The sequence below is a fragment of the Eumetopias jubatus genome, unplaced genomic scaffold (assembly GCF_037043125.1).
Source record: "Eumetopias jubatus isolate StellerSeaLion01/CBP00866 unplaced genomic scaffold, mEumJub1_p1.0 scaffold_4, whole genome shotgun sequence".
Lineage (NCBI taxonomy): Eukaryota > Metazoa > Chordata > Mammalia > Carnivora > Otariidae > Eumetopias > Eumetopias jubatus.
The window spans coordinates 55,820,580-55,892,668 of NW_028274810.1; positions in this window are offsets into that span (position 1 = coordinate 55,820,580).

The following is a 72,089-nucleotide window of genomic DNA, read 5'->3' on the forward strand; positions in this document are numbered from 1 at the left end:
CCTCCCCATCACCCAGTAAGTAGGATCCCATCTCTTTAGTAGAGACCTGGAGGCCCTTGAGCATGCAGCTGCTATCCACTCCTCCAGCCTCACTCCTGACCCTAATCAACTGCTAGTGGCCCAAATTCACACAGTTTTCTTAAACTGTGCTTTACCCAGGCTGATCTTCTGCTTCCAGGGCATCACCCCACCCTCCCAACTGGCTTCCAGAAGTTCACTTAAGGAAATTTCTAGATGGCTAATACTAACTCCTAATTTATCTTCTTAGGAAGATAAAGTGTCAAGGAGCAAAAAGTCATATGCACATTAAGTGTTTTAAACTTTGCTATGGTTTCTGTTTTTCGCTGTTTCAATAGCAATCCTATGACTGGTGGAGTACCTACAATGTGCCAGGCACTGCACTGTAAACATTACCTTCTTAATTCTTGCAGCATCCTTTAGAGGTAAGTAACATGCCCATTTTACAGATGAGAAAACAGAGGCTGAGAGAAGTTAAGTAATTTGCCCAAGATAGGACAACTAGATGATTAGGGAGCTGGGATTGGAGCCCAGGTTTCCGAATCTGAAACCAGTGCGCTTTCCATGGCACCACACTGCCTTCCCAAAGGAGCAGATCAAGCAAGGCTCTCTACGCTGCAAGATGGGTCAGACATGGAACACAGTGACTCCTAGGGAAGTAGAAGGTAACTTGAAAGTTAATGTATTCTGTTCCCTTGATTCCAGAGAGTATTATGCCTCAGCTATCTTCCCCAGCACACACACACGCACGCACGCACAGTCTCATTATCAATCAATTGGCAATTTCTGGAAAGCCCTATCAGTTTGTTCCTGGAATGTGCAAGAAGAAGCTTAAGACTGGCCCTGCTGTCAGATAGCTCACAATGTCACTGAGGAGAGGGGACAGTGAGACCCATGAAACCACCAGAGAAAGATGCAAGAAGCTGTAAGCCAAGTGCCAAATTGTGTAGTGCAGATGACAATGCAAACTCATCTCAGGAGGGGAGGAATCAGGTCAGACATCATGGAGGAGGCTCGTCCTGAACCCGGTCTGAAAGCAGAACAGGTAGGAAGTCCACCCAAAATATAAGCAGAGCATTAGATGCAAAAGAAGGAGCCCCCAGGGTGTCTGTGTGGCTCAGTCATTTAGGGGTCTGCCTTCGGCTCAGGTGGTGATCTCAGGGTCCTGGGATTGGGTTCCCTGCTCAGTGGGAAGCCTGCTTCTCCCTTTCCCTCTGCCCCTGCCCCTGCCCGTGCTCTCTCTATCTCAGATAAATAAATAAAATCTTTAAAAAAAGGGAGCCCCCAACTCAAAGAGGAAACAGCATTGTGAAAAAGGTAACAGTTGTCAGGAAAAAATGGGATTCATTATCTAAATTGTGAAATGTAAATCTCAGCTCCATTTATTCTGCTATTTCTACATATTTTTCATTGGGATAGAAAACAAAGATTACAAGTGCTATCTCATGGAGCAACCTCCCACTGTCATGTCCAAGTTATCAAACCTGGTTAGGCATTAGTGACCCAGCAGTGAACAAGGGAAACACATTCAGAGAAAATCACCTGTGAGACCCATGGGGTGTCCCCTCATTCACTGTGAGTGACACACCAGTCTCCTTGCCACTCCTCAAATACCTGAGGCACAGCCCCACCCCAGCACGGTGCTGCCTCTCTCATACCTATAATGGCTCCCTCCTCTCCTGCAGAGTTTTGCTAGATTATAGAAGCCTCTTCTAATGCCCCCCCTTGCCTTTTTCCACACTCAGTTTATCTCTAGAGAACTAATCATTACTAATGGAATTAGGGATAGAAACCCCAAGAGAACAGGAATTTTTGTGTTTTGTCACTTACGCTAAAGAGTGCGTTAAAGCTCACTTGTGTTGAAGAATTTGTGTAACGCTAATTTGGATTCAAGAGTGCCTGCACCTAGCAGATGCCCGATAAACATTAATTGAATTATGATTCTTTAAAAAATCCAAGATTCTCCCAAATTATAGAGTCTGGAAAATGTTCCCAAAGTCTTGAAGGAATGATTCCTAAAACCATGGGGATTTGGACTGTGAGATGACATCTATGACATGATGATCTGATGACCATCTGATTCAGGCTCAGTCAGCCATTGGGGGGCGCTGGGGCCTGGGGCCTGGGGCCTCCTCCAGAGTATACAGCTCAGGAAGTCAAATCTTTAAATTGACTACGGGCCTGCTATATGCAAAGGCCCTGGACTTAAAGCCTGTCCTGATCTCCCACCCATCCCCAATTCCATCGCACCCCAGGTTCCTGTCTCCACACCCCAGCATCCAAGCTCACTGTAGTACCTACCAATAGCTAGACATTCATGCCAGATCTGGGAAGTCGACATGGGGTGGGAGGATGCAGGAGTGGCCTTGCCGTAATTCTGAGTCCAGCTTTGTGGTATAGGAGGTGAGTGGCACAGCCCTCAGGTCCCAATCTGAGCTCACCCCATGACCTAGGGAAATGTACTTGATTTTTTCATGATACTGCCTTGAATGAGAAGACAATCAATAATAGTCCCTGATTCAAAGCAGATTCTTAACCTGACATATATGTACCTGTTTGGGTGGGCTGGGAAGACCATGATATTAGGTTGAACCATAGAATTTGCCATTTTTGTATGTCAAAATTGGTCTAATAGCGGCAATTCCATGTGGTTCATTAAGAAAATCAGATACTATGGTTTAAGTAACACTATTGTTCAGGTGAGTGTATATTTCAAATATGGGACCAGTGGTTCACTAGTCCATCTTTCATTCTACAATTGGGCTAAGGTCCCCAGAGGCAGTAACTACTAACATTTAACAAGCGCCTATGGTGTGGGAAGCACTTTCACTAATATCATCTTATTTGATCCTAAAGTAGAGAGTTCCCTCCTGCATTGATCTTAGAATCAACAAACATGTATTTGGCACTTTCTAGTTGAGGAATCAGTCAGAAAACTATGGCCCATGGGCCAAGTGCATGTACAGCCTGTTTTTTGTACAGGCCAGAAGCTAAGAATGGGTTTTACATATTTAAAGGTTTGTAAACACACACATACACACACAATGTGGTGATGGTTAGGGAGGAGAGAAACAGGGAGAAATTTACGAAGCCTGAAATATTTGCTATCTGGTCCTTCACAGACAAAGTTTGTCAACCCATGTTCCAGATGGCAGGCATTATGCCAGGTACTTTTAATATGCCAACCTAGTATGAGAGTGAGAAGGGCCTTTAAGCTTCAGGCATGATGGCGTTGGTGTTGGGTGTGGACAGCAAAGGGGAAATAACTTGGAAAGCAAAGGTTCTGGTCCCCTTTCTGTTTCTCACATCTGCTATGCATACTGGGCTAAGTTCCCCAAATTCTCTCAGGCCAGCAGCTTCTCTTATCAAATATGCTGTAGGAATAGAACTCCCTTTCACAAGAGTCCAGGAGTTCATTAGGGCGAGTCCAGGGGCCCAGATGAGGACATGTATTCTAGTTTGAGAGCTCATTATAATCATGATGACCCAATTACTTTTCTTCTTAAAAATTTAAGGATAACTTTAAAATGCTCAAAGGACATGAGACAAGGGACAGAGAGGCAAGGAATTGTGAGGGAATAGGGAACACATCTCCCAGAAAAGGATTCAAGATGTGTTTTAGATGATGAACGTGGACTTGCCATTTGGGGGCCAGAATATTGTTTTTAAGCAGAAAGTCGTTTTCTATGTTTGAGCATCCAAATGCAAAAAGAAAAATACCAATACTACAGGCCAAATACAAAGAGGGGAGGGGGATCCAATTTTAAAAATGGTCATGGCAATGAAAAACTATAACTTCCAATGTGAACCAATTCATTGAGGCCTTAACATTCATTTGTTGGGAATGGAGGGGGCAGTAAAATCTGCCGTCAGAGCCAATTGGGGAGCGGTAGTCTGGAAAGGTCAGATCTGGCTAGGGATGTGCAACTCCTGACTTTGTTAAAATGATGGTATTCGACAGAAGTTACATCTGAGGTCAAGTGACCGCAATAACAGGGGACAAGGAGCGCTCTCAAATCATTCTCAGGGATGAAAATGACATGAAACTGACATAATATCTGAGGTGAGATGAAACTCAAATCCTCAGCAGCTGAACACTTCACCTACTGATGGGCAGCCTGACCCTCACCAATCTCATAATCATACCCATGTCAAGAGAGGAACAGAGTCTCCAGTAACACAAGGCTCAGCTCTGGCTTTTTTGGGGAGGGGAGGCTTTGTCTCTGCTTCTGCAATGATGTTGTTAAAAGTTTCAATACTCAGCTTTAAACCTTTCAAATCAATGTCTTATTAGAAAAATTGGATTCCACCTACATGCATGGAATCTCTTCCCTTATGTAATTTTCCTCCACTCTGGGTATTTCTTGGCTAGGGCATTTTCAGCAATAAAATGTGTGTTTTAGTTCAATGACTATCTTGATGTTATTTAAAGATTCAACCCAATTCTATTCAAAATGTAAGGATGATCTCTAATCTGGGTTACTCTTCTAGTTTCAAAACCCCATGGTGGGGGAGGTAAGGGGGGGGCGTTTTGGGAGGAAAATAATGATAAATTATAATCTCTTTGCCCCCAGATAATACGTATGAAAGGAGGGTGTTCTGGAGACTGTGGGATATATTAACCCATGATAAAGGACTTCAGAAAAGGAAGCCTAAACTACATTTGAATTTAAAGTAAGTGTTAAAATTAAAAGCCCAAAAGGAGAAATATTACATTTAGTCAGCTGTTACAAAAAATACTTCATGCTCTATCACCTGCCCTGTAATTTCTCTAATATGAGATTTGTTCTGGTAGACTGTACTCCCATCTATTGGTGTGTTTAAAAGAAGTTTAGGTGTGTGTTTGTTTTTTTCATGAGAAGAGAGAGGATGAATCAAGGTGTGGCCCATTTGCATAAACACAACCATTCTGCCTCCAGAATATACCCTGATCTCTTCCCTGCCAATGGATGTAGGCGCCCCAAAGCCAATAAATACAGTTGTCAGCAAGGGGATGAATCAGCATGTATTTAAATCAAAGACAGCCATGAAAGACTGCATTCGTTCCGTTCCCAGGACCTGTCAAACCACAGAAGAGATTAAACATCTGACCCTCTTCATCCCCAACATTGCTCCACAAGAGACATTTCTGTCACTATTCCTGCCACTTGGCTTTCAAAGATGCCACAAAGCCTAGGGCGACCTCTGCTACATTTCAGTGTTGTTTATTGATTTCTGACCCAGTGCTTAATAGTTTTCCCAGTCCCCCTGAATGGCTTTTGTAAGCAATGGGGTTTGTACATCTCACCGATCAATACCTTTTATATTTACAATAAAATTGAAACTGCTTCTGCTGGGGGCGCAGCCCAGCATTTGTCATCCTTCAGCGAGGGAAAACTATGTCATTATCTGAATTAAAACATTTATTTCTGATTAAGAGAGTGTCCTATCTCATTAATTTTTCCCTTTCCAATAGAATGGGAATAGAACCCTATTGATTTTTGCACTTTTACACATCTCCACTGCCGGGAAGATAATTGAGAAGTTAGCCAGAATAAATGAAGTTTCAAGTCTAGTGGGCCAGCCAATACCTTCCAAATTCAAGGTGTTTTTATGAAGCTGGATTTTAATTTGTTGGCAAGCTGAAGCAGTGGGACATACTCGGCTGAGTAAATTGGATTAAGAGTAGAATCGGCTGGAAGCATGTCTTGAGGAATGCTGAGGGCCTGGTTCCCCCTGGACAGCCAGAGCCTTGCTTTAGATTTATGCTAAGACAGCTTCCAAATTGCCCTCCTTCAAAAAAATCCCAACTCGCTTCAGGAAGTGTAGATCACTGACCCAAAAGCCTATTAACTTGTGTTTCCCTTCCTCATGCTCGTCGCCTTAAAAACAACCAAGATCTAATCAGAGGTTGAACTAGACCTTCAGATTGTCGGCACCAATTGATTACACTTTATTAGAATAATGGGCCTAAATCCAAGCTTCATTAAAAGGAATTCCCTCTGCTTGGAACCCTTTTTTCCAAAGACCTTTCAATTATAAGCCCTTATGGCACACATAGGGAATCGTGCTCACTGATATTTTTCTCATTAGAAATTAACAGTCATTTGTCCTTATTTCCATATGCAAAGCCCAAGCCTTGTGTGCTCCCGGAAGGGACAGAAAATGCACCAGTCTCTAGGGTTAGAAGGAAGCAGGGGATACAGATAATTTAAAACATAGCTATCTTTGTTAATGTCTTAATTTGTTACCTTCTTCGTAATTTATTTGTCACTGGTCCATTACTTTTAACATTCACATTAACTTCTATGTATCTTTAGTTCCTCTAGGAAAAACAGGTTTCATCCTTGCATCAAAGGAGAATGCGACCCAGGTTAGCTAAAGATCTTCCAGGTTATAGCTAAAGATTCTTCAAGGGAAAAAAAATTTACTAAATGCCTTCCCTGGTGACCTGAAAATAGATATCTGCTGAGGGAAGAGCTCATCTAGAAACGAGGTTGAGAACTTTAGTTCGCGTTTATAATGCCACAGTGCAGGGGAATGTGAAGACCATGTTTCCCCTTCTAAGTAAAACGAAACATTGAAAATTAAGATTATTTCTACAGAAAAGATTTCTGAGCTGGATTTATGTGACATAGGACAGTGTGAATTTGGCAGACATGCTCTTTGGTATACACGTGTGAATGTGTGTGTGTGTGACACGCTCCCACACACACACGCTCACACACACATCTGCATCCAGAAGGAAAAAGAAATAGCCAAGGAAGCACTTCAAGAAGGCTTTAGTTACCAGGGGAAGAAAAATCAACACAGCAGATTAAAAATGCTGTGGAAGTGAAGAACTTAATTTCTGATGCATTTTAATGCATGGTCCAAAGTACCAAAGTATGCAAAATGTTGAATACATTCATCACAAACAGTTCTGTTTTCTCTCTTTACACCAATGAGGAATTACAGGATTACCAATGACCTTCCTCCCAATGAAGCGCCGTAATTGTGGTCATTTATTATACAACTGAGATGAATGGATGGGATTTACATAGAATAAAAATATTATTTAACAGCTGCGTTATTGATGTGTGAAGTGTAATTTTAATTTATTTAAATGCTATAAATATATTGGTAATGTATTCTTTTCAAATTAACCTCCTGAACCACACACTGGCAAAACTTCAATTAATATTGTACTAAAATCTATTTTCTCATGTTATGTGGAACTGTGTGTGGCTCAAAATACGTAGTGCTATGATGCCTCAGCATACTCTACCAGTGTATTTTACTTTTCTCCTTGATTCATGATTTCAGTTTGAAATTGGAATCATTTAAAAAAATATATCTTCCCTAAATAAAGGATCCCTATTTAACTTTAAAATTGTTTTTACTATAAATTGCAAATGTAATGATTTGAGGAAAAATTCTATATATTTATGTTCATTTGGCATATCACAATATGTTTAAATATTTAGTATATTTCCGTTGAAATGATAAAATGGGGAAAATATTTAAGCCAACAGTTCTATCTAATTTACTTAGCATATTAGCATAATCTCAGTAAGTCTGCACAGAAACCGCTGGTTATACATTATGTTGAATTGCTTGGTACCAAATACATATTGTATGTCTATCTGCAGAGATAGACTTATGTATTTTACTTCTGGGTTTATCTCTTTTGTATTCTGTCCATTTGCCCCTGGCTGTCATTATTCCATGCTCATCGACAGAAGAGTTATAGTTTGCAAAAACCTATCAGGTAGGCTGGACACTAGATAATTGAGGTGATGATCAGCCCCAGCAAAAGACAATTGATAGTGATAGTGTCAGAGGCTGCACCTAACAAGATCCGTACCCTCTGTCTCCTTTAGCCTTTCTCTGGAATGGACCGAATATGGAATAATATGGACATGGCTGATGAGCATCCGGAGATGGGATGGCAGTGCATAATACTTCCTGGAACTGCAATAGGATGGAGGTGTCTTTTGACATTGAGGCAGGTTATTAAATAGAAGTGTGAACTATTAAGACATGATCTTGACCCTCAGTACATTTTTATCAAAGTCAAAAAATATTTGACACCATTGAATAGCCTACACAGGCACAAGGGGAGAAATGCTTTATTATGGAAATTTGTACTTTGTTCTTCAAAACAGAAGAATTCAGAATATATGCATTTTTAAATTTATAACAGCCTCTAGGACTACCAGTAATTAACACCACTTGTAAGTTAAGTATGCTCTGGGATGATATTTGTAAATGAGACGGTTGACCAACCTCAATAAGAACATCCTGAAGTTAAAAATTAAAATTTAAAACTACATTTTTTAAAATAATGATGATTTTAAGTTGCTTATATGCTAACATGATCTAACACAGTTTTTTCCTAAGAGGCGTTTAAAATTCACTCTTGGTTCTATTAAATGCAGGGACACCTAGGGGTGAAGGAGATTTTTAGGTGCATACAGCAGACTTTAAGTGCAGATTTTTTTTTACACAGAGTGTAAGGTGAATTCTGGATTGTTAGTAGGTGGCTACCCTACCTTCCTAGGCTGTTTTTCTTACTCTCTGTTCACTGGTTCCTACCGTTTTTTAAGTTGAGGGACCATCACAATTCTTAAGGGACCATCACTTCATAAGTCTAAATACTGCATATTCTAACACCTTAATTGCAAGGACAAAAACCAGTGCAGCCCAGTGACAATGGACTTAGGCCAGAAAGGATGAAGAAAGTCCTACTTTGCATGGCTATTAAACACCCTATAGTCTATATAAAAATATGCCAAGTTGAAGCTTAATAGTAATAAAATAGTATGGGTAATGCCCTCAATTCTGGCTGAATGAACACTGCCCCCTGATTGGGTAATTGACAAACTACATACTGTAACACACTCCAGAATAGCCCTGCTTTTTCATTATGTTGAACAATAGGTTAACTAGATAACTCTGCACTTGGCAAAATTACTTTCCACCGACTTCAAACCATCTTCTTTTCTCCTCAAGCTACTGCTCCCTGTGATATTTCGGCATCCTTCTCCCCAGCAGTGCACTTTCAAAGCCAGTTATATGCTAGCTCAGTGGTACTCAGATTCTTTCTGCTTTACCTTTCCCCAGGGTCAATTGCCTTTGGGAGGGAACCAATATAGATTAACAGGAAAGATATACTACCTAATTCATGGCATTTAGAGAGGCCTTCAAATGCACGCTGGCTCTTGCAGGATTGATGCTGTTTCAGAGTCCTTTCTGCAATTAGTAACTAATTCCCCGTTCTGAAAACAGTCCTTTTAGACAAAATGCAAGCAAAAGGCCTATCTTTAAAGCCTTGGGTATGTCATTTACTTTTTAAAATGCTTATAGATAGGGTCATGTTGTCGCGTGAACCAAGGCGTTTGGAGTTCATGAAGCATTTCCCAAAGCCTCTCTTTTCTGCCTTCCCATCGACATGAGTCAGCACTGGCCATGCCCTCAACAAAGCTCAGAGCCCTCCCTGCCACTCCACCCTGTGCAGTGGGGGAGGTAAGACCTGTTCACTTAATACAGGATATCGATTGATTTATAACAAAGTGATAGATAAAACTATTGTCATTGGACTTACACTGAGTCATAGCGACATAGTTTTCTGTTCTACAAGCCACTCCCCATACGTACCATAACTCAAACCGTGCATGACAATAATACTATCTATGAAATTTATATTCATGATTATACATTAATTCTTTTTTTGGCTGGACCACCAGCAGCATGGACTTGTAATTTCCAAACAGCATTTATGGCATTAACTTGGGAATACTATCCATCAAGTCTGATGACAAATGTGGAAGATGATGGTCTTGCCTGCCTCTGGCTCATGCAGCCCCTTGTGTTAGAGAGAACAGAGAAGTTGGAGGCGAGTGGCCAGTCTCCTCTGCAGCCTGCCTTGCAAGCAGTGACCACAAACTGGAAACAAACTTGCCACTTCAAAAAAAGAGAAGGGATTCACCAGTGACTTTTTACGGAAATGATCTGGGTCCTGCTGATAATAACAAAAGTTGCTATTAATGGAGAACACTCCAAGTGTTCTATATTCATGATCTTAAACCCTGCCTACAGTCCAACAAGGGACGGGAAGGGTACTATTGTACCAGTTTTATAGATAAAAGGACCGAGGAGCAAAAGGGTTGCCAGAGATCATAGAACTAGCAAGCCAGAATTTGAATCCACACCTGTCTAATTTCAAAGAGTCAGGAATTTCCACAGATGCAGGTTTCAAGATTGGATTTTCCAAGTGTCATATAGAGTTACCACTACTAACAACAACAAAAAGCATCTTAATTTGTTTAAGAGAAAACATAATCATTCTAAATAAGTGGGTATAGTTGGACCTCTAATAAAATACCATCTTAATCAGAAGAATTTAGCAGAGCAGCAGTTACTAACTTAGGTTCTGGGGTCAGACTAACCTGGATTCAAATCCTGGGGCTCCTCCTTACAAGCAAGTCACTTAACCTGGCTGAAGTTTAGTTGCCAGGCCTGTAAAAAAAAAGGGGGTGGAAAGGAGAATAACTTATAAACACCAGATTAGGATGCCAGTAATAATGATAGAGGAAGATGTTCACACCGATTTTACATGACAAAAATCAGGGTCCCATTCTTGTGCCTCTTGGAAATTTTGAAATTCCACACTGCCTTTGCCCTCAAGACCTTGGAGGATCCCATTGGGGGGTTGTAGGGGAGGCAATGGAGATGGAAAGGCAGGGGGAAAGGGCACAGCAACCCCTATGCCCAAGTTTCTGTGCCTACAGTTCCTTACCTGTAAAGTGGAAATTAAATGTGCCTGCTTCATACAACTGTTGTGAGAATTAAATATACATATGAATTCTTGTAAAGCACTTAGAACAAGCCTGGTACATAGTCAGTGTTCAATAAATACAGGCCAAAAGCATTTATTTGGCAGCCTGGGGGCTTTGAGTCACAGCATGGCTCTCCTCTGGAAGCCTCCAACAGTCCCCCCACCAACCCTTCCTCCAAGGACCTTTATCCCACCTCCTCCAAATTGCTCTACTGACCTCCTTACCTCCTCTCTGCTCCTACCACACACACACGGTCTACACCAGTCATTCAGACAGTATAGGCCTCACCATCTCACCTTTAGCCCTCCTATTCTATTTCATTTTCTTACCATATATAATTATCTCCACCTATATAACATGTATAATATTATGCATAATAATTATGTACATACTATGTAATAATATTCACATTTACAGTAGTGATAGTATGTAATGTATTATGTAACGATATGTATAATAATTTATATACATTATTTCCATTTATATACTTATTCCATTCCTTCTTGGGTTTGTACTTGCTTCTTTTTCTGGTAGTACCTAGCCCAGAGCAGATATTTAATAAATGAGGTTGATTTGAAGCCCAGCTTCTGTCCATAAAGCCAAATAGAAAAGGCCCAATCATTCCCACTTCCTCCTCAGTTTAGAACATCTTATCTCATTCTTTTATACCATTTATTTATTTCACTGTTTCAAGAAAGCATCTGGTAACATCACTCAACAGGTTGAGACATCCAGGATCTTTCCCCACCTCTAGCCCTTCCCAGCTATGAACCTGCTCTCCTCCGCCCTAGATTTTTCTTGTATCTCATCCTCTTCTGTTTGGTTTCCTTTTTTACTTGTGAAAGTTTTTCCAATCCTTTTGCATTCAACATTCAATGAATGCTATGTCATTGTCCTGCCTAAAACTCTTCATTACCTTTCCATTAAGCTCAGGAGGTAGATAAACCTCTTCACATGCCCCGTGAGTAGGGTGACCTTACAATTATCACTGAAACTGGGAGACTTCTGAGGGTGAGAAAGGGGTGCCATTAATAACTCTGCCAGGACAACAGGTGCCAAGCACAATCATCCTGGGGAAACTCCTACTGAAAGGCCCTGATGATCTGGCCCCTTCTGGCCTCTCTGGCCCTTCCATGCCCCTCTTTCTTGCTCACGTGACTGCAGCCACATCTGTCCTCTTTAAGTGGTCCAGCTCTTACCCTGTTAGGGCCTCCTCACTTGCCCTTCCCTTGGCCTCCTTGCCCACCTACGCCTGGCCCCCACATCCTCCCAAAGCTCTTCCTAAACCTCCAGTTGCTAGCAGGTCCCTGTTCTTGAGTCTTACACCCTTGCACCGTTCTCCTTCACAGCACCTGCCCCAGTTTGTATCGATGCGCTGTCTGTGCTCGGGGGTGTTTGTGGCAACAAGGCCCCCCGTGTGTTCTATTCACTTATGCATACACTCCCTGGACTTGGCACAGGCTCTGGGATGCTCAGTAACTGTGAGATGCTTGTATCCATCCATCGAGCATCCAATCCATCAAACAGATATTAAGTTCCTACTGTGTGCCAGGCTCTGTTGTAGACACTAGAAAGACCAAAATAATAAGGTGAGAAGTTCAGTCTAGGATGATCAACAGACACACATACAAAAGAGTTCCAAAACAACGTAAATGGGCCATAACTTGGAAGTTTGCCAGGAATAGAGAAGAGGCTAGAAGCAGGGACAAGAGAGAGCTTTACCTTTTTGTGGGGTCACCCCAGAAGCCAGAGGCTGAGTTCAGTGAATGGGCTGAGTTCTTGAGGAAAGGGAAGGTGAAGGTGACAGCGGGAGCAAAGAGACGGGGAGACTCCTGGAGATTTGAGGAGGGAAGCAGTGGGTACATGTGGGAGTCGGGGACTGGAGAGTCACGTGACCCAGGGGTGCTAGGCAACACTCCTCCAGACTGAGAGTGAGGAAGTGCCTGGTCAGTTTCCTGTTACAGGGAGGATTCCCTCCCCTCCCCAAGGTGGGCAGAGGGGGTACTCAGGGTCCTCTCCCTTCTTCCTCCCCTCCTTCCTGTCAGGCCCTCTCTGACTGGTAGCCAGAGGACCCACCCTTTCGCAGGAGATAGTTTTTCTCTCAGGTTCCCACTGGCCCAAATGTCTCAAATCTGGGAGTGGCCCAACTCTCTGAGACCTGCTGTCTTAGACACCTTCTGAGCGGGTCTCAGACACCTGTCCTGGGGCCCACGCCGTGGGAAGAGGCCTTCCTACTTTGTAAGGCTCTCGTGCAGGGGACACCCACCCATCGGAAAGGTTTCCGCACTGCTCTGAACTAGCGGGGTTTGCAGTTGCAAAGGAGCTTGGCCCCGGGGCTGTAGGACCCGCTTGGACAGCTGTCCTGAGCCTTTCTTAGCGAGGATCCTGCGAAGGACTGCAGGACAGAGGCTGGGGGCCCACTGGCCTCTCTCCTGGGCCACCTTCTCAGAGAGGATTAGGGGAAGTAGAAAGACAGGCGTGAACCTGGGCCCCGCTGACTCTGCCGCCTGGAGCCCCGCAGAGACCTTGGGGATTCCCTTCCCGCTGGAGGATCCCTTTCAACAGACAACAGAGACTCTGCCCGAAGACGCTGCAAGGGAAAAGAGACATCTACAAAACAAAGGTCTCCCTCGGGGGAGGGCGGAGGTCGAAACCACCAAGGAAAACTAATCCTCCTTTGGTTCTCGGAGCTGGCCCTTTCTCCTAGAAATCTGCGCTCCGGACCGGGGACGCGCTGGCTAGCGGAGCAGGTGGGATCCCAGGCGTCCCGCGGGGTGTTTACACAGCCGGTGGGTGAGGCCTTGCCGCCGGGGACGACCCAGTCCGCTCACCCACGCTCTGACCCGGAGCGATGCCAGAGGTGACGGCCTCAGCGGGCCCCGCTGTGCGGGAGGCCACCCTTTAAGAGCAATAGTAATAACAGCTCCCATTTTATTAAGCACTGGGTGTTAGGCACTCCGAAGAGCCATTTACGCATGTCCCTTCCAGTCCTTTCTGTGGCTCCTGACTGGTACACAGAAGGGTCAGAATTCAAATGCAGGGCCATCACTGTGTGACACCTCTCCCTTTCCCTGAGAAGTAAGGGGAGGAGGCTGGAGACAATGTAGTGGCCTCATTGGGAGGAAGGAGTTACCACCTTTGACAGAATGTGGACCTGGGCTCACATCACCACAGGTACCTACTTCAACCCTGTCCACACACCAAGTGTTGTCTCATGGAAGAATGTGCAGCTGGTGGGCAACCTTGGGCATGTCTAAAGTCAACTGTGAAATCAAGGCAATACCTCAATACCTGCTCAACCTGTCATGGTAGACCAATAGGAAGAGAATGAGTGCATTTACAAACTGTGTTCCCTGGAACCCCGGGATGGAGTTTCTCAAGCTTAAGTGAGCATAAAAATCACCCCGTTGGGGGAGCTTGTTAAAATGCAGGTTCCCTGGCCTGGACTAAGAGATTCTGAATCAGTGGGTCAGTATGGGGCTGGGGAATCTGCATTTTACTCAACTTCTCTGGTTATTCTGTGACTGATGAGAGATAGCAAACATTGAAGAGCCTTGGCCTGGCTGGGTGGCAGGGCCTCCAGGGTGGGTACTGGTGGGTGGTGAGGAGACAGGGTGCCTGGGTACGACCCAAAGTCCCACAGCTCAGCATCACCCAGGAGGATGTGCTTTGATCTCTTTTATATATTGGGTTTTCAAGTAAGATCGCATTTGAAGGAGAATTACATGATTTTAAACATAATAATAAAAAAATTAAAAATATTTCAATCCACTGCAACCCATGAAGTTGTTTTGGGTAAGTGAAAGGTGCTCTCCAGATACGTGTCGTTTTTGTCAGACCTTGGCCATCTGAAACCCTCGGGGAATGAGTTCATTCTAGAGAGCCTAATTTCCCTATAGCATTAAAACTTTTTTAGTAAATGTTAATGGTTTTGTGGTGAATATGTTACACTCTTCCCTGCCTTTTAAACCAGAGAATAAAGAACATAATTAAACTGTTGTTTTAAAACACAGGACCACCAATTGGATATTGCATAGCCATCCCAAAGGTTAGTCTTGCCAAGCTTGAAGGGGAAAGTAGGTGCATTTAGTTCCACTCTCGGTCTCCCTGACCCAGACCGTGGTTTATGTAACATCGAGTGAAGGCAGAACGACATGGTGAAACAGGAGGGCACCAGGGATTCAGAAGCATGAGTTCCAGGCTCCCCTCTGCCACCTATGAGCCCTGGGACCCAGAGCAAGCCCCTTCACCTGGGGCTCACCTTCTTTATTGGTAAGGTGAGAAGTCAGACCAAGCAATTGGTCTCTGGCCCTTGGCGGTTGGGGGTTGGGGCTGGAGGGGGCAGTCTCTAAGGTGGGGTTTGCAAACCCCATTGCCTTCAGGGGCCAAGCAGGTGGGGCCAGTGGGGCACAGAAGAGCAAATGCCTGTCTAAAGGCACAGTGAAGTGCAGCATCAGCAGACTGATGACATGAGACTGAAGGCCTATTGCTTTCATGTCTTCTAAGGTTTTTGTGGGGTTTTTTTAAGATTTTTTGTTTATTTGAGAGAGAGAGAGCACTGGCGCATGAGTGGGGAGGTGCAAATGGGGAGGGAGAAAAAAAATCTGAAGCAGACTGTGCACTGAGCGGGGAGCCCTATGTGGGGTCAGTCCCACAACCACGAGATCATGACCTGAGCTGAAACCAAGAGTCAGACTCTTAACCAACTGAGCCACCCAGGTGCCCCCATGTCCTCTAAATTTTTAAGAAAAGCTGAAAATCTGGATTTTTCTGTGAAATCTCTGGACCTCTTAAATGTTGGCACCTCTGGGAGGGCTGGCTCACTCATCTTCCAAGCCACAGTCCTTCTGGATTCCTCCTGTCCTTCAGAGACCAGAACATGAAACATAATATTTCCCATTTCTTTATAGCTGGGGTTTGGGATTTGAAATTGGTTGTGTCAATAAGAGCAGTCACAATGTTGAAAGGCAAAGTGAGGTACAGACTGTCTTCCGAATCCCCATCCAGAGCCCTAGCCATAAGAAAGTCTGGAACATAGGTCAGATAGACTTCATCCGTGGGCACCATTAGGCTTGAGTCTCTTCTGGTCTCTTCTGGCTCTCACACTGGTTAGACCACAGAGCGGCAGCTGCCGGTGTGGACAGCCTCAGGCGGCTGACCTGAGGGGGAGAAGCAGCGAATGGCCCCCTACACTCTCCAGGTCTTTCTCTTCAAAGGTCTCCCACTCCCCTCCTTCTCTTCTGAGAGTAGCTTGGTTGTTCACAGACTCAGTGGAGAACCCAAGACTCTCGCATTCTCCTCTGGGCACAATTCTTGTGCCTTCTCCCCCAAAGAGGATTAAGGACACACTATTTTGTTTCCCAAAGGAGGGCAGAGATCGCTATTCTTCAGGCGGGGTCCTGCCCTGGCGCTTGGCATGCGGAGCCCCCTGCCTCTTCCCTCCATCTCTTTCAGCGTGTTCCAAAGTGAGCAGCTGGGGGCTGCTTAACAGGGGCTCATGTTTCCAACTCTGTTACCCTTGAGCTGCCCAAACTGGATTATATCTGCCCAAGTGGTGTGTGGGTGGAGAGGATTTAGGGACATTGAGGGGACTGCCCATTTCACACATAGTAATAGCTGTTACTTACCGAGGACCTGTTGAGTGCCAGATAATCATTTCTAATTCACACAACTACCCTGGGAGCAGATGTCCCATTCTGCAGATGAGGTAACTGAGGCCCGCAGAGGTTAGGGACTTCCCTAGGAGCCTACAGATAGTAAGTGGCAGAGCCAGAATTCAAAAGCAGACTCTCTATCTTTGATGAACTACGGTGGTGGGTTACTACTCTTGGACACTGAGCAGATTCTTTTTAAAAGTTGCTTAGACACCTGGGTGAGCCCACCAGTGGGTTAGATAATGTGATCCCGCCTCCTAGTGGTCAGGTCAGTGACACTGCTTCTCACACGGGGGGCCAGGAGGCCTCTCCCTTTCTTGCTGCCCCAGAGGCCCTGGCAGCTGATTATTTCAAGAAGCCTCCTTGGCCGCTCTGGAACGGTGAGGCCTGGGAGCAAGTGGGAAAGCAGCTGGCTCCGGTTCTCAGGCCCTCTCACCTCTCACGGGGGAGTGGTAGAGACAGCCTGGGGCTCTTGGCCCTTATCAGTCCTGCTCAGATAGAACACAGCTCTCATTGACTCTCCTCCCCTGTGTGGAGCACCTGCTAAACTTTTTACATCTGTTGTCCCAGTTCCCACTCCCTTCCCAGGTGGTGATTACCAACCATCCCTTATTATTCAGCCCTCCAGAACTCGGCGTGAGAAATCATCCCACATTATACTTTGGAAGGTGGTGCTAAGGACAACTATAGTCATCCTGATTTGAACAGCTTCATCACCTTGAGACCTTTCCTTTAGTAACGACTATTATATATATATATATTAATATTAGGTATATACTGTATACAGTCCCTTTTAAACCTTCTAGCAACCTTCCCCAATTCGGTACGATTTCTATTATTTTTTAAATGCAAAAAGAAATATTAACACCCCTCCCCCAGTAAAAATAGCTGCCACGGAGACCTTCCTCTGATGGATCACCTGGGCTGAGGATTTGGGGCCCCAGACACCCGACACCTGACACCTTTCTTCCAGGAGAACGTGTATCCCACACTCTGGCATGCCAATCAGCTAAACAAAAGGTTTGTCTCTCCCTCTCCTGAAAATGCACATTTCCCTGTTCTAAGCATGTGTGTTGTTAGATGATGTGGGTCTCAGCAGGAGCTCTTCCAGCCCCTGGTGGCTTTGAGTGGCAGCAACATTCTCTGCTGAGAGTGAGAAACCCCTGCATGGCCAGGCCACCTGCTACTGTTGCTTCCATATGATCTCAGCAGCACAGAAGTCCTGATTTTAAAAAACAGTATTCATTCTAGTGACTAGTAAACCACTAGTTTGCATATCCCTTTCCACCTCAAAATTGCATATTTTGCTTAAACCTAGAAAATAAACTACTTTGTGACACTTTTTTACCTTTTATTGAAGAGTATTGAAGACTCCTGTCTTATTCATTTAAAATGCATTTTTCCCTTGCAAAGCCTCCTAACTCCTACCCGTGCTTTGGGGTTCTGGTCAGATATTGCCTCCTCTGGGAAGCCCTCCCTGACTGTTGAGGATGGGTTCTATCCCTTTCCACCCTGCCTTGTGGTTGGATAGCACAGGGGGTTATTGAGAAAAACCAAACAATATAATTACAGTGAAAGTATACACATGCATCTACATATAAAACTCAAGAAGAATCAATAAAATTTGAGATAAGTAACTTCTGATTTTAGGGGAAGCTATAGTTCGTATGGATGAGCACCAGAACCTTAAAGCCATTTAAATGTTTTATGTTACCAAATTAATAGTTGTAGCTCCCTTTCTAAAAATTGACATTCTGATAACACTAGCAAGAGCCATCCTGAAAAACATTACTTGCTCAAGGGACCACAAATAAATACATGTTTAAATGAAAGTAAAGAAATTTAATTAACTGTATGAAGTTATACTAAATGATTTCTCCAGGAAGCCAATGGGAAATTATACCTAACTAATAGCTACAGAATAAAGTCTGTTGTTGAGAGGTTATTAACCTAATCAGATAATCAAATTTCACCACCAACCATAACAATCTGATTTGCCCATGTCAAAATAAAACCATTGTTAACCCTTCGTAATGAAATCAGAATGAGGAGGAAGGGAGCGGCTGGTTTCAGAACAATGTCTTTCTTTAAAAACAAGGCTTACTAAAATTTTTGTCTTCCCTAACTCCAAAAAGAAGACTTTACCATTGTTCAGTAAAGATCCAAAACTATCCAGCTTTAAAAAAGAGAGAGATGAAATTGGAAATGAAATTCATGGATGTTTTCTCTTCACTAAAGTCATTGACAAAGGGGGAAATAAACAAATAGGTTTTGCTCTCAAAATTTGGTAAAGCAAGGGGCGCCTGGGTGGCTCAGAAGTCATCTGCCTTCAGCTCAGGTCATGATCCCAGGGTCCTGGGATCGAGCCCCACATCAGGCTCCCTGCTCCACTGGAAGCCTGCTTCTCCCTCTCCCATTCCCCCTGCTTGTGTTCCCTCTCTCGCTGTCTCTCTCTCTCTGTCAAATAGAGAAAATCTTAAAAAAAAAAAATTTGGTAAAGCAAATTTGTTCCAAGGCTGAGGTGTTCCTTGCCAGTTTTAAACCCAAGGTGCATTTTTATAGCCAAGAACTAAAGCCCTGAAACACAGCGATCCACAGAATAATGGAAATGCTGACACAACCTTCACTTCAGCAGCAGGAATGGTGCCACTATAATTTATGGAGAACACATTTTGGTTTTGTCAGGTTTTTAAACATAGACTGTTATAAATTTGAAAGAGGACTGTCTTGTTAAAGCTTCAAATGGCATGTGTTAGTATCGGTTATGCATCATGTCCCGTATTTGGAATGGCATTTGTAGATCACAGTTTAGCTCAATGGAAACAGAGGACCCTGAATCCTGTTGTTTTCCAAACAATAGTCTCTGACCAAAAGGACCATAGTCATCATCGACATGATCATAACCAGCTAGAAGATCCTAGGAAAGGTGTCCAGCCTCAGTTTCTTTCCTTCCTTTCTTCACTGATGCATTCATTATTTGACAAATATTTATTGAGGATATTCAGTGACCATTTCTTGTCTCAGACAACGGAAATAAAATGATGATTTTAATGCCATCTCTGCCCTCTAGGATTTTATATTTTGTAAATAGAGAAAGATTTGTTAAAAACACCATGTGTGTTGTGTGTAGATATTCTATATGTGTGTATAGATATTATATATATTATATAGATATGTATAGGTGTGTGTGTAGATATTATGTGTGTGCGTGCATGTGTGTGTGTGTGTATGTGTGTGTGTAGTTTTCAAACCACACATCCTTAACAAAAGTGGAGAGAAGTCTTACTGACAACTCCTCTTGGGGGGAGGGATCTGGCAACAGGTGATGAGCATTGCTTCTGTGGGAGTTACTAGGCGGTTGGACTAAGAGTGCAACAGGCTAATCTCAGAAGTCTAGGTGGTGAACATAGATTCCATTCTCTGGAGCTCTGGAGCTGATTTCTTTAGGGGAAGGAGTGGATTAGTAGGGAATCCTGAGTGCCAATCTGTCTCTCACCCTATTATGCTTTTGCCTTGCTTATGAAAGCCAAGCAGTAGTAGTAATTTTTGTCATTCTCTCTGAAAAAAAGTTGTTCATGATTGTCTTCTTTCTTGTGGGGTTTTCTTTGAAGCAACTGTCATTATCACAAGACTCTGAATAGACAGAGATCATGATAAACATGGGGATAAAGAGAGGAGACTTGTCTGTCTATTCCACCACTTTCTAAAGGTATAACCTTGAAGACTAAGGATTTGTACTCTGTGAAATGGGGATAGGGCAGGGCCATCCGTATTACGAGCAGGGCTATTACAAATCTCCATGATGACCAATGGGGAGCAAGGTCTTGGGCTCTATCTGTCAGGGAAGTATCAGGAAGTGGAGAGAGGAACAGAGAAGCACCAGAATACTGCAGAAAGATGCTCCCAAATATGACATGAACTGCGATGTGTCTTCTAGGGGAGTATCACACCACCATGAAAGATGATGTCTATAAAGACCATAATAATAGCTAACATTTATTGCACACTCACTAAGCTATGTGCTCTTTTTTCCACAGTCTTTGGCAGATGAGGAAGCTGAGCGTTAAGCATTGGGCAACTTGCCGAGATGTGGTAACCATAAATTCTGGGACAGTCTTGCCTTTTGTCTGATGTCTTGGACTAATTATGAGCAGTGCCCCCTCTCACTCTCATGTGTTCCCATTTGGGTGATGAGTTATATGATTACCCAGGGTCACATAGCTGGTAGGTGGCAGAATCAGGATTTGGACCCCTATAATCCCACTCCAAAACCATGTTCTTTTATTTATTTATTTATTTATTTAATTTATTTATTTGACAGAGAGAGACAGTGAGAGCAGGAACACAAGCAGGGGGAGTGGGAGAGGGAGAAGCAGGCTTCCCGCGGAGCAGGGAGCCCGATGCGGGGCTCGATCCCAGGACCCTGGGATCATGACCTGAGCCGAAGGCAGATGCTTAACGACGGAGCCACCCAGACGCCCCCAAACCCATGTTCTTAACTGCTATACAATAAATATGTTTGTTTCAAAATTTAGTAGGGAAAAAAAAAGGAGAGTGCAAAATTGTATGTGTATATTATAATTGTTTTTAAAGCATTCTGTGCATAGAAAAAACTGGAAAGGAATGCATAAGTGACAAGGTATGGATGGAGGAAATATAATAGATTTTTAAAATAGATCTCTCTACTTTATGAGTTTTCTAAATTTTCTTCAATTAGAATGTATGACTTTTATAAGGAAAATAGTATTTTTTAAATGTAGGCATAAAAAGTATCTCAAGTACTATTTCAGAATAAGTATTATTTTATATTTTAGATGCTATCAAAAATTAAGTACAATAAAGCCGAAAAGAAAATGAAGGAGGAGAGGAGGAAAAGAAGGAGAAAGAAGAGAAAGCCTTGGACTAAGAGATGAAACCAGAGGTAGGAATCTGTAATCACCTAACTAGCCATGGTTAGTTTGGTTTTGTCAGGTTTTTAAACATAGAGGCCTGTTATAAATTTGAAGGAGGACTGTCTTGTTAAAGCTTCAAATGGCATGTGTTAGTAGGTATTTTATCTAACAAGGCTTTGACCTTGTTTCCTTGGAAGCCCCCAGAGGGCCAAATCTAAGGGAGAATACAGTGTAATAGGTACAAACACATATACTATAGACATAAAAGATATTTTAGGGTCAATTGGAGCGATTTTAATATGGGCTGGATATTAGATGATATTATGGAATTTCTATCACTTAAAAGAATTTTTTTAAGCTAGGATGATGGTACTATTATTGTGAGTTATATGAAAGAATGTCTTTCCTCCTGGGAGTTGCCTGCCAAAATATATAGGGATGAAGTGTCATCATCATCTCCACAACTTACATTCAAATGGCTCAGGGAAAAAAAAGTGAGAGAGGTTTGTGCACATGCATGTGTGTGCGGTTAAAGAGGGCGAACAGATGTGGGAAAATGTTAACAATTGCATTATTTAGGTGGAGGGGATATGGACACTCATTATACTCTACCTTGAAAATTTTTATATGCGTGGAAATTTTCAAAGTGAAAGTTGAGACAGTTTTTAAAAAGACATACAAAAACAAGAAAACAAGACAAAAAAGCATATATTAAAATAATAATGAGTTGGGTTTCAGAGATTTTAATTCTAGTTATACGGCTAAAGTGCTTCATAACCCTGTGCAAGCCTTTCTGAGGCTCGGTGTTTTCTTCTGTAAAATGGTGATGGTAATAACACCAACCTCACAAGTGTTCCTACAGGTTAAAGTAAGAAAATCATGTGTATAAAGCATCTATCACTGTGCTTGTCCACTGTTCATATGAGCAAAAATGATCTAATCAAGTGACACAAAATAGGAGCCCCGCGAACAGGCAGTAGGACTTTGAAGAATTCAAAACAAAGGAAGGTATTTTCCTTTTATAGCCCCGTTTTCCGTGTAAATACAACTGAGCTTGATGTCGTATGTGAAACAAATAGCTCATCGATTTGAAATGAGGTGAAATCACAGAATCAGTGGGCTAATAGTTTTCATTAGCCCTGACCAAATCTAGTCAACCACAAGTGGTTTCTATTGTATTTGTGTTTGTTTTGGTTTGTTGTGTTTTGTTTTAGTCTATTTTCTCTGCCTCTGATCTAGGGTTCAAGTGATGCGCAAAGGAGCTCTGGCTAAACTCCTGCAGGTGGTTCCACTAGGCACCCCAGGATAGTCAGCACTCACAGATTGAGGATAAACTTGGGTTTCATACAGACTTAACTATAGTGAACAACGGATGGGTACCAGAGCGGAAGTGGGTAGGCGATGGGCGAAGTAGGTGATGGGGAGTAAGGAGGGCACTTGTGCTGATGAGCTCCGGGTGTTACATTGGAAGTGTTGCATCACCCTATTGTACACCTGAGACTAATATAACACTGTTAACTCTTCTGGAATTTAAATAAAAACTTAAAAAAACCCTTGAGTTTCTATATCAGTATCCTGATAAAACAAAACAACAAGATACAAGTTAAATAGTATGGGTAACGATGATTATAATACTAAAAAAAATCAATATTTTACCCAAGCTCGTACTTATGAGTGCTTAATATGTATGCCTGTAGTGTGCTGAAGATGCAGAGATGAACAAGATAAAATACCTAATATTTTCATGGTGGGGGGATTGACATGTACATAATTTATGATAATTATATATTTTACAGCACTTTATACTTCGCAGGCCATTTTCCCTACATTGCTTCTCTCAGTTAACCATCCATGGTGGACAAGTCAGTGTCTTCTCATTGAATCCCCTTACTTTAGCTTCAGAGTGATACCATGTCATGCATACTGGGCAGAGAAATCTTCAGTACTGCATCATCCAGGTGCTGATATACCAGTTCCTCAACCTTTACTTAACCTAAGACATGAGACCCACATTTTATTCATCTTCGTATCCTAATTCCCTGCAAGGATCCCAGAATATAGTAGCTACTCAATTAATGCTAGTTGAAGGCAGGGAAGGAGGAAGGGAGGAGAGGTGGGAAGGAGGGACAAAAAAAGGGAGGAGAAAAAAAAAGGAAGGAAGGAAAGAAATTCAATCAAACTCTAAGAATTTATCAAGCCTCTACCAGGTACCTAACATGTGCTAAGCACTATAAGAAATGCAAAAGAAGCCTAGGAGACAGATGTCCCTGTCCACAAAAACTTTCAAGCTACCCGTCAGTGAAATAATTTAAAGACAATAAGTAAAACTTACTTTTAAGTAAAAAAAAAAAAATCTAAAGAAAAATGATTACCCCAGGGTGTGTACTTCATGACAAATCAAAGAAAAGTCGCAATTTCAAGGAAATACAATTTATTTGCAATTTAATTTTTTACGTTCATGAGAGTGACTTCTCTTTTGATCTGTGACGTTGCCAAATTAAACTAAGGTTCAGTTGTCAAAGTTTGCACCAAATAAAAATTCCAGTGAAAAATCTCAGTGAACAGAAAATCCCCTTTAAAAAGCAGCTCCAATGTCAGCATTACAATTTCACTTACATATTCAACAGCCGTCTGTCTTCATTACAAATAATAAACTAGCATCTCTTTTAAATATACAGGTACTGAGTTATAGATGCATAAATTAACCACGACTCAAGTAAAGAAGAAAAATCTATTTAAATCTGCATTAATCTTTTATTGGCTTTTCCACTTGTCATAAACAGTTTGTAACCAGATATATATCATCATACTAGACATCATGCAAAACCTCTCACTCAATAATCCAATTGATATCCAGGTAATATATCCAGTGGCAACAGTTCTCAAATGGGCCATTTTATAACCCAGGCAAAGGTTAACCATCCTTAGCTTCCTAAGTGTGATCCTGCTGCTTACTAGTTACTTTCAAACAACATCCTGTTTTATGGTTAGTTAATTATTCTTTACTAACATTAATGCATCTCAGAACTGGGGCCATCAAACAATACACTGAAAGAGACGTCTATTATCTTTTAGAGTTGTTGGACCTTTTTTTCCCCCACACTTAAAAAAATTGTGTTTATAGCCTTCTTGCTGAATACTTAATCTGTCCTTTACTGTTTATTTATCTATGCCCTTTTCCTTAATTTCCAAATGAATTAAGGTGAGCCTCTAAAATACATAATCCATATAATGTAGGCACATTTACTAAACACATTAGGAAATTAAAGAAAACCAAAATTAGGAGTAAAAAAATGAGAGCCTAGAGTGAACTTAGTGACCTAAATGCCCTCCAGGGAGTCCCGAACATTTCTTGAAGTTAATCCACAAATTTGGCTCTGAACTTTCTAGCAACCAATACAATCAGGAAAATATCATTCATTCATTCATTTGCTTATATGTCAAATATTTATGCCACCTATTAGAAGAAAGGCACTTTGTTGGACACTGATGCTACAGCCTAGGATAGAAAGAGACTCAGTTTTTCCCCTTGGAGAACTTACCATCCAGCTATGCAGATAAATTGTAACAATTAGACATATAGTAATAAATTATAAAAATTCCATAAAGGAAAAATAGCATTCTAAGAGAGAAAGTATTAGGGAAGATCAAGCTTTAGATTGGGGGAAGTGAAATTTAACCTGAGTCCTCCCTGAATTGCCTCCTTGTTTCCACTTTCCCCTTCTTTCTTAATAACAGAATTTCAATCTTTTTTTTAAGTTATTTATTTATTTGAGGTGGGGGGTGGGGAAGGGCAGAAGGAGAGGGAGAGAGAGTCCTAAGCAGACTCCCCGCTAAGCACAGAGCCCGATGACATGGGGCTGGATCTCACCATCTGAGAGGAAGCCAAAAGTCAGATGCTTAGCCGACTGCACCACCCAGGTGCCCCCAATCTTAATAACAGGACTCCAATCTTTAGCCAGGCACATTGTTCCCCCAATAAAACATTAATTCTCCACTTTCCCTTGCAGCTGGAGATGACCGCATGGTTAAGTTTTGGGCAATAAAATGTAAATTGAGGGGCACCTGGGTGGCTCAGTCGTGTAAGTCTTGACTTCAGCTCAGATCATGATCTTGGAGTCCTGGGATTGAGCCCCGAGTCAGGCTCCATGCTGGGTGGGGGCCTGCTTCTCCCTCTCTTTCTGCCCCTCCCTCTTGCTCGTGCTTGCTCTCTCTCTCTCTCTCTCAAATAGATAAATAAAATCTTTTTTAAAAAGGTAAATTGAAATACTGGGTCGACTTCTGGAAGCTGCCTAGAGAAGCATCCTCAGCTGGGAGGAGCATGCTTTTGCACCCCCTGCTTCCTCCCCCTGATTGTTGAAGCTCCAGTAGCCAGTTTGGACCCTGAAGGGATCTTGTAGATGATGGGCATGTACTGAGGATGGCAGAGAGGAAACACAGAAACCCAGATAACACTCTGGAGAGGCCCGATGAACTCTAGGCTCCCAATCCCAGTCTTCTACTCTAAGAGAGATACAAGGGTCTCTTGTTTAATACACTGTTAAACTTTGAGTTTCAGTGTTGTCTGTAGCTGAACATGAACCCAACTGATCCCATAGTAAAGAGATGGTCAGGCAAAGCGTTGAGAAAGGAGAATTCCAGTCAGCAGCCATCAACTTGGAAAGACCTTGGTTCACCTTCGGGACTGAAAGAAGATCAGTGTAGATGAAGCCCAGCTGGTGATTAACAGCCTGGTGCATGATGAGGCTGAAGAGATAGGTGAGGACAGGCCATTCAGGCTATGGTTTAGAGTTTATTCTCAGTGCCACAGAAGCAATTGGGTGTGAGAGCGGTGGTTTCCAAACCTTCTTGTTGACCACTGAATCTTTCCTTCAGATAAAATCTAAGCCAAATGCAGGAAACATAAAAACGGAGCTTCCCTGGGTAGAAGCATGAATACAGGCCTCAGAGCCCATTCCTTCCTCTCCCTTCACTCTCTCCCAACCTCTCAGCAGCTCCTTAAGGAGCCCAGAAGACCCCCAAGGCTCTTGAGAACACAGTGTGAAAAACATGGAATGCTCAGAGTTCTGAAGGTAAACCAGGCACTCGGGAGAAACGCAAATCTTCCTAGCATGAGCCCAGAGGGAAATGTCTCCTGGGGGTCCTCACAGGAAGAAGTGTGTAATGGCTTGTCGACCAAGGCGCAGATTTTAAGGGTGGGGGACAAGATAGCAAGGGTTGGATCAATGCAAAACAATGCAACCCAGGTATTTCGCCCTCCCTTGGCTGGCGTGACGTGGGAGAGCCTCCGCCTGGCACTGGGATGCTTTTTCTGTCTTCCCCACCCACTCGGCCTCGTTGAGCTCAGTCTCAGCTGCAGTCAGGACAGCTGCTTGGGAGTCCCCTCTGGTGCTGTCAACAGGGGCTTCTCACAGGGCTGGCACCTCCCCCACAAAGATTTCCATCACACACTTGTTTGGCCTGCAAATAAATTGGCAACGCAGCTGAATTTAATCTTTTGATTCCCCCTCGAGAACCAATGTCTCTAAGCCATTCCCATGTAGACAAAAAGATTTTGTCTCACTAAACCTGTTTATTGACCAGAACTGTCACCTCTGCTCTGACCACTGACCTTATCTGAATATTCAAATCTATCACAGATCGCAAGTTCAAATGATTTTGGTGCCCTCTGGAAGCCCTGTTTTCATAGTGAGCTGATTACGAATGACAATATTATAAGGGCTTTAATTGAGATTCTACAAACAATTTGCACCCTGGATTTACAAACCTAATATATTCAGAAGTGTGAATGCTGCTGACACTATTTTTTTTTTTTTTGAAGCAAATTTGGCCATGTGCATGTAAGTGCTGCCACTTCCCCCAGCCAACGTACTTGCAACCTCATCAGGATCTTAATCTTTAACTGAAATCTGCAAACAGTTCTGCATTGCAGAGAAAAGCCCACTCATGTTATGGAAGTAAATGAGTCAAGGTAGAGATTCTAGTACTTGCATAAGTGATGCCTTAGGCAAGCCACTTAATTCCTCTTTATTTTACCCCTCTTGGCAAACAAGGGAGGATAAAATAATTCTACACCCAACTTACAGAATTGATGTTTGGATAAAATTAATTAACTGATGTTAAAGGTTTAAAAAAGTCAAAAGGAGCACTTACAAATGTCAGCTGTTTTTATTTTATTTATTTAAAAGATTTTATTTATTTAACAGAGAGAGACACAAGCAAGAGAGGGAACACAGCAGGGGGAGTGGGAGAGGGAAAAGCAGGCTTCCTGCGGAGCAGGGAGCCAGATGACAACGCGGGGCTCGATCCCAGGACCCTGGGATCATGACCTAAGCTGAAGGCAGACGCTTACCGACTGAGCCACCCAGGCGCCCCTGTAAGCTGTTTTTATTAAACATACTTTTTTTTCTGGTTCTCCTCTAGTGATTTGGTTTGGTTTTGAGTATAGTTGACACACAATGTTACACTAGTTTCAGTTGTACAACATAGCGATTTGATAAGTTTATACATTATGCTAGACTCACTGCTAGTACGGCTACCCTCTGTCCCCATACAACGCTATTACGGTACCACTGACTATATTCCTTATGCTGTGCCTTTAGTCCCATGACTTACTTAGTTCGTGACTAGAAACCTGTATCTCCCACTCCCCTTCACCCATTTTGCCAACCACGCATCCACCCTGGCAACCATCAGTTTGTTCTCTGTATTTACAGGTCTGATTCTACTGTTTGTTTGTTTATTTATTTGGTTTTTTTAGATTCCACATGTGAGAGAAATTATATTACACAGCCATAAAAAATGATGATGTCATGCCATTTGCAACAACATGGCTGGATCCAGAGGGTATTATGCTAAGTGAAGTGAGTCAGAGGAAACATACATGTTTTTAAACAATGTAAACACATCTGAGTAAAATATTAATAGTATTAAGGCCTGACATTTATTGACAATTACCTATGCCAGGCCCTGTATCATGGCCTTACGTGCACTAGCTTATTGAATCTACAGAAAAACTTCATGAGGTGCACACTGTTATTAACCCCATTTCCAAGATAAGGAAGACTGAGGCTCTGAAGACAATGTAACTTGGCTGAGGTCATACAGCAGGAAGCAAAAACTCATCATCACTATACTCTGTAGAAATGACAGTATAGAACTTGCAGATCTTAACAGATTTTCAGCCTCATCCTTAAAAATACAAGGAAAGGAGTGAGGTGAGCATCTAATTGCCAACTATCTCCTTAAATGGGTTCAACTCCTTAGTTTACTGGTTCTAGTCGAACAGAAGCGATTTTCCCATTTTGCTCAGTGGAAAAGAGCTTGCTTATTTGTAAAGAATTTTGTCCTCTGCTAAGAAGCAGCATGTTGGGGAGAACCTGTTCATCTCATCCTTCCTCTAATCTTTGGCAACTAACGTGACATGGAAAGCCAGCTAACACTCTTACCGCGTGTTAAAAGCACTTGGTTAAAGGGAACCTCCAATCCCACAATGGTATTAATACAGCTGACAGTAGAGAGAGGTGTATCTTCTTTACCCACATCTGCTGCAAAGAACCTGTTGTTCCAACCAGTAGAGGGAAGTTTTTGCCTCTGTTCTTCACTCTGATAAAATGAAGTACACCTATTCCAAATCAGCTGGTAAAGTACAAGCCGTCTGAAAGAAATGGCCTGTCCCTGCCCTAATATTTCAGAATTTCAAAGTTGAAAACTCAATGCAGGTAATTTACAGCCTAAATTTACTGAATGCCTTTCCAAGACAGCCTATTTAATCAAAGTTAACTGGTGGAAATTATGAAGGCTCTTAATTGAGCTCTCCTATGGTGGGCTTTCAAAACAGCAACGCAAGCACCACAGAAAATAACAAAATGAATAAACTACACTTTTCTCTAGTTCCATTTTCAAATACGACGTCTGGAATGAAGAGTTTAGATCTCTAGGTGGTGATCTTCATGCATAGTATAGTGTTTGTCCTGAATATCATTGCTTTGAAAAAAAGATATGAAAAGTCTTGATTTACTTGGCATTTAATGTGATTTTTATATAACTTCTGTGATATAATCAGTCGCAGTGGGAATCAGTGGGAAACTTAAAGAGCAGTAAAACCTTCAGCTATTGTTCTTTCTGTGCTCTGATTGGCTTGCTGGATATACAAAGCTGAAAAATCCCAGTTCACATACACCTACTCTATTTGTAGACACCCATAATGATTGAGTGCAGTCCAGCACCATCCCCTCTCTCAGCCAGCCAGCCAGTCAGAATGCAGGGAAGACAATAGGTATGTTGGAACAGCAACAAAGAATGTGTTGCTGTAAATCACGTTCCATTTCCGCATAGCTGGGAATAGTAATGCACAAGCCATAGGCAAGTATATTAATGTCTCCTGCTATCCATAAATGAAAAATCATGCACAACAACACACTCTGGATTGTTATTCCAAGATAGCTTTTTTAGTATTAGATTCTTTGCTTTATTTTTTAAAAAAGCAAAATGCGTATTTTACTATTATTTAAAAACATTTTTTCCCCTTTCGATTGGGTCCATAAGCATTTCTTTCCAGCAGATAAACACATTGTCTTTCCTGCACACTGATTGACTAGTGATGTGTTTAGAACTCCAAGATATTAAATTTCTGGAGCCCTTAATGATATCAGAAAGAAGGTATCATATCAATGACCAGGGATTTCCTTACACCTCGTCAATTTGAATTCGGAAAATTATTAGAACTGTGTGGAAACATAAAATGAAATATGCTAGCAACACATTACATGTTTTAAATATGCTTAACCATGCATTTAATTTAGATTTAATGAAATAGTTATTATATGCAACCAAAACATCAGTGTTATTAAAAACAAATTTATGGAGGATTAACAGCTGTGTTATATGTCTATACCTACCTATGCCCGAGTCTTTCATTTTCAATAATGTGTTTTTAATCATTAACTTCTATTTATTAAATGCACAATAATTGAGTAATTCTACTGAGTGAGATTGATTAGGGTGCTCCTTGGAGTTTGGATAAATACCGATTGATAATTTAAACTGTATGAAATTGGCTCTGGAATCTATGTTATACCAACTCTTCGCATGTTTATTTCACTTTTTAAGATTCATTATCAGGTCTGAGGCTAACCAGTGAGAACTCTAAGCTGCGTGTCTATGGGATGCGTGTGCCATTATTATCGACGATCAGAAAAGATGTCAACATTTTGTAAATGTTAAAATATTTCTTTCATTGAGTTTTCTTTTTCTTTCTCTCCATTTTTCTGTAGGAAGAGTAATTTGAAAAGGATACAGTGGGGGGAAAGGCAATGAAGAACAAATTGCTGTACATGAAGTTTCGTTTTTGAATAGCTGGGGAGATTAATTCACTTGACTGCAACTGGTTCATTACTACCCCTAGCTACCCAAAAATGAAATATCACGTATGGTACTGTCTTTGCCCCATAGGTCATAATACTATAGTGATCACAGCAGGGCTGGGCTCGATTATGGAAAATGAGACCCCAGCCAATGCTCTCAAAAACCCCCTGCCTGCCAAGGAGCTATCCGGGTGCCGTAATTGTGTTTACCTATTACCATGCCTTTATTTCATTACTTTGGACTTGCGGGATGCTATAAAAGGAGACAGAATTTTGGAAGGTTCTGGAAACTCTTACCAATGAATGCTGTGTTTGGGGAGACCTTCCCCCTGCTTTACTGGAGCAAATCATTTATGCTTTCCTTCCTTCACCTAAATTTTATGGCATATTCTCAAAACTCTCACCAATGGAAAAGGCAGAGAAGACAAATAAGAAAATGAACAGCCTTCTACCTGAAACTGAAAGCGCTGTCTTTCTAAACGTCGTAAGCCTTTGTTGCTTCCTCTGTCTTAGGATGGGTGAAGAATAAACCTGCGGGCCAGGGAAACTTACCTCAGTCATTCTGTTCCCTCTGATTTCTCAGCAGCTTCTTTTAAGGACACTGTGGTCATCCTACCTCCAGCTCATCACTTAAAATAATAATTGTGACCATTGATTGAATACTCAATGCTGGCCAGGCACTGACATGATCCCATATAGGGTCCATTTCAAGCTGTGAGGTAGATAGTGATGAGACCTAACGCTTATTGAGCAATTTTTATCTGCCGGAGGCTTCCATTCTCTGAATTCACATATGCCTACCAACTGCATTTGGTACTATTAACCACCTCGTTCTAAAGATGAAGATAGTAAAGCCCAGAACGGTTAAATGAATTTCCAAGATCACAAAGTTAGTATGTGGAAGAGCCAGGCTTTCTGGCTCCTGAGACTACGTACTGCCATAGCTGGAGTTGTTATTTTGTTTTAAAAAGAGGAACTCATTTAAAATGAGGAGCTCTGAGAGGTTGGAAAACTTGCCCAGAGTCGCACAATGACTTGACAGTGTTAAAGCTGGACTTCAAGCCCAACTATGCCTGAGTCCAAATCCAGAGCATTAAACCCACCAAGCATGTGCTATACTTCTCCCTTTCCCTAGTTATATGGGTAATTATTTATTTGAATTTATTTGCTTGTATATCCATCTCCCCTGAGGGCTAGGATTGCATCTGTATCTCCAGCAACCTGCACAGAATAGGTACCTGGCTCTTCGTAGTTGCTCAATAAACGTTTTTGGAACTGACATAATCAAGATCTTTCATGACCCCCTTTCATTACAGGCAGAGTTAGTTGTTCCCCTTACATGTATACAATGTTCTCACTGACTTGCCTTCATGGCTTTGCTCTCATTGATAGCACACTCTACACTCTTTCTGTAAGTATAGTGTAGTCTCACCCACTAGATGCGGAGTTCCTCTAGGGCAGGAAAAGTATCTTATTTGTCTTTTTTTTTTAATATTTATTTGAGAGCGAGAGAAAGCACAAACGGGGCAGGGGGAAGGAGGGGAAAGAAGAGGCAGGAGGGGAGAGGCAAACTCCCTGCTGAGCAGGAAGCCCGATGTGGGGCTTGATCCCAGGACCCTGAAATCATGACCTGAGCCGAAGGCAGACACTTAACCGACTGAGCCACCCAAGCGCCCCAAATGTAAAAAAAATTTTTTAAAAACATTTAACAATCAGCTGTTTGCTATCTTATTGATACGACCTGGGACTGAGGAGGCCCCGGGCCAGGCTCTCCCACCAATCAACTGTGGTACATTGGACAAATCACCCAACTGTTTGAAATTAAATGTTCTCCAAGGGAAAGTGAAGTTGATTCTTGTGGGGCATTAGTTTAGGCAGGTGCTAAGAGACCCTGGTTTAATGATAATGTTCTCATAAAGTAACAGCTAGAGTTTTACTCTTCTACAGAGAGCACTGCCTTCTCTTCCAACTAAAAATAGTGCGCTACGCGACTCTTGATCTAGCAGTTGTAAGTTCGAGCCCCACGTTGGGTATAGAGATTATGTAAAAATAAAATCTTCAAAAAATAAAAAATAAAAACAGTATGGTAATATTGAGGAGTAGTATTATTCATTCATCACTGATTAAATTCTGCATTAGTTGGGATAATGCTAGCTACTGTAACAAATAGACCAAAACATATGACCCAAATAAAATATAAATTTAATTTTCATTCATACAGTAGCCCCTAGCATTTCCAGCCAGCAGGCATCTCTCTTTCATGTAGTAACTCAGGGACCCTACTCCTTCCATTCTGTGGCCTCGCTCTCCTCTAGAGCACTGTTTTCTGCATCAACTGGTAGAAGGGAAAAGAGAATAAGGAGGGGGACATAACACATTTCTTAAAAACCTTGGTCCAGAAATAGCACATGTCACTTCTGCTTGCACCCTACCACCTCCAGCTCAGTCACGTGGTTGCAAGGGAGGTGGGAAATGCAGAAGAGGTCGGTGTCCCAGGAGAAGAGGAAGGAGATTGGGGTAAACAACTTGCAGTCTCTCTCACACATGCCTCATATATGCCAGGGCCAGGGCTAGTCAATGAGGATACTAAAGCAAATAAGAGAGCTGCCTGGGTGGCTCAGTCAGTTGAGCGTGTGCCTTCGGATCAGGTCATGATCTCAGGTCCTAGGATGATCTCAGGTCCTGGAATCGAGCCCTACATTGGGCTTCCTGCTCAGCAGGGAGTCTGCTTCTCCCTCTCCCTCTGCTACTCCCCCCGGCCCCCTGGTGGTGTGTCCCCTCCCGCTTGCGCTCTCTCTCTCTCTCAAATAAATAAAATCTTTAAAAAAAAAGTTTTTTTTTTTACATTTCTCTTGTGTAAACACAGACTCAGGTCAAAGCTCAATTGACTGACTACCATTCTTGGATTCACTTTTTAGAACATCTTGGCATAAGGGCAAAGTATAAATGTTACCTACCAAACAATGATGCTTTCTCAGACTGCATCCAAAATTGGAATATGTTAGGGGCACCTGACTGGCTCGGTCGGTAGGGCATCTGACTCTTGATCTTGGAGTCATAGGTTCAAATCCCATGTTGAGTGTAGAGATCACTTAAATAAATTAAATAATAAATAAAACTTAAAAAAATTAGAATATGTTGTTCATATGAGATTTCAGGACATTACTTATTTTTAAAATAATGATATAATCTTATTTTTTAAATAATTTTATGCACAATATGTGCTTATTATAGAAACTTTAGAAAATGAAAATGAGCAAAAAAAAAAGAAAATCAGTCACTCAAATATATATGAGATATATTTTCCCAAAACAGAGTCATTGCATATTCTTCTACAACATCACTTTTAATGACTACATAGTATGTTATATGAATAAATTAGTATTTATTGACTGAGATCTTACATGTATCAGCTATCAGTAAAACAGAACCACAGTCTAGGGTCAGAGTGATCAAAACAGTAAACCTGACAGTTCTGTTCTTTTGCTGGTTCATTCATTCAATAAATAAGTTTTGGGTACTCTCTTTGCCAGCATTGTGCCCGGTGCTGGAGAGTCCACAGTGAAAGAGATGAACAGAGCTCCTCCTTGTTAGGGTAGCCATTGTGCAGGTGAAAGTCACCCACCCTACCTCCCTCTTCCCTCTCTCAAGACAACCACCCTTCTACTGGGAATGGACAGGAAGTCAAAGGAAAGAAGGGCATTTTTCTTTGCTTGTTTTGTTGTTTCTTGTCTTTATTTATATTTAGTAGATAAAGCCCAGGAAATAGTAAGAACATGTGGTAGGTAGGTTGCATTATTTGTTAACAATTTTTCCTTCTCTCATTGCCCTTTCCCCAGCTTCCCTAAGACTAAAGTATATTCCCTCTTCCATCCATTGACTTTGGCCAGGTGACTTGCTCATGAACAATGGAAGATGTGTAGAAGTGACAGTGTCCCAGTTCCAAGTAGAGGCAAACGAGGCATTGCGTGTTTCTCCCATTAAGAAATGGGTAACCTCTCTTGTGCCCTTGGCCTACACCATTAAAGAGTATGCTTTCTACAGAAAGCTGTTGCTCCTTCAATCTGGGTCCCAAAATGGGACACACATGGAGCTACCTGAACAGTGACCTGTAGCTTAAAGGAGAGCTTCCCCAGAGACCCACAGACTGATAGGCAAGAAATAAATGTTTGCTATTATAAGCCACTGATAATTGGGGGTTGTTTGTTATACCCCATTATCATAGCAATAGCAGACTAATCCAGAACTATACAAAATAAAGTACTCAATTGTGAATGTCAATCTGAATGTCATGTCCTCCAGGAAGTGTTCCAAGATACTCTCTCATTGTCTTTCTGCCTCACCAGTCAGAATCAATCTCCCTTGTGCTTCCATAGTATTTCACTTGTGCCTCTATTAGAGCTGACATTTACCACAGTCTGCCTTTGTATAGATATGGTTGTATATGTGTCTGGAATTCCTCCTGGAATATAAGGTGTTTGTTGTTGTTTTGTTTTTTGAGGGGAGGGTGCTCTTCACAGTGTCTCTAGACTAGCTAGTACTTAGCATGTAGTAGATGCTCAAAAATACATAATGAATGAATTAGAAAGTCTTCTAATTAGGTGAGCTGTGGAATGGAGCTGAACAAGGGTATGCCCTATTAACCCTAAAGATGCATACAAAGGCAAATGTATACAAATGCAAGCAGAGAAATTGCATCCTACTTTGGTAGGTGCAGGGAAGAATAAGCAGACAGTTAAACCAGGGCAAGTTGTATAGGAGACAGCACCTCATCCTAGAAAGAGACTGTACCAATAGTCAGTCAAGAGACCTGAATTCTAGCTCTGATTTGGATACGGGCCGGCTGTGTTAACCTGGGGAAGTTACTTAACTTCTCTGGGCTCCATTTTTCCACATCAAAGGAGAAAGAATGGTGATTTCACTCATGACATTCTTATAAAGATCCAGAAAGATGTACACACATGACAGAAAAATATCAAGCCCCACTTAAGTCCATATTAAGCCCAGCAAATCAGCTTGCTGTCTTTTTTACAGGAAGACAGCTCCCATTCCATAAACCTCCAGGAAGCCAAATGATGGGTCATTAAATGACCACACAAGCTCACGCTGAACCACTGTAGGAGTTGCTTACTTACAGCGATGGCTGTTTTGCAGTGACTCTTGACAGGTGCTTGTTTTTCATCTGGAAAACAAAAATGCAATATTTTAAATGTTTTATTGCCAGGGACTATGTTAAAGTTGGGATTTATTTTTACTTATTGTATCTGCCAGGCAAAGCTAATTCCTCCTCTCAGTTCCCTCAGGACTTCATTTACACCTTCTTACCCCTGAATTGTTTACAGGTTTGTGTCCCAAACCAGTCTGCGGGCTCTTGAGGTCCAGGCCCATGTGAGAGGTTTCAACACTATGCTAGAAGAGGGAAGTATATAGAACATTTTAGAAGGACTTTAACAGAGCAATGATCACTTCTAAGTGTACGAACTCAAAGGAAAGATTAAATTTTCTGCAAAAGTTGTGTATGTTCCATAATAACCTCACTTATTAATGACACCAATTAATTGAGAAACTATTGTGCCTTTTATATATTCTATGCAAGAAGCGTATATGTGGCTGGGATATTCCAAAATGTGGTTCGTTCTTCTCATTCTCTTTTATAGAGAAATCATATGTGATGTTTCATTTTCTGTCCTGCTCTAGGTCTTGAAGATGGATTTGAGTCACAGAGCACAAAAGAAAGAACACAGATTTTGGATTCTGATCTCTCCTGTTCAAATCCTCACTCTGCCTTTTGTACATCTTGTGATCCTGGGCATGATTCTTGACTTTTATTTTTTTAACTTCAGTTTCCTTATCAGTGAAATGAGGATGACATTACCTCCCTTGCAGGGCTGCAAAGTTTAGAAATAATCTCTGAAAATACCCGGTACCCTTCCTCACACAGAGTAGGTGTTCACCAAAACAAAGTTGTCATTGTTAGTTATTATCGTGGCGCTTTGACAGTGGTGACACTTTTGTAGCGCTTTTTGTCCTGAAATGAAATGGCCCCATATTATGGTACTTTTAGCTCTTACATCTAGTTCTATAGTTTTCCCACCCACCGCCTCGCTGTTAGGCTACCAGTTGTCAATTCTAATGGCCATCCATAAGAAATGACAGCTGTCTCTTCTTGCTGTCAGGCTGCTACCAACTAACTTTCTGCCTCAGATCTGCTTGGAATTGTATGTCAAATGGAATGAATAATACTGAGCAGAGACTGCAGACACCTTCCACAGGGCTGAGTGAGTGACATTTAGTGCATGGGCTTTGTTACATCTACTGTGGGGCTCAGTATTATACTCTGTGTCTATGTTTCTGAGGGTTAAGATTGCTGGCTGAATAATATCCCGACATCAAGGCTCTGCTCTCTTTCTTTCCTGGAAAAGAAGGGCAGTCTGGGAGACACATCTGTGGATAACATGGCATCAATTCGGTACCTTTAAAAATGTTCTTGTTGTTGTTGCTATTATTATTACTGTCTCGAAATCATTTTGCTCAAGGGCTTATGCAATGGGAAGAGCACTAGATTGTGAGTCTGTTTTAGGTTCTAGCCTCTGATCTGTTAAATGACTTCCCCTCCCTGGGCCTCAGTTCCTTAATCTAGAAAAAAGGGGGGGAAAGATTCAACGGGATGATCTGTGAGCTTCTACAGCCTATGAATCTCCATCAAGGTACCCAGACGATTGCTTGGCGATAACTACAGTACGTCTGGAAATAGACTCCACTTTACGGCTTTGGCCTTCGTGGTTTCCTCTAACTCGGGTATGTCAGTCGATAGCCAAACTCTTAACACCATTTTCTGGTCTCTTTACTATTTCTTTTTATAATGATTTTGTCCTTAATTTGGACTTATTTCAAGGAGAAAGATGTTAACTACTCAAAAGTGATGGGATGTTTTAATCTGGGCTGGAAAGCCTGTTCCTTGAGAATGGCTTAATTAACATTTCCAGGTTCATAACATTTTCATTTATTCATCTTTTTGTTTTTAAATGGTTTTCTAAGTTTTCCAGAGACAGCGATCTCATGTTCCTAATGGATTATAAAAGAGAGAGTGGGTCTGCTGGGATCTGCATTCTTATTAGCTTTAAGATTCACATTAAGAAAAAAAGGGAGCTTAAGCAGAATAGGTCCACCGTGCTAATAAAAAAAGAAACAGAACTTTAGTTCAACACAAAATAATGTGGTAAGATTGCCAAGCAAAAAGCAGATTGAAGGAAGGGCCTCCCAGTGACCTTGGAACAGGACAAATATTGTCCTTCCCTGAGCTCATTCTCCACCAGAGGAAACCATGTCTTCCATGTCAGTCATGAGCATGCCAGGGCGAACCAATCACAGTGCACAGCGATGCAGAGACTGGTTCTGTGAAGGGGGCCAGCGAGCTACCGGGTCAGAATGACAGAACCTAAGGTGCACAGTTGGGTGGCCCCAGATGCCTTGAGGGATGGTTGGCCTCCAGAAATTGGGGCAAGAAGGAAGCACATCTGGCACTGTGCCCTGCGCGTGGTGGGCGTCCCAAATAGAAATTAAATTCGGTTCATTGATAAAGCCCTGGACCAGGCCTGGCCTCCACTCTGAGCTATTACTAACCAGCGGTATGTTCTCAGATGAATGTATTTCATCTTTTTGGCTCTGTTACCGCATCTGAAAAGTGGGACTATTATTACTAGCTCGGCACACTTTGTGAGATGGTGGTAATGACTGATGCACGAGATGAACAAGAAGGTCTCAATTTTAATATGATCAGCTGCCAACAGTGTTTTGTTTCCTGCCTCCTTGAAAGCTATGGCTGTGACACCTGCCAAGCCTCAACAAGCAGAGTTATTAATAACAAAACACTATACATTGCTTTGTCCATTTGGAGAAAATAGCTCGAACCTGGCTCTGCCCTGGCCTGCAGCAACTCTGTAAGGAATTACAAGGGATGGGACTAGGATGTCATGTATCTTGTGGGCCTCAGAGTTGACGTCCTTCCCCAAGTCAGCCTCTCTGTGCATGATGATCAGAATGGGGAGGCTCCCCAGGACTGCTCCTATGGCATGGTTGCTTCTCGGGCTCCTGGTGGAAGAAATCACTGTGTGTCGGTGTCAGTTCTTCATGGAAATATATCGCATGTCTTTACTCTCCAGAAACGAAGCCAATTTTCCTTTGTAGAAAGAATAAGGAATGTGTTGAGAGAGTGGGAGGATGTCTCCAGAGTCACAAGCCAAACATGCAACAACTCCGATTGGCTCCAGGCACTAGATAATTAAAATGCCTCATTCTCTGTTAGCTTTAATGCCTGGTGGATTTTCTTTGTAGGGGAATTCAAGGGTTAAGCCATCCCAACATGCCTCACTCCCAATTTATAAAATGCAAAATCTTCCATAAATCAAAAGTTACAAACAGACTTTGTAATGTCATAACTCTTGCAACGGCTCTCACCTTGATTGATTCCTATACATACATTCCGGCTGATTACCATAATGTGCTCTTGGGGGACAATTGGCACTGGATGGGGAGAAAGAAGCAGGCAGGGAAGTAAATAACAAATGGACCTGGCTCCTCCTCATCGAGAGTGATTTCACTCCAATGTTCCATCATATCAACTGGAAAAGAGAGTCGTAGGGTTTAGGCAATCAATTACAGATATGTGTAGAGGCAGACACAGTCATTTCACTGATTGTCACCGGTCTCGAGCAGTGACACCAAAAAGTGATCCGTCACTCGATTTTCTCTGACACCATGAGAAAGATGGCAGACACTTGTAGACTAACAGGCCCCTGGATTGGTTGGTTTATAAGATTGAAAAATTGCTGTGTTTCAAACTTATCCAAACCTTTAAGTGCCTCTGTTGCTAAGATTTCATATCCTTCTGGCAAACATTTAGAAAGATTACCAATAGGCTAATGACATCACGCCAGAGCAGAATGGACTGTGTCTCTTGTCACTGCAACTGATGTCGCCGTGTACGTTGCAGGGCAGCAGAAGGGTGATGGGAAGGCAAGAAACACGGACTTTCCTCCATCATGAAGAACATGGCAGCCACCTCATTAAACGTGCCTCCTGAAACGATTGTTAGGAGGACCCCTTTGGTGCAGATGAGCCCCTGCCTCTATCCCACCTACATCTTCAGAGCCTTCAGTCTGTCAGCTTTGCTGCCACTGGACGCCTGGACTTAGTCCCCACCCATTCAGTATGATTTTCTCTGCTGGCTGAGCTTCTACTTTGTCTACACTGCAGTGAGATGGGCGATCTTTTTTCCATGAGAGTCAGTTCGTGAAAAATTAAAATGTATACAGCCTACATCTTTCTTTTTTTCACTCAAAATGAAAAAGAAAAAAATATATTCTCATACACAAATGACCTATTTAATTAAATGACAGAATTCACTGAGAAAATCGACACTGCTTTTGAAAGCTTGAAGTATTAATATATGAGTATATTTGAGAAGTAGCAACCCAGAGTCAGATTTTTAAATTTCTTTTCTGCAATTAGACTGCAGGCCACTTCTTGAAGCCGAGGGGGGGGGGGGGAAGGGGAGGGGGGGGCTTCGTGTGGGGCCTCCTGGGTGAGAGACAATACACAGGACTTCTTCCTAAAGGAAAGTTACATCCCATCTCCCAGCTGCAGTCTGAACAAACAGTACTGAGGGGTGCTTGGCTGCATAAAGATAAAAGTCAGTTGAGGCAATCTTGTATATAAAATCCCAAACCTCAAAGTCTCCCGGAAAGGGATGGAGAAGGACCTCAGATTCCGTCAGCATCTTCACTGAAACCGACTCGGTCCATTTCTGCCATTTCTTCTGGCACTCAGAGTCTTTACCCGCCACCCAGGCACTATTCCTTCCATCAGCATATTTTCTCTTGGCACTGGAGGATCTAAAATGAACCCAGCACAGTTTCAGACTTCACCGTGTAAATCATCAAGAAATATGACGACCTTCTGCAGAAATGATGTTCTGCATTTCAAAGTTCATCCACTTCTAAACTAAATCAGCGGTAGCAGTCTGGTGCTTTGCTGGGTTCTTCAAACCACTTGACCCCAAGCCCCCTTAAATCCTTTCACTCACACTGGCAACCCCCTTGTAAACTGCCCTTAGTGGTTGGAGAAGGTCCCCCACACTTACTGACTGTTCACCGTGGTCCACTTTCCACTTTTCAAAAGGCCAGAAAGCAGGCATCTAGTAATGATTAAAAATAATTACTGATGTTCCTACATCACCCTGGACGTCTCAAAGAGCTTTTCTGTCTGTCACTTTATGTTACCTTGGAGAACACAGCCCCTAGAAGTAGCTGGCGTCCCAAGGAGAGAGGAACAGAGGTTCTAAGGGATTTGCTCAAGGTCATATAGCATGTTAGCAACAATCTAAACTAGATTTTCGGACTTGCATCGTGCTTATCCTGCCCATGGAAACAGGAGGCGTGGCAAAAGTAGTATTAGTCATGACGATAAATTGTCATGATCTCTGAGTGCCTACTGAGTGTCAGTTTCCAGGCCGAGCCCCCCACCTGTATCAACTTGTCTGACACTCTCAACTGTCTCAGAGTCCCTCCTGCTAAACTGAAAAACTCCCTAGAATCTCTGCCTTTGCTGTGCAACCCCAGCATGGAGGCCTCAGGGAAGTTTCCGACACAGCCAGTAGGTTGCCCTCACAGTGGAAAACTTAGGTCAAAATCTGGGCATCACTGGGCAGCTTGGTGGCTCCGTCGTTAAGCGTCTGCCTTCGGCTCAGGTCATGATCCCAGGATCCTGGGATCGAGCCCTGCATCGGGCTCCCCGCTCTGCAGGAAGCCTGCTTCTCCCACTCCCCCTGCTTGTATTCTCTCTCACTGTGTCTCTCTCTGTCAAATAAATAAATAAAATCTTTTAAAAAATAATAAAACATTAGAAAAAAAAATCTGGGCATCACCAAAGAATTCAGAGTAGCTACAGAAAGCCCTAGAAGAAAATCTTTAACTGAGTGCAGAGCTCTCATAAAATGCTATGGGCCTGGAAAATGATTTCATAAGTTATTTTGATGGCAAAAATGTATGAAACAGAATTGACTAATTCATAAATAACTTCAGAATCTCATCCATTATTTCTCACATCATAACTTACAATGGAATAATTGTTTCTAATTCTGCTGAGTATTTTCTCATGCTTTTTGGTTCCCTTGGTAAATCTTATTAGTTGGGTAACTCCTAAGACATTTGTAGTTTGCCTCTATTATGATGAGAACAAGTAAATATTAATAGCAATTTGTTTTTAGTACAATGCCACATTAATTTCACCGCTGGGCCCTCTTTTTTCTTTTTCTTTTTAATTTCTCATCTCAGGGAAAATTGGCTGAGATTTCTCAAAGAAGGGCTCACAGGAAAAAAAAAAAAAAAAGACGACAGAAAGAAAACCCAGTGTCCTGTGATCTTATACAAATCTCAACTTACATTTTATTTACTATATACATTACTGCAAACCAATATGAACCATAACTCCATTTAGATAATAATAATCAAATTATCCAACCTGGGATAGCATGTTTTACAGATTTTGGTCTAAATTTAATATAAAAATGCAGTAGTCCTTGTTTGGAAGAGTTTATTAAGGGTTAGCAAAGAAAAAGCTTTTTCAATAGTCTATAACTCTCTAATGGCCTTTTTCAAATAAAATGGGAAAGAATTTGAAAAGAAACCTATATCAGTGAGCTGCAATTGTAACATTACAGTACAGGTCTATAAATCTTGACATGCTCAGAAGATTGCCTAAACCAGCAATACAATCTGTCCAAACCTCATTGTCTCCACGACCAGCCAGCCTCATTTTAAGAAATGTATGTGGTCTTCAACCTAATTTTATCACCTTCATTTGTAAACTAGTCAATCAATCAAAGCATCCTAGGAGTCTAAATAGAAAAAGGAGTGAATTTTCATGCATTCTGGGCGACACAGTCAAAAATTAATCTCCACTTGATCAGACATTTCTTGCCCTCATCTCAATAGACCATCATTAGGGTCAGCAATGTATATTAAAAATAGAGTTACAGCAAACACTTCTCCAGGTGGAGTTTGCAGGCTGCCTGCCCTTTCCTCAGAAAGCTTCCTCCTCCGTGTGAGCCTGAATACGTTCAGTAGATTCATCTAGAAGGAAGCAGGCTGGAAACAGAAGTTAGGGAAGAAAATGCCTGCAGCCCTCAGGAAACACGGATCGCTTCCCAAGTGCCTGGACCATCGAAACATTCCATCCAAGTGAGACTGAGAAAGAGAAAACATTTCCTAATTATGCATTCATAAGGATCAGGCCCACATAGAAGGGTGTTCCCTACACACTAGGGGTGAGGATGGGAGCTTGCCCCAGGGTTGGACTGATAAATATGGGGAAGAAAGGCAAGAAAGCAGCCAAAACTCAAGAAAAATATCGGCTTACAGCTGCTTGTCCCTCCTCCCCTGTCTCTCCATCTGTCATGAGTTCTGCTCTTCAGGCAAATGCCTCTGTGTTGGGTGAGGCTGCAGTGGTGTGTCATTCCTGGCGATCACTCTGCCAGGTGCCTTCTTGGATCTCTGGGTGCTTAGGAAAGAAAATCTGTATCTCTCCCTCAGTGCATATGTATTGATGGAAGGAAGTTAGTTTATTTTCAGGCCATTAACCTCGAGCCATCTTGGACATTTCCCTTTCTCTCATACCCGCGTTCAGTGCATCAGGAAATCCATCTGGCTTTATCTTCAAAATAAAACCAGACCTGACCACCTCTCATCATCTCCAGTGCTACCATCATGTTTTGAGCCCCCATCGCCTCTTGTCTGTCTTGTAATAAATAGCACCTACTAGGTCTTCCTGAGCCTACCCTTCCTCCTAGCCTCAACATAGAAGCTACAAGTAATCTTTTTATTTTTTTTAAAGATTTATTAATTAATTTGAGAGAGAGAGAGAGCATGAGCCAGGGGAGGGGCAGAGGGAGAGGGAGACAAGCAGACTCCCCACTGAGTGGGTAGCCAGACGCAGGGCTTGATCCCTCAACCCTGAGATCATGACCTGAGCCAAAATCAAGAGTCAGATGCTTAACCAACTGAGCCACCCATGCGCCTCTAAGAGTAATCCTTTTAAGACGTAGATCAAGTTATTCTACTGTTCTGGGACGCCTACGTGGCTCAGTCATAAAGCGTCTGCCTTTGGCTCAGGTCATGATCCCAGGATCCTGGGATTGAGCCCCATATTGGGCTCCCTGCTTCGCGGGAAGCCTGCTTCTCCCTCTCCCACTCCCCCTGCTTGTGTTCCCTCTCTCACTGTGTCTCTCTCTGTCAAATAAATAAATAAAATCTTTAAAAAAAGTTATTCTACTGTTCACACCCCTCAGTCACACCCATTTCATTGAGCGCATGTCCTTAACATGGGCTAACTTAAGACTATGAAAACAATACTTCTTACTTGAGTATCTCAGCCCTAGATTTCCCCATAACCGCCTCAGTTGTGAACCTGACAATATCCCATTCCTATGCCATTGATAGCATAGTCGAGGTTATTAATAATCATACTGTTTATTGAGTACTTTCTGGGTACCAGGTTTTGGGTTAAGTATTTTACCTTCTTTAACTCATGCTATCAATCTCTTTATAAATGGGAGGCATTTGGGACTTAGAAAAGTCAGGACTTTCTACAAGGGTAGGTGTGGCAGGCTCAAGTTTCTACCTGCATAAAGGAGTTGGTGGGATGTGTTGCACAGACAACATGAGCCTTAGGTCCAAATCTTAGGTCCACCAACTTGGGGCTGGAATGACCATGGACAAGTCATTTAACCTCCCTATTATATATATATAGATATATATAATATACACATTATATATATAATATACACATTATATATATATACACACACATATTATATAATATTTTATATATATATTATATAATATGTATAATATATATATATTAGGCATAGAAATCCCATCACAATGCCCAGCACAGTTCTTGACAGTCAATAAATTCCTTTCTTTCCTTTTTCCCTGTTTGCCAGGCCTAAGTCAATTTGAGAAATGAGCTAAGTTTGTGTTTAGCAAGATTCATTCAAACCTATCCACAAAGGGACCTTACCTCAGGACAACCAAGAATCAGTTTATTTTAAAGGAATTTGAGATATCTTCACTTTATTTTTTTTTTCAGATTTCTTTCTTTATTTATTTGTCAGAGGGAGAGGGAGAAGCAGGCTCCCTGTTGATCCCAGGACCCCAGGATCATGACCTGAGCTGAAGGCAGGCGTTTAACCGACTGAGCCATCCAGGCGTCCCGAGATATCTGGACTTTAAAAGGTAGAAGGTGATACTTCCCATCAAGGAATAGATTATCAGTGATGACAGATGGCCTTCCCAAAGCCCCTCAAATTCATGCTAGGTGGGCAACTACCAGTGTCCTCTTTGGGTTCCACACAGTGATGCTGGCCTGTCTATACACTCCTCCTATGTAATTGGCTAGTCCTCCCCAAGGAGTCACACAATGACCAGCACACCACAGTCATTAAAACCCAAAATTTCCTATTGATCTCCAGCTCCATGGCCATCAATTCCATAAACATCAAGAAAGCATTGATGGAAGTCTAGAGACCATTTCCAAAACCCTATTCATTCACTCACTCACAGTTTCACTTACCTGGCAAACATTTGAGGAACATTCACTGTGTGCCAAGAGCTGTGTTAGGTTCTGGGGATACAGGATGAACAAGATCAAGTCCCAGCCTTCAGAAAGTTGTCCATCTAAAGCTGGTTTCCTGGGGTACCTGGGTGGCTCAGATGGTTAAGCGTCCACCTTCGGCTCGGGTCATGATCCCAGGGTCCTGGGATTGAGCCCCGCATCAGGCTCCCTGCTCGGCGGGGTGCCTGCTTCTACCTCTCCCTCTCCTCCCAACTCCTGCTCTCTCTCACTATCTCTGTCTCTCTCTCAAATAAATCAAATAAAATCTTAAAAAAAAAAAAAGCTGGTTTCCCTATGCGTGGCATGTGAATATCTGGTGGTAGTGAGATAATTTTATGTAGCATAGCAACAATTTTTTTATTTGAATAGTTAAGTATTTATCTTAATGCATATTAGGAAAAATACATTACTAGCCCTTCACACTCATGGTTGCTGGAATATGACTGTTTAGGGCTTGCAAACAAAAAAATGAGTCGAATCAAAGAAAGAGATTAAGAAGATAACATATAGATGGTGCATTAATATGGAAGAAATTGTATGAGAAAGGCTGAGAAATACTAGTGTAAAATAAGAGCAACATGAACATCCAGAATTCAAAGTGGTACAGGCTGAGCCATGGACTGTCCTCAGGGCGAACAAGCCCAGTGGTGGGGAGTGTCTGGGAAGGGAGAGGAGCAGTCAGGGTTGTTGGGCGGGGGTCAGATAGAGATGGGGAGATCCTGGTAGATCAGCTTCTCTAAGAGCTACACTTCAAAAGAAGAGTATAATTTTTCCAGGTAGAAATGAGAGAAAGGGAACTCCAGATAAATGAGTGACCAGGTGGATACTCTAAGACAGTAAGTGGTTCATCCAAGGTCAAATAGCCGGTAAAGGGATTTGAACTCAGGATTGCCACATTCTCAAATAGTACGGAGTAGTGGTTAAAAGTGTGGGCTTTGGAGCTGGAAGGAAAGGGGGGAGGGGGGCCCAAGTCTCAGCTCCACAGTTTTTACCTGTGAGACTTTTAACAAGTCATTTAGTTTCCTTGGGTCTGAAATGGGAATAATCACAGTACCTCCCTCCTTTTGTTATGAGCATTACCTGCAATAATGCATCTAAAGGGTATTAGCATTGTGCAGCACATAGTAAGTGTTTGATAAATGTCAAGAATCATTCTTATTAATATTAGGTACTTACTTTTTCCACTGCATCCTATTGCCTCTAGAGTGAATTATTTTGTCCAGCTTTGGTGCATTGCAATGACTGGCACATAAAAAAGTATAATAAAGATTGATTTGTTGAATGAATAAGTGAATGAATGAACAAATAGCTGTTTATGTACTAAATTAACTGGACAGTGCAAATATTCCCCTTTTCTTTGTAATATATGAGAATACAATCTAAAATAGGAAGTAGATGCATTTTAAACTGTACATATTGTGATAATCTGAGCAAAAGACTTCACAAGTTGTCAGTTTTTCTAAGAACCTAAAAACCTTCTATGCCAAAACTATACAACAGTAAAAAGATCAGTGGTTACCTGAGGTTCAGCGGTGGGAGGTAGGGGGTGGGAAAGAGTGAAGAGGCAGAGCACAGGGCATTTTTAGAGCAATGAAATTCTTCTGTGTGGTTCTGTAATGGTAGATACAGGACACTATGCATTTGTCAAAACCCACAGAACATACAACACAAAGAGTAAATCCTAGTGAAAACTATGGTTAATAATAATGTTAATAACAATGTATCAGAGCGCCTGTGTGGCTCAGTCAGTTAGCTTCTGACTCTTAATCTCGGCTCAGGTCTTGATCTTAGGGGAGTAAGTTCAAGCCCCACCTTGGGCTCCTCACTGAGCACAGAGCCTACTTAAACAACAATAGTAATAATAATAATAATGTATCAATATTGGCTCATCTATTGTAACAAATATGCCACACGAATGGATGTTGTTAATAATAACAGAAACTTGGGGGGTAGTAAATTTGAACTTCGCATTTTCTATAAACCTAAGACTGTTCTAAAAAAGCCTGGGTGGCTCAGTTGGTTAAACGACGGCCTTCGGCTCGGGTCATGATCCTGGAGTCCCGGGATCGAGTCCCGCATCGGGCTTCCTGCTCAGCAGGGAGTCTGCTTCTCCCTCTGACCCTCTTCCCTCTCGTGCTCCCTATCTCTCATTCTCTCTCTCTCAAATAAATAAATAAAATCTTAAAAAAAAGTAATAAATTGTATTTTTAAAAAACAGAGACAAAACAAACAACCCTCTAGGGACCAGGAGAGATCCAGCTGGAAGATAACACTCTGACTTCACTGAGGCCCAGAGAGGGAATCCAGGTACAGGATGGGCCCAGAAATGAGAGAAGAGGGTTTGTCCCCACTGTGGTCTTTGAGAGAAGCTCACTCATGACATCAGAGAGGCAACAAAAAGATGTGGTGACACACCTAAGAGCAAAGAATGCTGTGCCTAGTGTTTGGAGAAATTGTTCAAAGGCAGGCCACCCTCATGTGAAGACTGCCGCTGCCATTATGCCAAGCTCATCAAGACCTGGAGATGGGGCCATTCCTACAGGTGTGAGCAGGCGCGGACCCCTTGGAATGAGGGGTTCCAAGTCTTCAGGACCCTGAATCAGAGCAAGGCCCACCTTCCTGTACTGGGAGGCTCCCCTCTTTTGGGATGGAAGCTCCTTGAACATAGGGAGGGCACCGCCTTCCTGTCAGATGTGTTTGAAGCCCTCGGTTGGATTATCACGCATAATTGCACTGCCAAGATGAGCCTTCCTGCCCCTTCCGCACTCTGGTTCCAGTCTTCCCTCTCCTTTTCTTGCGAGGGCTGTCACTTCTTTAACTACAATGGCACCCTCTCTTCCCCTCTCTGTGCCTACCCATTCATTGACACATTCATCCTTTTTTCCCCCCATTTTTTTCCTTTTATTTAAAGTATACTATATACTACATACACATATACTACATGTAAATACAGTGAAATCCGTATATCTGAATTGCACAGTCTGGTCAGTTTTGACAACTGCATATACTTACGTAACCTATATCTCTATTAAGATATAAAACATTTCTAGCACCTCTAAAAGTTCCCTTGTGACCCTGTCTCGATCAATCCCCCTTCTACCATAGAAACAACCCACGATTCTGATTTCTCTCAACATATATTACTTTTGTCTTCTCGACTTTGTATGTTCACCAGCAAAATTCCTTATTCCTCCTTTAAAATCCAGCCAGATATTACCACCAAAATTTATTACTTCTGTCTCTGGGTTCCCTCAGCAATTTGAATATTTTTCTTATGAGTCTCTCTCCCCTTTAGACAATGCACTTGTGAGGAATCATATCATCATATGTTATTCATCTTTTATAACTAGTGCCTATAATACAGTAGATATTCAACAAATGTTCTTTGAATGAGTGAGTGATGAATAATATCTGCCAGAAGAACATCTTTCTTTGTCTTCATCTTGACGCAATCCCTAATACCTACACTGTTTCTTTTTCGTTTTGTTTTTGCATTTTTTTAGTATGATAAAACCAGTACAAGGTCACAGAGAAGGGTATAAAGTGAACAGTAGAAGTCTCTCTCTCCCTGGGTGAACCACTCTCAGTTGTTTCTTTTTTCACACTAGTGTTTTTACATTTTACATACCTTCTTGAAGTTTGCTTTTTTTCACATACAAATATATAACAGCAATAATAATATTTATAATTAACACTTATTATCTATAATGTGTCAGCTGGTCTAAACATTTTTATATAGGTTAACTTATTTATTCTTCACAATGTCCTTTGGGGTAGGAGCCATTATTATAATTTTTATGCTTAATTATTATTTATTATATTTGATAATTACTCTTAAAGTGTGTTATTTTACAGATGAGGAGACTGAGGCACAGATTAAGTAAGTTGCTCAATGTCACACATCCTGGAAATCATTTCACTTTTCTCTCTCTCTATATATAGCTACCTTATTCTTTTTTATAGTTACATAGTATTTCACTGCATGGCTGTACCACGATTATTTAACCAGCCCCTTCTTGCAGTCATTGAAGTATTTCCAGTTTTTAGTATTTTACAAACTAGGCTGCAATAAATCCCTTTATACATACATACATTGTTGCTTTCTCATGGGAATATACCTATCCTGGTATGGAACTAGGTCAAAATGTGCACATTTTACATCTTGATGGTTATTTCTAAATTCCCAGCTAAAGAGATTACGCTGATTCACATACAGACATTATGCATGGTTATGCCTATTTCCCCATGTTCTCTCTAATTCCAATATCATTAAACTTTAGAAGTTGTACCTCTCTGATAAGTGTGGTATGTTCTTGTTGTTGTGATCTGCATTTTATAAAATGGGAGTGAAGGTGAGCATCTTTTCCATATGTGTCAACCATTCAGATTTGTTCTATGTTGTTCATGTTTTTCATTTCTCTCCTTTTTACTATTGAGCTATTAGCCTTCTTATTGATTTGTAAAGGCTCTTTGTATATTGAACCATTAGCACTTTGTTATATATGAGGCAAATATTTCCCCCATTTTATCCTTGATTATTTTTATGATACAAAGTTCTTAATTTATTAGTCTCTTAAGACTCTTAAACTTGGTTCCATTTGAAAAGTCTAGCCCCCTTTCATTGTCCTTTTCTTGTTAGGCGGAGAATTTCTGACATTGATATGCCATAACTTTTCTCACAGTGAGTCTGTTGTAACTAAAATCAACAACCAAGGGAAATTAATCATTTGGAAACAAGGCCATAGGGCTTCGTTGGATGCTTCATAAGGTGATAACCATTGGCTGGATTTGATACCGGTTCAGTGGGTAGTTCATATTCATAGATAAATCCTGTTCCTTAGCAGATAGTGTCAGGGTGGAAAATTTTGTAGTATGTGACAAGTTAAAGAAGTACATAAATAACACTGCTTTTGATTCCCAACTTCTGAGTTACAACATGTGAATGGTTTAAACAGGTGTGGCCATGTTAATACACTGGCAGGGCATGACTGATATTATCAGTGTCGACCCCAGGCAGCAAGCAAGATGAATAAAAACATTTCATCAGGGCACTGAGCGACAATCAGAATCCTCGGGCCTTCCAAAAGTTTTTCATGACCCAACTCCAGAAATTTTGATGTAGAAGACCAAGCCTCACAGTTTATGGAAGGGACAGGGTGCACACAGGAATTTAAATATTGATAAGAGACTCTGTTTTTCAACTCACATTAAAATCATCCCTGCACAGTTTTATATAGCACTTCGTTTCACCTCAAGGACAAAGATGAAGGTTGTAGAGAACTTCCCAGAAGCTTGTGACTGTGATTCAAAACTGTCTCCTCTGAGATCTATTTTCTTATCCATTCGAAGTGGGTCCTTAACTTCTATTCAACTGTTCAGAATTTTTAAAACTCTTCTCGAGACCATCCCAGTAGTTTCCAAATGGGATGCTGCCCGATTTGTGAGCTGTTTAATAAAGCCATTTTGATCTTCAAATTTACTCTGTTGAATTTCGTTTTTTTAACAGAAAAGTTCCTATTGTTTCTCACCCTCCAGCAGTTGGTATTGTCATTTTTGGGGTATTTAGCAGTTCCAACAGGTGTGCAATGCTATCTCACTATTGTTTTAATCTGTAATTACTTAATAATATATGATGTTGAGGAGATTTCTGTATGATTATTTTCTATCTGTATATCTTCTTTGGCAAGGTGTCTATTCAGATAGATAAAAATCTCTTCAGATTTTTAATGGGGTGTTCTATTATTGAATTCTGAGAGTTCTTTGTATATTTGAATACAAATCCTTTATCAGATACGTATTTTGCAAATATTTCCTCCCAGTTTGCACCTTGTCTTCTGGTTCTCTGAACAGGATCTTTCACAGAGTAGAGGTTTTAAATTTATAAAATACACGTTTTCAGTTTTTTTGTTTTGTGGATAAGCATTTGGTGTTAAAAGTCATCACCAGACCCACCGTCATGCAGATTTTCTTCTGTGTTTCTTTCAGAACTTTCCTTGGTTTGCATTTTAAACTCGCTACGGACAATTTTGAGTGAATTTTGGTGTAAATTGTAGTTTGTGTCTGACTCATTTCACCCCCTATGGTTTCCAGTTAAATTATGGTTTCCTCGACTATTTTTTAATAAGACACCGGGTATTTGGCTTCATTTCAGTTTGAATTTCAAAGTTTAAGGGATTCAGTTGGACTACTGGGAAAGGGTGCTAACTACCCCTGAACCGTGAGCTTGGCAGACTCTGCACTGCCCTGAGGGCCGCCAGGGGGCAGCTGAGCACCCCTCGCTGCCCGGCCTGCGCATGCGTATTTTGCCCTGGACGTGTCTCCACGTGCACGCTTGACGGAAGCCGGCTTTCCTCAGGACCTGCAAGGAGGCGCAGGCTCGGCTTCAGGGTGAGGTGGGGTCCCCACCGCGGTGACAGGAGCTCGGTTTCCTCAGGCCCCGCCGGGGAGGAGAAGGTAAGGAAAAGTGAGAAAAGCTTCCTGTGTGCGGCTGACTGCTGGGGGGGGGGGGTCAGTCTTCAGAGGACCCATTAGAAGAAGGACTTGATGCAGAAGACGGTGGCGTTTTTAGTTTTTGTGAGTGGTGTAAGACAGTGTCGTGTGGCTTTCCGGTTGTGCCAGCACCGTTTAGGCGCGGCTTCATTGCTGGGCTCTCGGTCTTGCTCCGTTGAGCCCTGTGTCGGTGTTTATGCCGGGGACCGCACTGATGGGATTTCCACAGCCCCCTAATGAAGTTTGACCTCAGGAAGCCGAAGGCCTCCCGCTTCGTTCTTTCTCGTCGTTGCTGTGGCTGTTCGGGGTCCTTTGTGGTTCCACACACATTTGAGGATGGTTTGTGCTGTGTCTGTAGAAGTGCCGTTGGAATTTTGATCAGGATGGCTTTGAACCTGTAGATCGCTTTGGGTAGAAAGGCCATTGTAACAATGTTAATTCTTCCAATCCATGAGTACGAACTAAAATAAGATAAAACAAAAAGGTAAACTCTTCTCTCCCCCTCTCAGATGAATGGTGCGCCAAGTGAGAAGACAACAAGGTGTTAGCCATTTCCCACTTGTGCTTCTGTGTACTAAGCCTGTTCCCCTCCTTTTGTTCTTCCCCTCCACCAGGGGTCATTCTAGAGAGAGGGAGAGAGAGAGAAGAATTTTTCTTTCTTTTCTTTCTTTCTTCTTCTTCTTCTTTTTTTTTTTTTAGAAATGCTGTAGCAAGAATCATTAGTAAAGGTTAGGAAGCAGGTTTCCCATCCCCGTTGTTGAAAACACAGTGATAGAAGTATTCCAAGACTTTTGGAAGAGAGGTAAGTGGAAAGGCCTGAACAGGGAGGCCATTTACCTCCTTCACCCACCAGAAATACCAACTATTTACCTACCTTGAGTTTCCTTAACAAAACGCTAATGTAAAATGTAAGTCTGATGTTGAAGGACATTTTAAAGTACGTAAACCAGATGCCAAAATGACTCAAGTAAAATGAAACTGGGTATTTTTGTAAGTCATGAAACTAATTTTGTGAATAATGCTGCTTACGCAGGAAAGGGAACATATAAGTTTGATTTTATGAAAGATATCCAGTTTCCCAAAAATAACCTTTTTAGCCTTTTTTACCAGTTCAAGGAAAAGAAAGCTTTGACCCATAAACACAAGACCCATTTGACACATATTCCTAATTGGCAGTATTCAGTTTAAAAATAAAAACATTCTATCATATTAACTTAAAAAGTAATCATATAATTAATAGGTGAAAAACAGAGAGAAAGATTGCTGAAGATTAAGATTAAGCCCTGCAGAAGCAAATGTTCTAACTAGAAATTGGTTTAATTAATAGCACATTTTACATAATGATTACAATGTAATTGCGCTGACTAGCAGAGTGTCATTAAATATATCCATGCTCCTTTACAACACCCTAAGGCTAAAAATAATGAGTTACATTGAAAATCACTGTGCAACAGGTTCATAAATAACATTTAAGCCTATACAAGGCGAATACTTATAAATAATAAATATTTGCCTTTTGTAATTGAAGAAAAAATGACAGCCTTCTTTTTCTACTACCTTGTAGATTGCCATGTTATAATGCTGAAAAGATTTTTCCCCTTGCTTTCTCTAGAAGGTGTTGAATAATTTATTCAAATGCTAATATTCCACGTAGTCTGACTTTGAGGAACAAATATTCCTACATAAAGAATAAATGCCAAGATGCTTATTACCGCTCTTGCTTTACTTTACACCATGTATCCCCCCAAAACTACCACAGTCTATTACACCTGTCAAATGAAGTTAGTGACCAAATTTTCTTGCAGAGAAGAGCATTTTTCTTTATTTAAAAATTATCCCTTCTCCCCAAATGTTCATCATGCTCAGGGCTGTTACGGAGCAGCAGCTGCTCTGTGACTTCAGAAAGGAAGTCGAAGATGCCTGATAACTTCTTAATCTCTCACTCTTCTCCTGAGAATCGGTATCATCTGATAACAATAGACGCGCTTCCCTATTCGTGTAGTTAGCCCTGGCACGGGCTCGGGTCTACAAAAGGTCAGTGTTCAGGAGCCTCATCTTCTTCATCTCCTCGATTCCAAAATGGAGTTGTGTTCCCCTAGGGCCGGGCAGAAAGCAGAACACCCCTCACCAGGCAGCCTTAGGTAGGCTCTGAAAGTTCCCCAGAGCTGCATTTCTGGCCAGTGGCTTGGCTTCTGTCCAAAGATGGTGGGAAACAAGGGTCTCCAAGCTATACAGAGAATATGATTTTCTGTGGGAATGACGGTAGCCAGGGAGGTGCACAGAGGTATCCCAGCTCTTTAGGAAAGAACACAGGAAGAAAATGCCTCCTGTTGCTGCTGAGTCCCCTGGTGAGTGTGAAGCAGGTCAACCATACTAACCTCTTGAAAACTCAAGAACCCCCAGTGCAGGGAGCCCTTTTAGGAGGTCTATCAGGCTTCTTCACTCATGCTTAGGATGGCAGCTCATTCTTCTGTGAGGAGAGGTGATTTTGCTTAGTGATGAATAAAGGGCTTTAGCATTAGCCAGAACTCAGTTCACATACTAGGTTCATTACTTACTAGCCGTGTGACATTGCATAAGTCACTTAACCTCTCTGAGCTTCAATTCCCTAATCTGTGAAGTGGGATGACAGTGGTCTGTGCCTCCTAAAATGGTTGTGAGGATTAAATGAAAAACACTTCTAAGTTCGTAAACTCTTAGCATAGTACCTCCCAGTTCGTAATAGCTGAGTATGTGGTAGTTATTATTTATCTCGTGATTAGACAGTTTTTTCTCATATTTAGCCAAAATCCATCTCTTTCTCACTTTCATCCATGGATTCCAATTCCTTGGAGTGATGAGGGATTGGAGTTGCTATACTCAACCCTACCCACTCGCAGAGCCAGAGCAGCCAGAGGGGACCCTCTCACAGAAGAAATCATATCACGCCCTGGATTAAAGCCCATTTTGATGTTCCATGGGTCTTAGAAAGCCCAAGGGCTAGAATCTTTATACCTGCATGATCTTGCCCCTGCCTACCTCTCTAGCCTCATGATCTGTGCTCTAGGGGTCCCAGGCTTCTTTCTGTTCTTCAGACAGAAGACATTCCCTCTGGCCCCAGGGCATTTGCAAATACCTTTGCCTGGAACTCTTTTCTTACCTACTTGTTCTAGTTAGTTCTTCAGACTTCAATTCAAACAAGGCCTCCCTGGGGAAGTCTTAATACTAACTCCCCAAACTAGATCAGGTTTACCTCTCTTCCTACTGTCCCTTTACAGGGTTTATCAGCACTTAAAGTGGTATATTTCTGTGATCATTTGATAAATGACTATTTCCATTAGTAAACTGTATTTTCTATGAAGATGGGGACCATGGATGTTTGGGGCTCATAATGGGCTTTGCGCAGCACCTGACATCTGGCCCTCAACAAATATTTGGAGTGAATGAAGGAGGGAAGGAACTAACAGCCATTTCCACATGAGAATCCTTCACATATTTAAGGATAGTACTTATGCTTCTCTTCTCCATGATTTCATTGTCACAAGATTAATGATCTCAGTGCCTCATGTACTCTTCATCATTTTATACTTTAGAACCCTCAACAGCCCTATGTTCACACTCTAGGAAGCTGAGTATAGTGGGAGGATTGCTGCTTGTGACTGTAGATACCGTCCTCCTCCTAGCACACTCAGAGGCTGCATTGGCTTTAAATATGTGCATGATATACACATACACACAGTGTTCTTTTCTTAAAAAATATAATGCAGATTTATTAAAGAAAATCTGGAAAATACAGAATAGAAAAGTGTAAAGAAAACAATTCTTAGGGGCACCTGGGTCGGGTGAGTGTCTGCCTTCGGCTCAGGTCATGATCCCAGGGTCCTGGGATCAAGCTCCACGTCGGGCTCCCTGCTCAGTGGGGAGTCTGCTTCTCCCTCTCCCTCTGCCCCTGCTTGTGTGCTCTCTCTTTCACTCATTCTCTCTCTCAAATAGATGAATAAAAGCTTTAAAAAAGAAAAAGAAAATAATTCTTAGGCCCATCATTCAAAGAAAAACACTCTTAACAATTTGCAATAATTCCTGTATTTTTTTCTGTGAATAAGTTATTGTAGAGTGTGAGGGAGGATTATATAGTGGGAATATACCCCCCAACACACACACCCCACTTTTCATCAATATTAAATCATAAAATATTTCTATATTCTTATATTACCTTACAAGTATCATTTTAAATGGTGCTGTATCAGCTATTCTGCTGCTATTGAGAGTAAGGCTTGGGAGGCCTAAACAAATAAGAGATTAGCTTTCTCAGATAACAAAAAGTCTGGAGATGGGTAGTTGCTGAAAATGCTTTAAATAGCTTTTTCCTCATGGTTGCAATATAATTGCTGCAACTCCTGCCAACACATTTCTGTGCAAGGCAGGAAGAAGAGGCAAAGGAAGTGCCACATCTATCCTTCCCATTTATCAGAAAAAGCCAAAGCCTTCCCAGTGCCCTCAGCAGACTTCCACTTAGGAATCCTTGACCAGACTGTCTATGACCAATGCTAGTAGAAAAACATCTGGAAAAATGAGCATTTAATTTTTCCAGTCAAATAGGGTTGAAGCAAGCAAGGGAAATTGGGTGCCTTTGCCACATCTCATCAGGTTAATTGCATTCTGTTTGATTCCCAGCTCTTTAAACAAAAATTATGGAAACTTTCATAAAGACTCTTTCTTCCTTTTGCTTCCTGGTTTATGAAAATCAACCAGATAAATAAACGGTGATTCTTAATCAAGAAGTTTGTAGAGATATTTTTGTTTGCCACAAAGTTTATGGCGGTGCTGTTGTCTTTGGTGGGCAGGGACCAAGGCTGATGAACATCCTCCCATGCACAAGAAAGCTGCACGGTGACCTATCCAGCCCCAAAGGGCAAGAGTGTCTTTATTGACTCCCATTCAGTGGGAGTCATGGAAATTCCTTCATTAGAAACTGGGAAGGAAGGAAGAAAAGAAGGAGGGAGGGTGGTGAGGGGCGGGACAGACGGACAGACAAAGAAGAAAACGAACATTTTGTCATTAAACACCACAAACGACAGAAGACAGAGACTCCTTCTCAATGATAGGGTACGACCCTGCGCATTCTACTTTCTTCTTCCTAACCCACAATTTATATCGTATCAGTATATACAGATAAGATTATTTAAACTGCCTTCCTAGAGAAGTATTTAAGAAAAGGAATGGGAATAGATCTTTACTCTTTCTGGTTTTCAAAGGGCTCCTCCTGGGACTTTGGGAACCTGATATTGTTTGCAATTTATTCTTCCCTGGAGGAGGTTAGGAAAAATACAGAGGCCCAAGACAGGTACTGCTCTGCGTTTAATGATGATAGGCAGAGGTGGGAAAGCACCGATCAGCTTTTTCCTCTCAGCAGAGCCTGGGCTGTTAGGAGAAGGGAATTTAGTGTTTGATTTGCCCATTCTCCATTCCTCATCGAGGCTTCGGTCCCAAATTGCTAAACCTCCATTCAACAGTTAAATTAAACATAACTAACTTTGTTGATATTATTTCACAGCCGAATAACTTGATATTCATACTCTTGGTGTGTTCAATAAGTACAGAGCTCAGACACATTTTTAAGTCTCAGCTGGTGATGAATTCTGCTGAGCTAAACTTGTGTTTCACAGGATTCTGCTCAGCTGAGACGGGGTACGCTATTACACTGTAAAAATAAGCTTCAAGCCATAATTTTGATGGGCCCCTCACAGCAAGGAAGCATCCCTCTTACCCTCCTCCCTCCTCTTAGCAGTGACTCCCACTTGCCACTTACACATCCTAACCTAAAGGAATCCCATGCAGATGGTAGTCCTTCACACCACTGCCTCCGAGGTGCCAAGAGTGCTAAACTTGGACTTCCAAGCCCTCTGTGTTTGCCCCTCTCTGCCTCTGCAGGGACTGGGGACCATAAGCAGGCCACTTCATCTCTGGTAGTCAGGTTCCGTGTTTGGCATATAGGGGAGATAAAAACCCTGCCTTTCTACCTCACACATTCCCTGTAAGCTCAGGTTATACCAAGTACTGAAAACATGCTGCAAACTGTCAGATGTTATTCACTATTATTTACATTTCACCTATAATTGGAGTCCTATCCTCTAACCATGACAGGAAGTGCCTAATAAATATTTGAAATGAATAATAAATTCATGTGTTCATTTATTCATCAAACGTGTACTGTGCACCTTCTATGTACGAAGGCCTGTGCTAAATACTATGGGAATAAAGAAAGACATGGCGTTCTAGTTTGAGAGATAAACAAATAAATAATTACAGTGCAGTGAGATCCACACTACATAATGGAGACATATACAAGGTTTTTGAGCATATGACATTATGCCCAAGTGAGCAAGGACCGCTTCACTGAGAGGGTGACTAGTATGTGTGTGTGTCTGTGGGGGGGTGCTTCACAAAATATGTACCCAGCAATCTGCTAAGGACTTTATAAACATTTTTTCCTTTAATTGTCACAGCAGCCCTGTGAAGTATGTATTATATCTATTTTATAAGTGGCAAAGCCAAGGCCTAAATAACTCACACAAGTTCCCAAAGCTGGGAAGGGAGGAACATGGATTCCGAAGGCCACACTCTTCATCAGGAGGCTAGGCCCTCCCAGTTCCTTGTGGCCTCTGTATACTCGGCTGGGGATGGGGAAAAAGCATGTCCATTTTGCTGTACAGCAGCGATTTAAAAATTATCTGAAAACATGTTAGGTGACGTCAATTATGAGTTACCAAAAGCTATGCAAATTATCTTTTTTAAAAAGCGGGATGTGGAGGGTATCGTAAGCATATATGGATATCTCCCTGAACCCAAAAGCAAGAAGTGCAGTTGGGTCTCCCAGAGGACTGGGACTAAGTACTGAAAACCACAAACAAGGCAGATTCTCTTCCTCCTCCTTGTCTTTCTGGCTGTGCTCCATTGTCTTGATTCTTTCTGTGGTATTCATTATTCTCTCTCTTCAGACCAGCTGTCCTTGTTTCTCCATGAACAAAGCAGGAGATGACCAGCCACCCCTTGCATGCAGTTCAAGCAACCCCAGGAGACTAGCACCTCTAAATCTCAATTCCAAATTCCCAGAAGAGGGAATCTGGTTGGCCCAGCTTGGCTTAACTGTCTGTGTCCTGAAGTGTGAGCTGTATATAGTGACTTCCTTCCAAAGAGAACAGCATGGAAAAAGGGGTGGGGAGAGTGGAGAAACCTGGCAAACGCTACCTCAGCCAGATAGTCAAGATCAACATCAAAGTAAGAAGTCATGTTGATAGTATGTATCCTTGATATGATGTGATAAAAATGGCACTTTACCTTTGTGGTCTTCCTCGTCAAAACCCATAACCTCTGTCCAATCATGAGAAAAACATCAGAAAAATCCCAGTTGAAGGACATTATACAAAACACCTGACCAATACCCCTCGAAACTATCAAGCTCATCAAAACCAAGAAAGTCTGAGAAACTGTCACAGTCAAGAGAAAATTAAGGAAATATGAACCCTAAATGTAATGTGGTATCTTGGATAAGATCCTAGGACAGAAAAAAAGACTTACTTAGAAACTAAGGAAATTTGAAGTATGGACTTCAGTTAATAATAATGTATCAATGTTGGTTCATTTATTGTAGCAAATATACCATACTGATAAAACACATTAATGGTAAGGAAAATGGGTTGAGAGGTATATGGGAACTCTGTGCTATCTTTGCAGTTCCATAAATACACAACTCTTTTCAACTAAAAAGTTTATTCAAACACAGTATTACATGCTTACTCTGTGCCAATCACTATGCTAGATGGTTTACGCACTGCAAAAAGTCCTTCTCAAACTATTCTGTCCCCTTATCTACCTACCAAGATTTATACCAAAAGTCCTTTGAGCTAAGGGAAAATGTAAAGACTCAGTGCAGTCCTGACACACAGTAGGCAGTCAATAAATATTTGCTGATGGAAACTCAATACTTACCATTCACAAGAGAGGCCCCACGTTAGCACTCAGAGATGCTACCTTGCCTGGGCCTGGTGTGGGCCAGTGGGAATGCTGCCCTTGGACATGGATGATTTCGGTTTGCACACTCTTCTCTTCTTAGTAGATAGTCCCTTCCCAGGCTGCCAGTGGTCACTAGGAGGTAACCAAGGGGGCCTAGGCCAGCCACTGAAGGACGTTCATTCCAATAATCCTTTAGTCCTGGCCTGGCAACTCTGAATGGGACCTAGACCTCATCAGTGTTTTATGCCCTTTAGGGGACCTATCCTTGCTTCTCTCAGGACAGTTTTATAAAACCTTTCAAAGGACAAGCGCTTCTTGTCATGATTAACCTTTGGAATGAGCACTAAAAATAATTTTGCATTTACTTTAATAGTTCGGGTTTTAAGGGGAAAGACAGATGGGTGTGGCTTCTTTAAGCATTTTCTTTTCCAAAGCAGTGGAGAGGGACAGAAAGACCCAGAAGGAGTTTCTGGCTGTTGAGCTGAGATTTAAACATTTTAACCATTTTCCACACCCTTTGTTCTCCCTTCTCCTGTCTCTATTCAAAGCGATTTTAATCTTATGTACTGAATATTAGCTGATGAACTAATTCCTCAGGAAAAATGCCATTAATCCATCAAGACTTTCCATTCCATTTTTTAAAAACAACCCTTGAACATGTTCTGTTTTAATAAATGACTGAATCCTATGTGTGGTTTGTAGAGTCTTAATGAACTTGGGAATTTAAAATCCTCCTTGCAGTTTATTTTCAGCGCTATCACATAGAAAACCGTACAGCTCCTCACAGTCCTGCCGGAGGTTTCTCATAAAAAGGGACCAAACTAAGTCCTGTTGACATTGGACATTAACATCACTACACCATTTGGGTGAGTTTGTACCTTGAACCCTGAAGCAGCCCTGTCTGCCACCTGCACACCTGTGGGATAGGATATTAAGCAGTCCCTCTCCACCAACGCCCCAATCATGGAATTTGGAACCTCGAGGCTGAACAATTCCATCCTCAGTCCCTGGAGATGTTTTCCCATCCCCTATGTCCTAATTTTCACTCTTGTTAAATAAGCACACATGTGGGTGTCTGTCTAGGAGCTTCTCTCAGGGTAATGATTTACTCATCTCCAGCTCACCCACAGTGCTCGCACAATGCCCATGCAGAGTACACACATGCACACTTACTAAGCAGAAGGGCAAAGATACAGGAGCCCTCCACATACCTAGTTTGTGCCAAAGTCACTGCTACATTGATGGCCCTTGATGCTTAGGCAGGTAGAGAGTGGGGATTAAAAAAGAGCATCTCCCCCGTATGCTCACTCTGACTGGGCAATGATATAATTTCCAGTCTCACGTCTCTATTTCAGACCACATATGGCAGTAATATTGGCTCTTCCCCACCTCAGCCTAACCATGACTAAACAGGTTGATGGATGTCATGCATCTTATCATCATACATGCATATTTTTAAATATAATTCACTTTTGATCTGCACCCTTGTGCAGTGGCGAATGAAAACAGTTAAGATTTCTTCCACTGTCTGCCTTTAAATGTATTAAACAGCCCTGCTGTCAATAGATTATATTCTTGTACAATGATAATAGCCCCCAAAACTAAGAGGCCTTGTCAGGAATTGCAGTTGTCACAGTTTGATGGGAATGATTTTATTTGGGGTTCGTCTGCTGCACAATCATCTCATAATCTGGATATACATCACAGCATGACATGTAAATTTCCTGCTACTCTGCTTTCATTTCCAGAGGCAGCAATCAAATGAAAACCACTCAACCTCACCCAAATGTATAAATAATTTTCATTCAAACATATTAACAGTCAAAATATGAGAATTTATCACAGAGTGCTAAGCCTTTTAAGAAGCAATAAAGACTTTACTTTTTAAGCATATTTCTCCTTAGAAAAGTAATACGAATAGTAACTTGCAATTTAAAAATCGCATTTGAAAGTCCACATAGAAAACACCTAATCTGCAAACTTAAGGGATGCAGGTGCTTTGCCATGGGTTCAGTGCTTGGAGGAAAAGGGATGAGGGAAATATTGTGTAATAGAATTGCATGTGGATTACTAATCACCTACATGAAAATACCAAGGTCTAAAAAGGCTGATTTATTTCATCTTTACTAAAAATACCTTTTGTGCTACACAATCAATAGATTACTTTCTCTAAAATAAAAGCACCTTATCCAGGAGCGATTTGGATAATACAACAAAAACTATACTTTTTTTTCTTCTAATAAACATTAGATTTTAATTGAAAGCAACTTCCTTGTTGTGGGGGGGAAGCCCATCAAATTGCAGCCGTGGACATGGCTGACTCTCCCCTACTACAGGCTGAGTTTCAGCCACACCAGCTGTCAGTTACCAGGGAAGGGAGAGACATAGTGACAATTGAATAAGAAAAATATTTGTCTTTGGTGCTCAGTTATGAAATCAGATAAGAGTAAGGTGCTGGGTTGCCCCTTGGCCTGGTTCAAGGTGAGTAGGGGGATGGCTGCAGGGAGTACACTTTGAAGGAGAGGGCAAGAGCAGCTCACCACTGGAGTCTGGGGACTTACCAAGCTTCCCTGTATGATTTCCCTGGGAAGCTGCTTCCAGACTAAGCCTTCAGATGCGAACTTTGTGCCCGGCCTGATGGAGGTGCTAAAAGACATCATTTGACCAATAAGGCACTATGTTGACAAGAGTTTATTAGATATGAAACAAAACCCAAAAAGGAATATAATACTCTGACACATTTAAGTCAATAAGCAATCCACTCATATTTCCAAAAGTTACCCTCTGTATTTTAGAGAAGACAACACTTTGGGTAAAAGTCTAAAGATTTCTGTTGTATCCTCGAGGGCAGTTGTGGAGTGGAGGGTGGTTCAAAAGTGTGGGGTGGGGAGGAGGAGTTTGGGATGGAGGGTGACCTACCATTGATGCTAGCACCTAAAAATTTTGCTGCCTCACTTTAAATTTTTATAGCCTTATCTTCCCCCTTCCTGCTCTCTGCCCCCCCACCACCATGTGCAAAAACTGCTAAGATGACAATTTTCCCTATCTCCCCAGTAAGTGTGTCTGCAGAAGTAGAAGTACCATAACCCGGGGTACAGCAAGCTCAGCCATTTGAAATAAAACTTTGCAGTACTAATGTTTTTGTAACTGCTTTCATATTGTAATGATATTTTTCCAAGCACTGGTTTTATTTGATCTTAAATACCTTTTTGGGAAAGTCCAGTGAGCTGACTCTAATAAAATCATGCTATTGAAAAAAGGTTTAAGTAGAATGTTCAGAATAAATTACAAAACTGCATGCAAGGATACCAGCTAGTGCTGCAATAAAAAGCTGAAAATGAGTATTCTTGCAATATATTTTAAAGAAGTAGTATACTTATTTTGCACATTTTTTTTCATTGAATGTTTCATAACAGAATGCCTCCATGTCGTGAAAGGAGGGGAATGCATACCAAATGAACAAACTGCGGAAAAATTGCATTTAAGGAAAAAAAAAACCTTGACTTTTGGGGGGAGTATAGAATATATTTCATTTCATTTTCAATAACTGTTGGAAGATAATAGGAAATGTAATTTCTTTCCATTTGCTGTGCCAAAATACTTAAATTACATCATACTTATCCTGTCATATTTTTCCCCCAACATATTCAGAACTCTTTAATGGATTTTGCATTCCTTATATATGCACTAAGGAATGGATCTGCTTTAAAAAACAGAGATGTCCAGTAGTAGAAACCTCAGGGAAACTGTTGGATGATCTGGGTGGAAGACACAGGCAATTGTATATCTGACTTTCTTACAATGAAGCAGAAGTAAGGAGCTCATGAGGGATGGAGGTGAGTGTGTCCTTCTCGTTACTCTTGAAATCCTAGGTTCAGCGAAATCATCAGCCCCTTCCGTTGTCCTTCCACCCCACAGGACAGTTTCACAAAAATTGGATGCTGAAAGATCAAAGGACTGGATGAAATATTTCCCCTGTGGCACTGTAATACTTGCCATTCGAGAGTCTACTCTGTTCTGGGCATTGAGTCAAGCATTGAGCTTCAGGTTCTATAAGGAACAATATGTAAATCTGATTAACTTATAAACTCAAATTCACTTCTCTCACATCCAAGTAAAACAAAAGCAATCATTCCCATCCTATGGAGAGAAGCTGGAGCAAAGAAAAGGTGACCATAGTATAATGGACAAAATCTAGAATATGATGGATACTGTTGGTGGCCTACCCAGCATTCCTTCTCCTCGTCCATCTTCCTTCCTCATAGAACCTGACTTTCTTCAGGAATCTATTTCTCCTACACACAGCCATGCACCTCAGGAGAATCTGACCTACTCTGCTTCTAAGATGCAGATTGACTGGTCATGAGCAACTGTGTTCCCTTTGCCATTTCTGAGTTTGAGAAAGGGCATGGGACTCTGACCAGTGAAGTGGGAGAGGAAGTCGACTGGGGCTGCTTCAGAAAAGAGTTTTCTTGCCAACCAAAGAAGTGATCTCTCTTTCTTCCTCTGGAGATTTTGTTGTCTGATGTAACTCCTTAAAGTGTAGCAGCCACTCTGCCTCAGATGAACTAATACCAGTGATGGCAGAAATAATGCTGGATTAGTTTCCTAGGGCTACTGTAATAAAGTGCCACAAAGTGGGTGTCTGAAACCAACAAAAATTTATTGTCTCAGTTTGGGAGGCTAGAAGTCCAAATCATGGTGTCAGCAGCGCCATGCACTCTGATGGCTTTAGGAGAGAATACTTCCTTGCCTCTTCTAGTGTCTGGTATTTGCCCCCAATCCTTGATGTTCCTTCTCTTGTAGATGCATCACTCCAATCATATGGCTGTCTTCTCCCTCTGCGTCTTCACACTGTCCTACCTCTGGGAATGTCTGTCCCTTTGTCCAGTATTCCTTTTTTGTCAGAATGGCAGTAACATTGGATTAGAGCCCATTCTAATAACCTCATTTTAACTTGATTACCTCTGTAAAAGCGCCCCCCCCTTTTTTTTTTACAAATGCCACATTCTGAGGTACTAGGGATTAGGACTTCAGCATATCGTTTTGTGGGGAGGGGGACACAATTCAACCCACAAATTGCCCAAATGTGGGGAGATACCAAAGTTGGATAGGCCTTGATGAGCCTCTAAATTAACCAACCCTGAAACCTGTCTTGCCTCAGAACTTGCCAATATGTAGGATATACAGTATGTGAGAACCTCTTCTGTATTCTTCAAGTCACTGTGTATTGAGGTTTGTTACTTGTAGCTGAACTCACCTTTGTTGATGCAACAGATGCTGGATAAAAACAGTCCTGATTCCACCATTTAATAGCTGTATGTCCTTGGGAAAAAAAACCACCTACACTCTTTAAGAATAGTTTCCGTATCTCTAGGGCGCCTGGGCGGCTCAGTTGTTAAGCGTCTGCCTTCTGCTCAGGTTATGATCTCAGGGTCCTGGGATCGAGCCCCACATCAGGCTCCCTGCTCTGCGGGAAGCCTGCTTCTCCCTCTCCCACTCCCCCTGCTTGTGTTCCCTCTCTCGCTGTGTCTCTCTCTGTCAAATAAATAGATCAAATCTTAAAAAAAAAAAAAATAGTTTCTGTATCTCTAAATTGAGTCAAATGTTATCTCAGAGTTGCCACAAAGATTGATGAGATAATGCCTATAAACAGCATTATACAGAAAAGATGCTCAGTAGATTGCTGTTAGGCTCTTTTTTTGGGGGGGGAGAGGGTGAGAGTGGGGGAGAAGGGCAGAGGGAGAGGGAGAAAGAGAATCTTAAGCAGGCTCATGGGGCTCGATCTCATGACTCTGAGTCATGACCTGAGCTGAAAGCAAGAGTCGGACACTTAACTGACTGATGCCACCCAAGCATCCCATTTTTTTTTAAGAGTGTTATGCTCTTTTTAAAAACTACCCATGTGCTGGGGAGCCTGGGTGGCTCAGTCAGTTAAGCGTCTGCCTTTGGCTCAGGTCATGGTCCCAGCGTCCTGGGATCGAGCCCCACATTGGGCTCCCTGCTCAGTGGGGAGCCTGCTTCTCCCTCTCCCTCTGCTGTTCCCCCTGCTTGTGTGCTCTCTCTCTCTCATATAAATAAATAAAATCTTTTAAAAAAATAAAAACTACCCATGTGACTCTAGAAGAATAAAAACAATACCATGTAATCTAGGTTTAAAGGGACTAATGAGGGGCATCTGGGTAGCTCAGTCGGTTAAGCGTCTGCCTTCAGCTCAGGTTGTGATCTCAGGGTTCTGGGACCGAGCCCTGTGTCGGGCTCCCTGCTCAGTGGGAAGTCGGCTTCTCCCTCTCCCTCTGCCTGTCCCCCCAACTTGTGCTCTCTCTCTTTCTCTGAAATAAATAAATAAAATCTTTTAAAAAAAGAAAGGGACTAATGAGAACCAATAGTTCTTGATGGTTGTTACATTTCAAATATATCATTTTGCCCAGGTTCTTCACTTAGGCATTCTGCACCTGTGCAAGCTTCTTTGAGGCCTTTGTGACAGTCACCATCTATGAGAAGCATTAGACCTTAATGGTTAAAAGCATGGGCTCTTGAATCAAACCACATGGATTCAGATCTTGGTTCTGCCACTCTCTATGTGTGACTTGGAGCAAGTTATTTAACCTCTCCGTGCTTTGGTTTCTTCATCTCTAAAAAAGGGGAATGGCAATGATGACAATAGTTTCTTACAATATTTTTAAGGGAAATCAAAAGATATAGGTGATTAGTCTGGCATGTGGTAGGCAAGTTAAACATACACTCTTTTTTCCTTTTAATCTCCATTATTGTCTGCATTTATCTTGGGCTGCTACCACCATTGCTTTTCAAACTTCAGTATGTGTGTAAGAAGCACTTGTGGTGCTTGTTATAAATATAGATCCCAACCACTATCCCTCCCCAATCCAGAGATTCGAATGCAGTAGGTCTGAGATGCACTTTTATCAAACACTCCAGATCACACACTGAGAAACTGTTTACTTTTTCTGATTGGAAGTCAGAGACTTAGAAGGAGTTATTTATCTTAGAGATATGTAGTTCTCTTATCCTCTCTATTAGTCTGAAAGCTTCTGGAAGGCAGAGGCATGATTATCTCACTGTCCCTACCCCCCCCATACATGTCTAGCATAGTACCTTGCTCATAGTAACTCAGAAGTGTTTACTAAATCAATTTACAGTAACCTCAGATGGTATAGAAACTGAAGTGGTCAGGGAGAGGTAGGGGGATGGAGGTCAAGCAGAGGGAAAACCATCTCAGCTAGCTATTTAGTAATTTCAAGAGATCCTGTTGGGACAGCTGTCCTGACCCAGCCCCAGCACCAGGTTTTGTTTCTGTGAGCCCCACAAACAGTGTGACCCTGGATAGTGGAGTCACCTAGGATGCTCCCGGATTTCAGGCTGGCTTTATTTCTCATACTTTTACCAGCCTGAGACACAGACCCCTAAGCCTAAAGCAAGCCTTTACACCAGGTACAGAAGGACAAAGAGGTCAAAATGTAAAAGAAAAGCTAAATTTGGGCTTCTTATTGTTACTGGGTCACTCAGCTAACTAAACTTCGCTCTCTTAGGGGCAATTTGAACAAAGAACATTTACGGGGTTGTTTTGTAAACTAATTAATGTTAATACATACAGCGATATATAGCTACTATTTATTGAATGACTAGATGGGCCAGGTGTTTTTCATGAATTATATTAAATTCTCAATAATTCATGCAACTAATATTTGTTGAGCATCTACTATGTGGCAGGTTATCAACTAACAGCCAATATGATATACTTACCAATATATGTATCTCATATATGACTATTTATAGAGAGAAATTTCCTAGAAAGACTGGGAGGCTGATAAGTATAAAGCATTGGGACAATGTTTGACACATGGTAAGCCGTTAATGTAAGCTATTATTATTATTATCATCAATTATAGAATATACACACTGTTAGAGTGGTTTTTTCTGGAAACATTCTGGATAAGTGTTTCTTCCTTTTGCTTATTTGTATTTACCAAATGTTCTACGATATAAGTATGCAGTGCTATGGTCATAAAAAACAAAAATTATTTACTTTATAAGTTAGTAAGATATTTCCCTTCTGAAGCCACACATGAAAATCACACTCTTTGACAGCACCACCTAGTGGCTCCAACAGAGCGTGACTGAAGAACATCCATTTTTCCCCCCACCCACCTCTTGTAGACACATTTTCATAGACACTGCATATCAAGACCCATAGGAGAAGGGCTTGTGATACGTTCCAGCTTCACACAGTATCCTACTTAATGTTTGGCCAATGACTAGTATGCTTAATAATTTCTGTGCCCTTATTGGTCTTAGAACTCTATTTTTTCATGATGGATAATTTTATTTCTTTTTTTTTTTTTTGACAGAGACACAGCGAGAGAGGGAACACAAGCAGGGGGAGTGGGAGAGGGAGAAGCAGGCTTCCCGTGGAGCAGGGAGCCCGATGCAGGGCTCGATCCCAGGACCCCGGGACCATGACCTGAGCTGAACGCAGACGCTTAACCGACTGAGCCACCCAGGCGCCCCGATAATTTTATTTCTTATAAGACTTTTATTTTGAGACTGTTTTCTCACAGAAATACAATTTAGGAATCCAGTGACATCTATAACACACATACAATGGAAATATTCTGTTTCAGAAGTATCTTTATAGCTATAGATATAAAAATTGTTAGGCAAAAGTAAGTTTAATAATATAAAAAGCATTTATTGAGGACCTACTAAGTGCCAGGCATCAAGCAACGCTGCAATGAAAAGCTGAAAAAAGCATACTGCTTTTCCTCAATAAGCTGTTATGGGAGACTGATGCATGAACTCATTCACTCATTCAAGTATTTATTGGGCATGTACTATGTAACAGGCACTGTTCTAGGCACTGGAGAAATAGAAAAGAATGAAGTAAATAAAGTCCCTGCTTCTAGAGTTTACAATCTAATGGGGGAAAGATAATAAAACAATGAATATAAGATATAGTTGTGATAATAAATGCTACAAAAAATAAAGTGAGTTAAAGGAAATAGAGTATCAGGGTTGCTGTTATATAGAGTACTCAATGAAAGACTCTTTGGCCAGGAGTATTTGAGAAGAGACGAGGAGGTGGTAAGGGAGTAAGCCATGTGGATATGGGGGGGGGGGGGGAGGCAGTAGTAGTATATGAAAAGGTCCTGAGATGGGACTGTGCTCCATGCATTGACAGAATAGCAAGAAGGCCCATATGGCTGAGCAAAATGAGTTAGGGAGAGAAGAGCAAGTGATGAATTTGGGCCAGATTTTGTAGGACCTTGTTGGTGTTGGCAAAGACCTTTAATTTGATTGGTTAATCGTAAACCATTGGCAGGTTTTGAGTAGAGGAGTTACATTCCCTGACTTACATTTTAAAATATCATTTAGCTGCTAAGTAGATATTAGACTGGAGGAGTACAAGCGTAGAAACAAAGAAAGCATGCAATAATCAAGTGAATGAATATCTGTGAAACAAGTGAATGCATGGATAAGATATAAAAGTAGAACAGAAGAGATATGTTCAATTACATCTCCGTGTTATAAAGAAAGGCTCCTCATTGGAGGTGAGGCCTAAACAGGGATTTGCTTTTTATTTTCAGGTTTGAATTTTTTGGCAAGGAATGTTCTTCCATCAGGAGACCCGTAATATCAGTGTCTCTCTTTTGTGATGTTAACAGCTTAATAAGTGCCCAAATCAATTCATTCATTAGTAGTTGCAAAATGGTGATATTCTCATTCTATCTTTTCATTTATATTTATTAGCTGGAATACATTATAAAAAGGACCTTTCCTTCATTTTCTATTCGCTTACCCAATTGTATAATTCACATAGAAAAGGAAGATAAATGCTTGATTTTTTTTCCCTTTTTTCAGTTTTTGGAACAATGTGTTGGTTGACTAGCATCTTTCCATGGTGACCAATTGTTCGCTTTTTTTCTCCCTCTTTTTCTTTCTTTCTCCCCTAATTCCTTTTCTCTCTTCCTCTCTCTCTCTCATCCTCTCTTTCACATATTTCCTCTTTCTTTCTCTCTCCCTGCTCTCCCATTTCTTCATTCTTCCCACCAGTCCCCTCTCCTCCCATTCCCTCCTCCTCCCCCCATCTCCCTTCCCCTCCAATTTCCCCCATTCTCTTTTTCTCATTCTGTTATGAACTTATGATTTTAAAACATATCTGATGAACTTACTCAATTGCAGTTATTACCCATAGGGACGCTTAAATTGTTCCATCTTTGACCAGAAGCCTCTTCAAGTTGGCTGCTGAACCCTTTTGATGGAACCCTGGTAGCTTCTGATTACTTCCTTACTACCTGATAAAAGCTGTGATGAGGTTGACATGTACTTTTCCTGTCCCTAACTTGGAATCAGCCTTTTCTCTAAAAAGCCCTGGTTCCTTTTAGTGGGGGATAGTATTAGGGCACAACAATCTAAGCACTAGGGTTGACTCATTATTTCTGTGTTGGCCAATGTTTCTTGGACAGAGTTTGAAATTTTTTTTAATAAAATTAATTATGATTCCAATTGATAATTCCAATTTAAATGAGACTTTTTTACTCCCTTTTCCCACACTGATAGTTTCAGTTTGCAACAACTCCAAAAATCATAGAAATCCAGTAACCTTTAATTATTAATTTGCTTTATTTCCACAAAATACACATAAGTCTTATAATTAACAATACCAACAGTACCAACAACGACATGATTACTGCAAATAGTTTTAAGATTCTTTTTCAGCGGGCGTCTGGGTGGCTCAGTCGTTAAGTGCCTGCCTTCGGTTCAGGTCATGATCCCAGGGCCTTGGGCTCAAGCCCCGCATCAGGCTCCCTGCTCAGCTGGAAGCCTGCTTCTCCCACTCCCTCTGCTTCTGTCCCCTCTCTCGCTGTGTCTCTCTATTTCAAATTAAAAAAAAAAAAAAAAAGATTCTTTTTTAGTTCTTTTCATTGTAAGGGTATCTAACCCTAGGAGTGTGCAAGCAAGTTACTGACATGTAAAGTCATTTGGAAGCATGCATGTCATGGGGCTTTACAGTTTGCAATGGAAGCAAACATTTAAGAAGTGATTATAAGGCAGTAAGTATTACAAAAGAAATAGAGGGAGCAAAGTGAGGTTCACTTGTCTGGAGGCTAAAGGATGTCCTCCCTGAGGCAGTGATGCTTAAGCAGGGATGTGAAGGCTAGGTTGGAATTAGCAGATATGGGTACAAGGTGGGGAGAGAGTGTTCCAGACAAAGAAGAGTCCCCTAAGCTGGGACTTATAAAGCACTCTGCAAATAATATGCCAAAAAACAACTGTAGCTTTTTAGAATTTCTTCTTAAATTACATTTTCAAAAAATCAAAAAGAACAGTAACCAAATCAGGTCTGGTTTCCTCTTTGGAAGTAGTTTTCAAGCCAGACACCACACAGAAACCATTGAGTAAAGGGCATTCCCTGGGAAATTCCAGGGAGTATATGGGATTGCTGAAGACCCAAAATAGTAATGATAATGATACTGGGGCCCATTCTGTGAGTGGCATGTATTAGATGCTTAATATACATCAACTCTGGTCCTCAAAACAACTTTGTAATTTAGGTGATATTATCCCATTGCAGATCTAAGGAATCTGAGAACCAGAGATGGTATAAGGCAAAGTTCAAAGTTACATAGCTAAGTAGAAGGGCCAAGATTCAAATTCAGGTCTACCTGATTCCAAAACCAATATTCTACCCATTACTTACTGAATTTCATTATTTCATTCTCCAGAGACATGATTTATTTGAATATATAAACTGTGGTTTATAAAATAAATTATGTTGGTCTAGAGTCACATCTCATGTATAAGGAATACTCCTTATAAGAACTAACATTTGGTTAATCCTTTATAGCTTACGGTGATATTCTTTTCTAATTCTATTGGTTCTCATTATCCCCATCTCATGGAGGAGGAAACTGAGACTCACAAAGACATTAACTTGCCTGGCGAATAAGTGCCAGAACTGGGGTTTAATTAAACCCGAGGCTTTTGACTCCAGATCCCAAATTGTTCCCATTCTTGGTCATCCTGGTTCTCTCACTAGATATCAGAATGAGGGCAGAAATGAAAACTTGATAAGAAAAATCAATAAGAAAAAAAACCTTAAAACTACAGTTCCTCCCTTTATGATGCCACTTATCAACAAAATGTCACCATTTATGAAAATGAGTATCCCCCCCCAAAAAATCTTAC